The 71901-nt window shown below is 45.4% G+C and overlaps 3 protein-coding genes across 3 annotated transcripts in view; 1 reads left to right on the forward strand and 2 right to left on the reverse strand.

Annotated features, from left to right (window-relative positions):
* Positions 1–5238: 5238 nt before the first annotated feature.
* On the reverse strand, positions 5239–39044 carry tmem102 (transmembrane protein 102). The gene is made up of 6 exons (XM_086165604.1): positions 38721–39044; positions 37264–37475; positions 10902–11240; positions 9550–9743; positions 8221–8433; positions 5239–8118 (listed from the first exon to the last, which is right to left on the reverse strand). The coding sequence occupies exons 2-6, from the start codon at positions 37463–37465 to the stop codon at positions 7519–7521; spliced, it is 1548 nt and encodes a 515-aa protein (XP_086021730.1). The 5' UTR covers positions 37466–37475; positions 38721–39044; the 3' UTR covers positions 5239–7518.
* A 4602-nt stretch (positions 39045–43646) lies between these two features.
* On the reverse strand, positions 43647–47190 carry tmem256 (transmembrane protein 256). The gene is made up of 4 exons (XM_086166337.1): positions 47071–47190; positions 46454–46491; positions 46026–46106; positions 43647–45806 (listed from the first exon to the last, which is right to left on the reverse strand). Exons 1-4 carry the CDS (start codon positions 47150–47152, stop codon positions 45663–45665), a joined length of 345 nt encoding a protein of 114 aa, XP_086022463.1. The 5' UTR covers positions 47153–47190; the 3' UTR covers positions 43647–45662.
* A 22203-nt stretch (positions 47191–69393) lies between these two features.
* Positions 69394–71901, forward strand: part of LOC147223895 (microtubule-associated serine/threonine-protein kinase 3-like) — a 5362-nt gene continuing 2854 nt past the window's right edge. Inside the window, exons 1-3 of the mRNA XM_086166089.1 lie at positions 69394–69622; positions 69705–69875; positions 70183–70268. Of these exons, the coding sequence (XP_086022215.1) occupies positions 69717–69875; positions 70183–70268 (245 nt within the window). The 5' untranslated portion in view covers positions 69394–69622; positions 69705–69716. The remainder of the gene's footprint in view (positions 69623–69704; positions 69876–70182; positions 70269–71901) is intronic.

The raw sequence follows: 71901 nt of genomic DNA on the forward strand, positions 1-71901 counted from the left end.
ACAACATCTTTTAGCTGTAATAGTGCTGGGTGCCATTCACCCATTCACAAACCAGTGTCTCAACGGGTCTTGCTCAAGGGCACTTCGGCAGGCACACAAGAGGAGCCGCGGATCGAATCATGTGATCGGAGACCCGACGGGGTTCCGAGTCGGGGTTCTGTGAGTCGTCGCTTTAATCCGCGTTCTCCGCGCCGTGGATTTATATTCCGGGAGTAAACTTTGCAGAAGTAATTTCACTTCAAAGATACGAGGCCGTGACCAATCTTCCTCTCGCTCGCCTCAGATTCCCTTCTCGACGACAGTAATTACACACGGATTTAATTAATGTGGGAACAGGAAGGGAGGAGCGGAGGGGGGTGTGGAGGGGCAGGGGGGTCTTTGAACTGTGTATTCAGAGAAGACGGAAAAAGAGATGTGGGGAAAAAAAAAAGGAAAAGCGAAAGAATGGAAGATTAGCGAGCGGCGGTGGAATGAGGCGCCCGAGCCGGCGGCGGGAACCTATGCTGGATCCCAAACGTCTCCAGCTGGGTTCTCCTGCCGGGTCTTCTCATCATGCAAGGTGTTTGGTGCCTTGAACATAGATGTCAAACATCTGGCCTGGGCGCCAAAGGCGGCCTGCAGTCAAACGTTACGTGTTTCACATAAAAAGAATCACTTGTGGCCTGCAAGTGTTTGTGAACAGCGTCTGGATACGCAAGTAAAAAAAAAAAACATTTCTATGTTTGACCACTAGGTGGCAGCACTACCATTTCTAACCCTTCAAAATGGCGACTAAAGTTGGCCCCTGCTTCCAGGACAGGTGGAAACTTTTCTTTTCCACTAAAATACAAAGTAACTGTGTTTGCTTGATTTGCCAAGAGACTGTGGCTGTTTTAAGGAAAATCAACGCCGAGCAACACTATCGGTCGAAACATGCTAACGTCCATGACATGCTAACACGAAGCCACCACAGCGAAAAAGACGTTTCTTGCAAAGGCGAGCTAAGAGATGTTGACTTTAATTGCAGAGCTCTGCAAATCTTTATGACCTCTCAGATATTAAAAGTTGAGATTTGCCATACATGTACGAAATGAAAAGTATGTCGTATTTCATTGAAGTTTTAAAATTCATTTCATTTTAATGGTTCAAAGAATGTCAAACAAAATGTTTGGCCCTCATGCCAAAGTTTGGACATCCCTGGTTTGGAAGGGAGATATGCATTTTGGGAAAGGAAACATCTTGCTACCTTCTTGGCTCTGTCATGCTGGGCCGTGGAGGCAGGGTTTTGAGTTGATTTTGGGCGAGGAAGAAGAAAACTTCTTTGGACTATGGAGAAGAACAAAATGCAGGGAGAGTCGAGCTAATGAGGGACGTGGCTCAGGTGGGCTAGCCGAGGCTGAGGTCTTCTCATATTTCAATTGCGTGTTTTAACTTTTCAGAGGTTATTAGTGAGAAGAAAGATCCAGGAAACGCAATACTAGCCGAGCTAGTTTATTTGCTTCCCAGCCCATGGTTGGGCCTCTGCACACCACCACCAATTCAGGAGCTCAGAAGAGCTGATGACAAGATGAGAACACCTGAACCGATCCTCTGTTAGCTTGCTTTCTGTTGGCTTCTCACTTTCTGATGTTTAGATTGCAAGATTTTAGGAACTTTTTTGCAGCTCCTAGAACTGGTCCCTTTCTCAGTGCATCCAGACAGCAGAGGAACCAGAAACTGTGGACCATCAGGTCCGAGGCAGGTTGTTGTACGGTTCCACGGGAACTCATGCTTCCGTTTTAAAAGATAAGGGGGTCACTAGTCAGATGTTTTCTTTGGACAAAATTGACAAAGGCAAGGAGAATTGGAGCAACGTGGAGGTCCAAGCTCTTCTGGCCTGCTACGTCAAAGGGGTTTCCAGGGCTCGCAGAGGAACATCAACATTTTGGATCAAAATAAATGCGGGGTTAGCTAACGGCTTTTTGACCTGCATGAGTGCAGAGTAAGCGAACAGCTAACGCCACCCATGGCTTTGAAAAGATTTGGAAAAAGCTCATGAAAAACTATCACATCAAGACCAGTTTTTCAGGCTTTTAGTCCCAGAAAGAACTTTTACAACTGCTGCAGCTGTACTTTAGAGGGTCACAATTTACAAGAGTACAACTTCTTTCAGCAATTGTTCCCAGCGTGCAATGTTTTCACAGGTTTCTGCTATTTCAGTCCATCCCCTTTCTGTCTCCATTGGGTGGTATTACGTTGGAGAGTTGACATCATCCAAGCCAGGCTGTTCTGCCCACAGCTCCACCATCCACCGCATTAATTGGGACGTCTTTCACCGTTCCTGTTCATCCATACTGCCAACAAATACCGTCTCTGTCGCCAATACCGCTCTGGTGATTGTTTTTCCACCAGATTTCCTGTTTCCGGTTTTGTTGGAGCTCATCTATTGCTTGTTGGTTCTGCTCAGTCGCTGTAAAGATTGAAACATTTGCGATAATACCAAACACGTTTGATATTGGCATTAGCCTGAAGACTGATTCAAGACAGCTCAGACTACCATCATAACTTTCCTCTGAGATGGCGGGGGCGACTCCAGTAAGACTCCTAAGATTTCTTTCCGACCTTCAGGGAAAAATCGATAGATGTGAGCCCAGCATTGGGCTGGAGCGGGGCTCTTCAAGCAGCAAAGCGGCGCAGGCGGAAGATAAAAACACTTCAACCCATCTGATAGTCCATGGTTATTATTGCATGAAGGCTGTGACAGCTCCCAACTCCATGCCTCCCTCACTGCCGGTGGGGATCCAAAATGAAAAGGCTCCTCTGGAAGAGGCTACTTCCTGGAACCACATTGGAGCTGGACACTTCTTAGCACTGTTCTGTCCAAAAGCGGCTAATGTCTTGTTAGCGTCTTTTTAATTGTTATTGCTGCCAATTTTAATTCTGCATCCATAAAGTGAGCATTGTTCTGAGGGCTGTGTCCTCCCCGCTCTCCTGAAAACTCTTAATACATGTGATTCGGTAATGGAGATTAATGCATATGGGTGCTGGGAACAAGTTGCGCGCGCACGCACACACACACAGCAGAGAGAGGGAATGTAAAACAACAGTACATGTTGAGGGATGTCCTAGACTGAAAGAAAAAGAGGGCAGAGATGAAAGATGGACTGGAAGAATGGAGAACGGGGCGCTGATGCAAACAGGATGACTTCACATTCACGCACACATGATCACACGTTGCATATGTGCGTGTGTGTGTGTGTGTGTGAAGTCCGTCGGCGAGCGAGGACGGTGCAACACCAGTTTGTCTGGGTAAATTCTTCTGGGTCAAGGTTGTGGATTTACCAGAGCTCCGGTGAGCTTTGCGGGATTTTCTCCTCCACTTCTGGGATACTTATGAGCATTTACACACACACACACACACACACACACACACACACACACACACACACACACACACACACACACACACACACACACACACACACACACACACACGATAACATCAACCCAAAAGTTGCAGGCAACCCTCTTTATTAAAGCAGTGTATCTAGGGTGACAGGAGTAGTTTACAACAGTCCACTGGCACTCACAATTCTGTGTGTGTGTGTGTGTGTGTGTGTGTGTGTGTGTTTGGGCTGTACATGTACAGCCCAGTTTCCCTCTGACAGACAGCTGAGCGCTCTCGAGTTACAGCCTGGCCTCGTTCGTGCACAGCTTTACGCTGGCAGTTCCCAGCTGGGGGGGGGGGGGGGGGGGCGGAGGTGACTCTGGCCTATTTTGTTCGGATCCAGGGAGCTCGGGCTCCATCCCATCACCTGGTCCGTGACCTCGGTAGAAGGGTTCTATCAAGATGGACATTCAATGCCCCGTGTTGTAACCATTAAATTGGTGACAAACACATGGAGTTAAAACTCGGCGGCAAAGCTTATCCTCGGGCTCATCTCAGTCGGACTTGTCAGTACCCATGATCTCAAATTAGAGGGTTTTCACACTAACCTAAACTTAAACGGTGTTTAAAATAGGAATTTTCGAGATTCTAGAAATGCTGTTTATAGTCCGGGATGAGGCGTACAAGGCGCACCGGATACAAGTAAAGACGGAGTCAGATCGTCATCGCTTTAGCTGTGCTTGAGGGAGCGCCATGGTTCTATTGCACGGCAGTTACCTGGGGATCGGGAACACAAGTGAGTCAAGCGTTGATTTACTCAAATGCTAAAAAAAAAATCCAAAATGGACAGAAGCAACGAGGAATGGAGCGACAAAGAAGTCTGAGCTCTTCGAACTGGCTTCGCCTCAGATGGGCTTCATAAGGAACATCATTTTGGACCACAATACATGCTGTAAGCTAACAGCTAATGGGGGTCTTCAAACAGCAAAGCAGTGCAGGGAGAAGATAAAAACACTTCAACCCATCCATGGTTATTATTCCATGATTCCCTTCCACTTCTGTGGTTTGTTTCAGGTGCACGTCACACCGCTCCCTACCGCTGCCCCTCATTGCCCGCGGGAATGCAAAACTAAAAGGTTCCCCTGGAGGAGGCTGCTTCCTAGAATCGAATTTGTGCTTTGGTCGTCTGCATTAAACATGAAACCCCCTGAAGTGTGTCTGGACCAAAAAAAACATTTGTGCGCTTGTCATGTGGCCGATGATAATCCTCTTCACCTGTTCGCCAGAAAGTGTGTGTGTGAGAGAGAGACACCTTTATGAGTAAACCTCAAAGGGGAAATAAGTAATGATGTGGCGATTAAGAGATATGCAACAAAAACATTCTGACTTTTTCCTTCATTTATCTAAAGAGCACTCAGAAAGCCTATCTCAGCTCTCATTGGACGAGAGCCGGGGTTCATCCTGGACCGTTCAATCACGAGACATACAATTTTTCACCCTTTCATTCACACATCGATTCATTATCTCATTCACACAAAATATGGCGACATTCAGCCATTCACTCCCTCATTCACGTTATGTCATCCAATATCTTCATTTGCTCTGTAAATATTAAAAGTAAAAACTGATCAACTTAAGGGGCAACGTGTCAGTCCAGGGCAGCAGACAATCCTACAGCGCCCTCTGTTGGCAGAAAAGTATATTGCAGGCTGATGTGTGCTGTTGAGAAGTTGACAATATTGAATGTGTGTATACACACACACACACACACACACACACACACACACACACACACACACACACACACACACACACACACACACACACACACACACACACACACACACACACACACACACACGAAAGTGCGATGTCCAAGTTTGCACAATACGTGATTTGAAATGATTTATTTCATGCTAAAGCTCCGAGATCGATCGATCGATAGAAACCCCCCCCCCCCGACAGTGAACGGTAATAAATACAGTTGATCAGTGAAACAGTGAAAATAATCAGCACTCTTTTTTTCTTTTTGTTTAAAGAAAAACAATCAAGAGAAAAATATATGAAATTGTTCAATGATTTCTTTTGCAGTGCCGACGGGAGAGATAGAGCGAATACATTCATTTGTTTCAACTTTTTTTTTTTCCCATTGCGGCTGATTGGAGCTTCAAAAAGGGGAAAATGGCGGCAGGTGATTGTTTCCAAGTGTGTGCGTTCTCACTAACTCAAGGCCTGTAAGGTCACCGATCCAAGGGGCGGGGCTAAAGACAAAAGTACCTTCACATCTACTGCCGTGTCCTGTTAAATAAAAAGCTGTGCTCTTCTTTAAAACGTTCACGCCCGCGTGGGGAGGAGAAAGTGCTGACAAGACAAACAATCCCACTGTGCCCCAACATTCCGTACCGCTGCACGCACACACACACACAAACACACACATGCACACACACTTGCAGATGGACGTCATAAAAAAGCGTGTTCAGTAATAAGTACATTGAGTTTAGTCCGTGTCCAGTGATATGAGCAGTCTCATCCAAAAGCGGCGTCGCAATCAGCTCAAAAAAAAAAAGGAAAAAGGTTCAGGTGGAGCAGGACGGACGGAGTTCGCCGAGGAGAAGCAACTAACCGGAGGTGGGTGAATGAGTGAAAAGCAGAGGGAGGTCCAGGGAGGCCGAGCATCCAGGTGTGTGTCCGCTAAACACACACACACACAAACACACACACACTGTGTTAGAGACGCACTAAAGAATACAAAAAAAAAAAAAAAAGACATTCGTCGGGATCCCTGACGCCGAAGGTTCGGGGACATTAAGGGCTCGATAGTGTCCGGTGGTACCTCCACGTCGCTAGTGTTGCCTTTTCCCTCCAGATTTATGGCGAGTCAGATTGTCTTGCCACTTAAAATGTGAAAATGGTGATGCCAAAGCTCTGACGTCGTAGCTACAACATTGAGTGCTAATGGGGGAGGCTGGAGGTTCTAGGGTAGCAAAGCATTTCATGACGTAGCATAGCGACAGTTAACCCGTGACAATGCTTTGCGCAAAAGCTGTTAATTTTGTCGACCGGGCACTGATTTCATCCCCTTGGATGCTAAAGCTATGATCTTTCCTCCCGATGGTCCCCTTATCTTTCCGAACAGGGGAACCCACTGGTTGCCAGGCGACCGCAGACTTTAAGGCGGCGCCGAAAGAAATCAGCGCAAAAAAGCAAACCTTCCTAGCAGAGTTTAGCTCATAGGACGTCGAACATCAGGCTTCGCCTCTCATTGGTGTCCGGCTGATTGGTCGGCCCTCGCGGCGAGCTTCTCTCCGCCGCCCCTGCAACTCGTGTTCAAATACAAATACCAATCTTGACCGAGAATCAAAGAATTAAGAAGAACAAACATTCAATGGCATCTTCCACTTTGGAGCCGGGGGGAGGGTGGTTGAGGGGGTGGAAACCTCTCTTTGGTAAAATCCACGACCCCCCCGGGTGAAACGTAAGCGGAATTGAAATGACATTTTTAAGACCTTCAAGAGCGGGAGACATTTATATTTTTAAGTATATGTAAAGTAATATGAATACCTGAGAAAGATTGAAAAGAAAAGAAAAAGGAGTTGAAGGAGGCATGGGAGTGGTGGGGAAAAAAAAAGACAAGATGGTTGAAATGAAAGAAAGAAGGAGCGTTCAAAGACTCTCCGTCTCCTCGCGTTACATTCGGTTTCATCAGCCGCACCTTGTCGTTCGTCTGCAGCGAATGTCCACTCGGTCCAGAGCCCCCCCTCTTTAGAGTTCAATGTCGAAAGCCTCAAGCGTGTGAGCACGCACGCACGCACACACACATTCACACACTCACACACACTCACACAAGTGAAAGCTCTTTGAGTTCATGACTTCGCTTTACCCCACTCCCCCCTCTTAACCCCCCCAGCCCCTCCGGCTGTTCCTCGTAGCACCGGCCAATGATACCTGCTATCTCCGTGGCAACAGTGCAATGACATCTCGTCTTTTGTGCAACATCCTTCGCCACGGCGACGGTGCCAATCAGTAGTGGGACACATTTTTTTTTTTTGTTTGCTTTGTTTGGGGTGTCTTTAGGAGTCAACGGAGCAGCGAGGGCCTGGATTAGGGCCAGTCCCAGGCTGCCACGGGTCTTGGTCTATTTGTGCACAAAAACGCGCGCCAGCCCCTGTGCTTCAGTAGAACTTGTCGTCGATGCGGAAGTGCGGCCTGGTGACATCATCGGGGTTCAGGAAGACCGATATGGATTTCCCCGGGTTCTCGGTGACCAGCTGCTGGAGACGTTGGGCCAGCTTGTCCTCCGATGGCGAGATGATGCCGTTGGCCGGGTGGTGCCCGGGAGAGCCGTGGCCGTTGGTGCCGGCGCTGAGCTCCTTCTTCAGCTGCCCCACCTGCTGTGCCTGGTCCAGGGCAGCGCGGAGGTGCTCGCTGGGGTCTGAGCGCACGTGGGCGAGCTTCCTCGCCACGAGCAGCGCCTGGCTGTCGGTCAGGTGCTCCAGCATGTTGCACTGCGGCAGGAAGTAGTTGGGGCAGTTTTTACCCAGGATGCAGTGGGCCAGGTCATCCAAGAGACCCAGGAGTAGGCGGCCGGGGGTGTCGGTGTCCGGGCAGGACAGGTAAGCGGCAGGTAGCCGGTCACAGGCCCAGAAGAGCAGAGTCCGCAGGTGGTACAAGCTGAGGCCCGCTCGGGGACGGGCCAGGATGCGAGTCAGAACGGCTTTGGCTGCTTGGAAGGCCTGAGCCATGGGGAAGGCAATGCACTTCTTTAGCTGAACCTGACAACAGGAGTGCGGGGGGAGAAGATCAGAAAAGAGGGCGCCACCGTGGGAGAAACCAAGGCACTGGGGAGTGAATGGTAGCAAGAAGTCTCTCCTCACCTCACTGCGCGAGAAGGCCAGTCTCCACTCTCGGTCTGGTCGACCACCCAACGGGGAACAGCAGGGCAGCAGGTAGAAGCCAGATATGGCCTCCTCCTCCGTGATCTTACCGTCCCAGAAGTGGTTGGCCGTCAGCCAACCTTGGGCCACGGCGGGCCAGCCCCGAAACGAGACCACCGGCAGTAGGTCGTAAAGCACCCGGCTGGAACCTGCCTACAGGGTGCAGTTGCAGAGGGACAATATAACATCACCCGCTTGTTCTACCAAACCCCGCGGATGTTTCACCTCCTGTTAGCTACCATCACTGAAACATTAAAACAAATAATGTCCCGCTTCATCCAGCGACATGTGCCCGAAGCACGCCTGGGCTCCCGGGACTTTTTCTGCTGCTACAGTGTGACATAGAAGTTACCGCATGATACCTAACCCAACCATGCTTTGCAGATGTGTTCTTTTCTACAGCTATAACTTGCATTTTGTACGTTCCCCTGGGTTTCTTCGATGCCGATTCCTCTGGTGGCAACAGAGGTCAGATTTAGAAGATGTGCAAGTGTACCCAGATATTATTGGTCACTTTGCCTTTGTTCCCATGTACATTTTACTTTACGTCCCATGGTTTGGTTGATGAATCAGCCTCTCAAGCATTAATTGTTAAAAATTTGCAAAATCAGGAAAAGATAGAGGAAATGCCATTCCTCCAAGTCATATCCTATTTATTTATGCTAACATTATCCAGCTGTTTTCATATCAAAGGGTGCTCAACGGCTGCTATTGGTGACAAGAAGCTATCTTGAAACTGCATGAAAAGGCCGTAATCTCTCTAATATAATCTCTACTTCTAAAGACACTGCACACATACCAGATGTGAATGCGACTTAATTCCTGAGAAAGTTCTTATCATTGACTTATTTTCTGTTTCTGTTGTCAGACAGTGAAACCAGTGCTGAAAACTGTCTGAAATATGGCCCAGAGTTAAGAACTACCTGTAAGAACTACCTGTTGTACTAAACTGCTGCTCTGCTGAAATCAGAGAATGTTCCAGCTTGCTGTGTACGACGACATGCAAATTTGATTGGTTGGTAGCCTAACGTGGGCGGCCAACCCACCAGAAGAATAGAATTGTGGTGTCTCAGTGTTGCCCATTGACAGCAGGATAACAGACATGTATGCTCGCAACTTCAAACTTATTCACACGCAGAGGCAGAGAGGAGAAATAATTTTCCAAGACATTTGATTTTTTTTCTAAATTTCTATGTGTTTCCCTTAACTGGAAAAATCAGTCATTTTCCAGGTCTTTCGCAACACGTGAGAACCCTCATTGGTCTTTACCTGAAGGATGATGGTGGTCAGCGGGCCGTTCCTCTCCAGTCGCTCTGGGGTGGGGATGCCTCTCTGGGGACTGCGCCTCAGCTCCTCCACAGCCTCACTCACCACTCCCCAAAACCAGTCAGTCACAAGGGTCGGAGAGAAGTAACATCCATCCAGAGACTGGGGAGACCCCAGGGAGGGGATGGATCCTTTATCTGATGAGGAGAGCAAGAGTGGAATGGAGGTGAGACTCGATTAGTATTGGACACAAAGAACCTTAAGCTATCTGATGGCCACTGAAAACTCGGCGCATGGAGATCTACAACAAAGCTGTAGTTTTTGTCTGAAAGATCCATGGCCAGGACTGCTGGCGGTGGCTTGTACCAAGTGGTAGCCTAAAAATTAGTCGGTCCCAAATGCAGCCCACCTAAATCAAGGACACTTTCAATAACCCTTTATGTCCTGGTCAAAGGCAGTACATAAGGAAAGGGTTGTAGGCCACGTGGAGAAGTATGGGATAAAACATATTTGTTTTTCCATCACAGACTTCTAAGAGTTGTTAGACCCATGTTAGACCCTGACCTCCTGCTGGTGATCGCTTGCGTGTTGCATACTTCCATTTGGGTGGCCTCTGAGACGCAACGAGTTAAGATTTAGACAGTCGTAGGTAAATTGGCCTTTGCAGAGGGAGCTCTGTAGGGTTATGGTTGACCTATCATCATGATCCTTGGCAGCTCGAGACAGTTGAAGCCTTTGTAATCCACATGTATGCTTGGCAGCATTTCCATATAAAAAGCATAAACATACAATTTCAATCCCCTTTTTTGACTGTGTATTTCCAATTTCTTGGAATAAAATGCAGTAACTTAATGCAGGAAATATTATGCTGTCCCCCCCCCAAAAAAGGTCCCAAATGCATTTTCCACATCACAGAAAATTAGAGATTGATATCAGTAGATGTCATTACTTTTCTTATCGGTTTCAAGCTACCAAACCGGTGGCTGATTGATGTTGTGGGGGGCAATTTTGAACTTTTTGATTGTTAACTTACGCTCATAAATGTTTAAACATTTATTTGCGGTGGAGAGATTGCTCAGTCCACCTCCTTGAGGGGTTGTAGAAGCGGGACTCCACTGCAGCCAGCCAGAGGGAAATCGCATCACAACATCACGCATTAAATTATACCGGTGGAACATTGCAAATATAATCAGCCTACTTATCTTCCAGACTGCATTGTCAGCGTACCCTCATTGTCTTTTCAATTCCCCCCTGGTTTCCTTCCCGAACGTTCCTGCATTCCACACCACCACCCTCTCAATGGCACTGTTTCCTTTTCTTCTGTCCATTCTCGTTAGTCATTGTCTCCAGCTTACCTGGATCTGGCTCCTCCTCCTCATCTTCCTCTGGGTGAAGCCCATTCTCCTCCTGGCAGCAGATGCTCCAGCGGGATAGGATGTTGGAGTCGCAGAGGCGAAGGCTGAGCCAAGAGTGGCAGGGTGGGGAGTGCCTCATGTCCAAGGTGACAGGCTGGTTGCGGTCGTGGAGCTTCAGGGCCGGTACAAGCAGGGTGAAGTCCAGGTCGAAGTCGGCCCCTTTGGCGTAGTCGCCCAGGTCTTCGGGATTGAGGTCCAAAACCCCTTCTCTGGCGCCACCTGACAGCAGCAGGTACTCGTTGGCCACCGGGAGGCGCTGGTCTACCTTCTGGACCAAGCCTGTGAGCATCGGGGTGGAAATCATTCACACTCAGCAAACCTCAGAGCCATTTGTACGTGCAGAACAGAACTGATGGGAAGAGCAATGAGCAGAAATGTTCTGACAAGGTTCCTCTCTCCCTTCCCCTCACAGATGCTTTCACACATTAAAATCCACTTCATATTCAGATGCACGTCAACTCCGGCTGACACACCGGGACTGAAAACAGCAGGTCTGTGAAGCGCTGTTAGGTCTTCCTATATATCTTCCAGCCTGAGCTGAAGTCGTACTGACACCAGGACCCATGTAAAATTAACACACCCCTCAGCGGCCACTGGCCAGACAAATAATTCCACCGGCCTGCCAATACGTGCGCTCAGCCAAGCATTCATACACTGCGCTCTCTGCAGTCTCCGGTGCAGCAACGCCGCTGTTGTCAGGAAGAATGCAACATTTATGCATCAACAGGAGCCGAGCAGAATGAAATGACTTTTGGTCCGCCTCAAGTCACAAGTATGTTTTTCTTTTCCCTACTGTGTGGCATGATGTGCGCTCAGGGTTTGGCGTGACAGCGTTGCATCAGAGTAATTTGTTTTTGTTTTCTTTTGGCACATTGAGAATTGATTGCGAAGGGGGCCTACCAGCAGGTCTTAGGACTCATTTTCTAAAGGCGATACTGGTGACACAGAGATTTCAGGTCACAACAGTGAGGTGTTGCTTCAACACCAAAATGAGAAATATCACAGACTCCAGGGAATTTCAATGATTTCACTGTTCTTCATTCTTGGGCTGCTCCCTTCAGGGGTCGCCACAGCCAATCAACTTCTTCCATCTAACCCCATCTAGGCCCTTTTTCACTCCATCCCAAACCTCCTCCAGACCTCCTGCCTCAGCATCCTTCTCCCCAGATCTTTAAGATCCTTCCTCTGTCCATGTCCAAACCATCTCTGCCTGACTTCCTCCTCACTCCCAAAGACATCCTAAAACATCTTCATCTCTTCTGCCTCCACCTCTGCTTCCTTTCTTCATCTTAGGGTCTTCAAGCGTTCAACTCCATTGCTATGACCTCCATCTTTTTTGCCTTTCCTTTCCTACTGGGTGATACTCATCACTTTTCCGCCACCCATTTTGACCTGCCTGAACCCATGTCTTCATCTCTTTTCCACCAATGATTTTACTGCTAAGGGGTACATTTTGGGTATTGAATGGGAATAGAACATTTGTGTTGACTATTACTTGAGTCACAGCTTTGTGGTTGGATCTAAGGCTGAATAATCAATCAAAGGATGTTGAATATTTCCCCACCGAGATATTGTATAAGGGATTTTAATATTGAAAAATAGGGTCCGCCAGACATTGGGTGATAATAGCAAGAAGTCATTCCAAAAATGTAATAGCATTTTGTTTTTATTTTGGACCAGGTCTGATGGATGCAACATCCACCACCTTCCTTGCATACATATGAAAAGATGCAAAAAAAAAAAAAAGCTGAAAGAGGCAAAATACAAGCAGTAAGTCATTTTGCTTATTTGCTTGAGATGGCTATTTGGTTGAGTGGTCACTTCTGACTTCCGACTACTGGTACTTTGGATCTTCGGTGACTGCATTGCAATTTTGTGAGTCACTTTGGATAAAAGCATCTGCCAAATGACCGTAATGTAATGTAACGCTTATGGTGACCAAATTCTTATCAAACATTACACCCCGATACACCATAAATTTTTTAGTCTTAAAATTTGTTTTATGGAGGACACTCAAGAGCCTCCAAATTCCTTTATGGCTACTTAGCCAGCATGTAGGCTGCCTGGGCCCCAGTCTCCCAACGGGATCCACAGATCCAGCATCGAGGAAATTATGGTCTGCCGGCTTGAAAGAACCATGAGGAAATGGTCGATCCCAGGGCCAAACATCGGCTGGTCTTGGGCGAACCGATGGTTTCTACGGGTCGGAGGTGAGGAGCAGATATGGAAACCTTTTGCGTCCCTGCGGGGAGGAGATTGTAGGAGTGTGAGGTTGAGATTTTTGTACCTCAAGGACAGCTAAAGAGCTTGCAGAAAGCTGAAAACAGGTCGCGGAGCAAGCCGGCAGGCCATGGCTGCTGGAACAAAGCTCCCAACATGATGCCTCTCATCCAATTACATGGACACGCCAGGGTAGCAGCAGGATGCCCTGTGATATTTTTCACGGAGAGGCATGTGTGTGTGTACACAAGTGTGTGTTTGGATGTCAACAATTACAAAAGAGGAAAAACAAAGCCAACGAAAGGGAAGGAGTATTGTGTGGCTTTACTTTTTGGATTGATCAAAAGCCCCTTTCTCTTTGTACTTTTTGCAAGTCCTGCAACCAGAAGCTGGGCTGCTTCTTCACGCATTGGAGCAGCAGAGGAATCAGGGTGCATGGACCTGAGATCCAACACACCTTTTAGGTTCTGCTCTGAGGGTCTTGCCTCGGTTCCATCGGAACTCATAGGTTTTTGGTGACTGGTGGAACTCCTAAGCCAAGCCCTATTAGCAGATAGGCATTTTTAAAAATTGCAGTGATCACTGGTCAGCTGCTTTCTTGAGACGAAACGGTGAGAAGCAGTGGGAAATGGAGTGACGAAGAGGTGCAAGCTCTTCTGGCCTGGTATGCCTCAGAGGGGTCCCGCAAAGAGGTACATCAACATTTAGACAAGAGTTAGTGCAGAGTTAGCAAACAGCTAAGAGGGTTGTTCACATGGCGAAGCAGTGTAGGGAGAAGATAAAAAAACACTTCAGCCGATCTGATAGTAATTATGAACATGATTGTTGTGGCAGCGTCCAACTCCATGTTGTCCATGCTGTTTTCTTCTTCTACTTTGGTGGTTTGTTTTTGAACGTGAAGCTTCACGTGCACGTCACTCCGCTCCCTCACTGCCTATGGGAATTGAAAACTAAAAAAGTACCCCTGGGGAGGCTACTTCTTGGAATCAAACTTTTCTCTAAAAGTTTCCACTTTGGATGTGCGAAATAATTCCACAAGTTCATGTGTTACTATGTGAAGGTTTGTCTGTTTGGGAAACCATAGAATTGAGTTGTTAAAGCAGGCAGTCATTCGGTACGGCCGTAGGTTTCTGCTAAAAAAAACAACATCTAGACCCCACTGATGGGCTGTGATTGCTGCATGACTGTGATCAATCACGAATCCAGGATGACAAGCATCAAAAAGGAGGACAGTAAGATCTCTCCTTAGAGCAGCAGAGATATTTTTTTGTTTTGCATCAGAAAGGACTTTGATGGATTTAAAAAGAAATAAAAAAAAAAGAGGTGGAGAGGGGGAAAACATCCTGAGGGCCAAAACGAATGAAGAGAGGGAGTCCCAGTCTAATGTGCTGATGGATTTCTCTCTGGCGCCTCGCTTTGAAGGGGAGCAAATGAAAGTGCCTGGTTTGATGGGACCATGGGGAAGCGGGCGAGAAGAAGAGGAAAACATGGAGGTTTGTATCAGCTACGCCTTGATTATTATTCCTCCGCAGATTCAGCTCAATTCCCCCCGACAAGATCCAGTCAGCCGACGCCGCAGCGCCTGTCTTCGGCTACGAGTTCCTGGTGAACTCTATCTGTGTGTAGCACCAACACTGGTCTGCAAGGGATTTCTCTCTCCTTTCGGAAACTTCCTGCCATATTAAACTTTTTCTGCACGGACGTGTGAGTTCCACTTGGAGTTCTCACCACTGGTACGGCTGACAACAACTGGCCAAGACGGCCTTCGTCTGAAACTTGCAAACAACGCCGTGCGAATGAATCTGTCGCAGCGGGGGGGTTGCGTCAACTTTATGTTTAAAACAAGAAGGTTATTTAAGGGCACATCAGCAGGTAGAACCTGTTCAGAGTTCAGTGTTTAGCATTAGTGGTGGTAAATGCAGAATTAATAATATACAGAAATATTAGGGGGGGCAGAAGCCAGTGTTCTGGAGCCGGTCCTAGACTCAGATAAATGCCAAGGGTTGCATCAGGAACAGCGTGCCGAAGGTGAAACTTCTGCACCTAAATCCACAAGTAGAAGAAAAATAAAAGTGCCAGGTGTGATAAAAGAGTACCTACCGGAATCGGAGGAAAGGCGTAAAACAGGGTTGCCCGCATTTTTTCAGCTGGCAAGCTACCCATAAATGACCGAGTCAAAATGATGTACGTACAGTAAAAATAAGTATCACATATTTCCAGATAAATATATTTGGTATTCTTTGGTGTTTTTTGTTGTTCTTTTTTGTTTCTTTCTCAGCAGCTGGTTCGGAGAAGGAAGAGACTGCAGTATGGCACCACTTGACACTACAAGCCTTCTCTGCAGAGCACTTTCCAACTGCTGAAAAGATCAGACCATGAAATATAACGAAACGTAGACTACTTGTGTTTGATGAAAAAACAAAATAGGAAGCTGTCTCTTCTTGTGTCGTGACAGAGGATGCTGCGCCAGATTTGCATTCTTGGGAATAGCAATGGGCGACAGACAGAGTAGGCAAACTCACCCCGGTAGGTTTTTGGCTCCTTCGGCCCAGCACCCCCATTCCTCTTTCTACCCTTTCTTAAGTTTAATAGTCATAAATTGGAGTTTTCCAGTAGGTGGTGTGAATTAACATGTATGCTCTGCGTGGTGATCTGCAAGTCCAGAGCTGGAGTCGTACTGACTGCCCTCGGTGTTATTCACATGGCAAACGCCATGGGGGCTGATGAGAGGCTATTATCCACTACCTTTGCTATTAACCAGTAGATCACGATCAACAAACTGGATATAGAAGACACATGCGAGGGTAGAGACGTTGTATGGTTTAGATACACTGTGGAGAAGATGGGAAGCAGAGCTGAAGGCAGCAGAAGATAAAGATGCAAGAGGTCTCTGACGACTGAGGAGGATCAGCAAAGAGCCCGCCAAAAGGGGCAGCACTGAGATGGTTTGGACATGGACAGAGGTTTGGGTAGACGGACGCTGAGGTTAGAGCTGCCAGGGCGGAGGTCTAGAGGAAGACCAGAGAGGAGGTTTATGGATAGAGGAAAGGAAGACAGGAAGTTTGTTGGTGTGGGAGAAGGGGATGCGGAGGAGAGGGTTAGACGGAGGGAGATGACTGGCTGTAGAGCTGAGGAGAGCAGCCCAAAGGAAAAGAAGTAGTATTTTGGGGATGGGCATATAAATGATAAATAAAACATTTACCACTTTGATTATTGATGGCATATTTAGCTCTGACTGAGAGAAGGTTTAATCAATAACTTTAAGTGTCACATCGTATTTTTGCTTTGATTAAAAACATGATATTCACGTAATTTACCAGCCATCGGCTCTGCAGCTCTGCGAAACATCAGCGGCAGCTACTAAAAAGCCCATATCTTTCAAGCGTGATGCCACATCAATCATATATATATTTTTTAATAGTCTGATTTACAGCCGATTTAAGTGGTACCGCATTTCGTTCACCCCAATAACTGTAAGTCAGAGATCCTTTTAACAGTTCTCAAACACCAGGATGATGCTGATTGTCCAACAGTTCCACATCCCGGCTGCTCCTATTAAATAAAGCTGAACTTCACAGACCACAATTTCATGCTAACAGTCCCCTCTAATTAAAGCTCCGGCGGACCCTCCGCAGCGGGTCGCCGCAAAATAATTAGGCCACGAAACACGAGGTGAGGGGAGTCAGGATGTATGACAGCATGAATATGGCTAATGGCCTTCTTTTTTTTGGATCAATTTAAATTTACAACCTTCTATATCCCCCGCTTTGACGGCGTGTCAACGAGCGAATGGAAAATTAATCGAGAGGCGTATTCTGGGGATGTAAATTGGAATGGCTACCTTGTGACTTCCTGTCCAACTCAAACTAGTCCACGTGCGGTGTTTCCACCTGAGCAGAACCAGCGGGGGGTTGAAATCATTCCAGTCATACTCATGTTAAACATGATATTTGAATTTTAAAACTTCCCGCGTGGCGTCCAACCTCGGCATGGATGGGAGCATCCACATACAAAATTCAAAAGGTGGATACTTCCATCTTTTGCTGCGAATTCTGCCAAATTAATTAATTTTAGCAGGCTTCTTCCGATCCCTGCTAATGGACATCTGGGTACACTTTATACAGCCAGGATGAAACAAATTAAAGAGATTTGAATGACTACTCTCACGTCTACACGAGCAGTTGGTCCTCAGATGGAGGTCTTTTTTACACAAATCATATGAAGTGATTAAGATGCAAATGACATTTGCAGACATGTTAACCATAGAGGAAGGAAAGTTAAGATGCCCACCAGTTCCATCACTTCTAACCCCCTTCATTCATTTGGTATAGATAATGTCGGGAGCCTATACCAGCTGTCATTGGACAAGAGGCGGGATTCACCCTTAAACCGGACGCCTGTCAAACACAAGGCCACATTTAGACACGAACAACCATGCACTCAGTCACTGGACAGTTCACTGTGTGAAGAACCTGGTGGACCAGGAGGAAAAACACATGGGGAGAACATGGAGACTCCCAGCGGGAATCCAACCAAACACCTTCTCGCTGTGTGGTAGAGGCGTGAACCGCCACACCACCTGAATCGAATGCATTCATCAAACAGTCGAGGCGAAGAGTCGAAGACGAGACTAGTCGAAGACTACCATCATGTGTCTCAGCAGTTTAGTTTTCATTCAGGAAGCTGTGCGGGATCAGACTTCCTTACAGCTGCAGGGCAAATCACAGGGCTTGACAAAGCTTTCTCATATGTATGTGGGCTAAAAGGCCTAGCAGGTGGCCTCTTTAACCATACATATCTAAGGTAGAGCCTGTGAGGCTTTAAGAAAAACATCTCTGATCTCACACTAAATGCGCGTGTAGTGGGAGCAAAAAAAAAAAAAAAAAGTGGTGGGCTCACCCAGTAGCCACCAAGTAGTCGGTGTCTACTCCGAGAATAGTTCACGACGGAAATTTCTCCCTTCTAATGGAAATCTTCATTCAGAGACATTTCTGAAGGGATTAGGTTTAATCCGTGGCTGTGAAACCGGCCCAGACTGTCTCCACTCCAGCGCTGCTCTCACATTCTGCGCTCCTGCAAGCATACGGAATGGAGTGTGTGTTGTCGCGCATGTGTGTGTGTGTGTGTGTGTGTGAAAGGCAGTCAATTTGAGACTTTGAATTAAGAACTACGATTGCGCTCTTGGAACGTTCTCCAACTTGCCGATGCAAAGACCAGAAAAAGCACGGCTAATTGATAGCTTTTTTTTTTCCCCCTTCTTCTTATTTTCCCCTTCTCTCTCTAACCGGAGCTCTCGCTGGAGAGATAAGATGCCCTTTATTCTCTTCTTCTTTTTCTTCCCTTTTTTTGCCTGCCTCCTCGTCTATTTGACCCAATTCATCACTGGCAGATAAAAGTGAAAAAAAATAATAAAACGGGAGATGAAGACCAAGAAGCGGAGAAGTTGCTGCCCCCTCCAACTGGTTTGATCTGCTCGCTTGGTCTCCTGCCCGACCCATCATCTGCTCACCCTAATTTGTTTTCCACGTCACCTCCGAGGAAGTGGCTCTGCCTTGCAGGTGGTCGTCCAGCTCAAGGTCTGTTTGTTTGTTTATTTATGTGTCACTTCCAATCCAAGTCATTAAATTTTGACAACCCGCTGATATGGAATCTGAAACCAATGCACGAGAGAATGAAACATCGGCTGCATCTACGTTGCCTAGAATGTTCTCACCTGGGAGCGTGTAATTCAGGAATAGGCAATTAATTTTTACAAAGGGCCATATGAGTAACATAAACAATATTTGAGGGCCGAACCAATGATGACTTAAACTTAAATCTGCTCGATATTAATTATGTCCCATTGTAAAAGGCAGTAAATTACAATTTGGAATGTCAGAATAATAAGCATATTCTATAAATATTTATACAAACGGGAAATTATAGAGTTAATCAAATGAGAACGTACGCCTTTATAAGTGATGAACAGCGAGAACAAAAATAATCATTAGGACAATGTTTTCAGAAAGTCGAATTTGTTGACATTCACAAACACTAAAAATGTGTTTTGCAGTATGTTACAGAAATGCAATTGGTCAAATTAATACAAAAAGCAAAAAGTGCTTTTGATTTTTTTTCCAGTTCTTTTAGCTGGTTCAGTGAGTGAAATCTAGCTTGACTTGGGCTTGAACAAGTGCACCAAAATCTCGTGGAACACCAAAAGTGCATTTAGGAAGGGGCGGTTCAGAGGCGTTAATAAGTGATAGAGGATTTGGATTTGTTGAAATTCAGCGCTGAGCATGTCTGTTCACATTCATGAACATGATTTTAGTCTGCAGTTATCCTACGTAACAGGATGAGTAGCTGGGCAGAATTGAGAACATCACAGCTCTAATCCAAAGTCAGAGAAAAATATTGATATTGAACTTGACCGCTCTCCTTCGGTTGAAGCTCCCGCGATCCCCTAAACCTTCTATCACAGTGCATTGCAAGAGAGCTGCACTCTCAAATGCATGCTTTTTCTGTGGGCATATTAGTGCTGCAGAATCCAACAACCACTCCTTCATAAACTCTCCTTACGAAAACGGTTTAACTTTTCTGCCGACTTTTGGATACGGTCTAACTTGCCTTGAAAACTGCATTTCTGGGTATGCAAGGCTTTGGAAAATAGAAAGCATCTGACTACTTTGCGCGCTCTTCATCGGACATCCCCCATATTTGGTCACGTGGTGAAGATTCAAATTGTAATCCTTATTCACTGCTTTACCTTACACTTCTGTAAATAAATATTTAGCGGCCCTTGTCTTGTTGAGGACGGACATTTGGTATCAACTTTTTTTGTGGTGTGAGCTGACGTTTCAAGGTTAACTGGCTACGTCACTCATCTCTGTTCACGCACCCACGTCATGGATTTACGTACTTGCGTACTAACATAAAAAAAAAAAAAAAGACAACTGTTTTCAAAATGAAAGCAACACACTCATACATAACATTAACGGAATCAATGTTTTTTTTCCCCCATTCATGTTCTGATTGACCTCACGTGGCCTGGGCAGGGTCGCCCAAAGGGGTGAATGTGGCCCACGGGCCATAAAATGCCCCAGTCTGGTCTAATTGCTTATGTAGCTACAAAACCTCTCCCAGGAAAAAGAACACATCTGCTGAGCCTGGCGCTACATTGCTCATTGAGTCACTCGAACCGGCTCAACCACAGCTAGTGCTCTCGCTGATTGGACATTGCATTACTTCACTCGGTTGGTTGAAGATCCACCGAGCGGTAGGGGTTCCTCCAGGTTCTCCCCAGAATCCAAAAAACACATTCAGGAGGTTCTATGGAGACCCTGAATTGCCCAGATGTATGAATGAGAGCGTGAATAGTTGAATGTCTCTTTTTCATGTGAGATTGATGTGTCAATATATACACACTATATGTATACACATCAAAATGACGAAAATGAGAGGATGAGAGATGAAATGTCTTCAAGTGAAGAAATCAAGTCCAGTTGTCATGACAAAAGTATTTCAACAAGACCTCATCCCTCTCCTTTCTAGGACAATACCTCCACCCCTGTAGCTTCCCCTCCACCTGTTCCCTGCCCTCACCATCACTCACAATGTCATCTACAAACATAGTCCAAATATGCTGATACATTATTATATCATATGTAGACAAAGTGAATCCTCCAAGCCCTGTTGGGAGTTTCCAAATAGAACTGTCAATTACATTCAGAAACTTCCCACAGGTCTTGGACTAGGTACAGAGCCAAAGTCTTACAGTTGAGAGTAAGAACAACTTTATTTATCCCGAAGGAAATTGTTGTGCCAGAGTTTTAAGTAAAACATAACATAGAGTTGGTAGATACTCAGGCAAGCAAGGGACGGAGGCAGTCAGAATCTTCCGGTATCGGAAAGAAGGGGCTGTGGCTTGTTTGGTAGACCACGTGACTCTCCAAATAGACAGTTGTCGGGTCATTCCCCAGCTCCTCCTGTCTTCATGCCCATGTGTCCTTTGGCAAGACATTGAACCCCAAGTTTCCCCTAATGGTCTTGTAAGTTCTGCCTCCATTGGAGCATTCCTTTGGAACTGCAGGATGACAGCACTACACAAGTTGAGGCCATTTGGTTGTCCCCAACGACGACACCCCATTAGCATAACAACCCCCTTCGACCGAGTTTCTGCCAATCAACTCATTTACATAACAAGCCACCATAACCGAGACCTGCCCAAAACCCTTGCAGCCCTATTTGGAAACTCCCCACAGGTCATTAGATCTGAAGACACCTCTTGGATGAAGGGTGAAATGTCTTCAAGTGAAGAAATTCAAGTCCAGTTGCCACAACAAGATTTCAACCATGACCTGGATGACTGAGGACCTCCACAGACAGTGAACAGTTGTATGTCTCTGAGTGAATAAGGGTGAATGGTTGTATGCCTCACTGTGTGGCCCTGTGATCAACTGGTGACTGGTCCAGGGAGAACCCGGCCCTAAAGTGTAGGATAAATGGTATACATTATGAATGAATGAATGGGTATCAAACTTATTTGATGTCGTCAGTTCACCTTCCCATGTATTAAACATGAAGACTCTACAAATAACTAGGATAAATGCTGGGGGCAAAAGGCCAATTGGTTCAGATTCTACTGGTCGGACCCGGATCACGTTGTAAATCATTATTTTTTATGTTCATTAGCCACACATTAGGTGGTGTTGTTTCCACAATAATGCTAAAGAGCAAACAAGAAAACGGCATCTCCGAGCTACAGTTTCCATAAATATTTCTAACTTTTGATCATGTTTAGCATCAATAGAGTGGGCAAATGGCACAACCTTCAAGGAAGCGACATTTAAACTTGGTGAAGCCACTGCTATCAGAATGATTCTGGTCACCGTACATCCCAGAATTTGTAGATTTCATAGCCCTTTCTGTGACTGTCAACAATATGTTCAGTGCACTTCCTTTCCCTGAAAATGAAGCCATTGCAGTGCCAGTCAAACATAGACCTTTGCCAAATGTAGACATACTCCATTCAGACTTGCTCAAATGTAAGGCCACTGAGGCTCCCCTGAGGCAGAGCTGTGGCATCATGGGGGGGAAAAAAAGTCATCCTTTTTCATCGCAGCTGAAGAAAAGTGAAGATATTCCGCCGCACACCTCATTTTTGATAGAGTCCAAGAATAGCTCAGTAAATCCCCCTGGAAAATGGGATTCCTCTAAAGAAGAAGATGACTTGTGTGTGCTGTCGCTGGAAAGGGCCACCGAGAGAGAGAGAGAGAGGCTGGATTCTCAAACCAGGAGTACAGAACACACAAAGACGTCTTGGATGATTTACCAAATCTACATATGATGTCATAATCTCCTGCAGATTCATTTTCCTGAGTCTGGAAATAAAAACCTGTATGCTGGAGAGGAGGTGAAGAAAGGTTTGCGAGCAAGTTGGAGGGAGTCCATCAAGTGGACAACACATATTAGATGTTCTGCGGACAAAGTCACACTAAGAGGGCTTGGGCATGGACAGAGGAGGGATGGTGGAGGTCTGGGTAGAAGGATGATGAAGTTGGAGGAGATCTTGAAGAAAACCACAAAGGAGGTTTATGGATGGCGGAGAAGAGGACAGGAGGAAAGGATGTAGAAGAGAAGGTAAGAAGTAGACAGATGATTGGCTGTGGAGACCCCCTGAAGGGAGCAGCCCAAAAGAAAAGAAGAAATGTAATTTAACAGAGTTTGTCTTCTTGTTTTGACATATTCCTAGGGTTTATTAAGATTTTGGGGATCAGTTAAGTTGAACATCAAGAGAGGAGGGGGAACGAAGGCAGAACAAACCCACACTGTAAAGTTCTACGTTAACCCGAGCAACCCTGGAGGCGTCTCCACATCCACAGGGAGACATCTGCAGAATGCTTTGTTGACATTTCCCAGTTCCCCTGCCTGTGTCAGGCCTCAAACTTTGATATTGCTAAATCAGCACTTTGCCTTTCTCTTGAAGTTATCTGCTGCCATCACTCTGCACGCTGCCCGAACCACCCATCCTCTGCGTGACCTCGGGACGGCATCCGCTGACCCTTTCTGCGACTTGAAGTGTCATTTTTGCAAGTACTGATTGAATTATCATTGTTCTATGTATTTTTATAACTGACAAAATCTGTTTACTTTTGCTAAAAAGAAAAAATGGACAAGAAGTGAGGCACTTGCCACCTAAAGCTGCTTTTAGCTGGATTCGAGCACTAATGAAGTGCAGATATCAGATGTTCAAAATGCTGTACATGAAAGGAGAAGGTGTCTTATAGGTGCCTGGATCAGACGCAGCAGTATTTTTCCCAATTCTTTCACAACATTATTTGTATCTTTCCTCTCACTCGCATGGTTTACAATGACAAAAACAACAACGCCAGGAAAAGACGACACTTTAATCATTTTCAAGATGTGTTGTAAAGAGAATGTCTGTCAACACAGGGAAATTTTTTTGCGATTCACAATTGGATTAGTTTCTTTTGTTTACCTGCCACGTTTTCTTTCTGTTAAACCTCTTTCTCTCATTGTCTCTCATCTATCTATTCTATCCAAGGGAGAGAACCGAGGCAAAACCCACTGCTGACTGAAGAGAACACAAAAGGCCCATCTCGCATTTGTCAATAAACATCTGGATGGTCTCCAGGATTGTGGACGGAGGGGACCAGGGCCGAACAAAACTTCAGACGGCATTTCAGGAAAAAAAAAACAAGTTTGGTGGTTTGCGGCCGCTTTGCTGCTTGTGGACAACTCGCCGTAATTGACGGAGCCACAACTTCTGCCGTCAGTTTGTGACTTTGAGCAAAAGGGCACTCCAGTGGTGCAGCGGGAAAATGATCCCTAAGCACACCGGCAAGTCCATTGAAGACTGTCTCCAACAAAGACTTTGGAGTGGCCTCGTCAAGTGTGGACTTAAAACCGACTGAGAGGCAGTGGCGTGACCTTAAACACACCAGGAGCGGGTCGAAATTCCTCCGGAGACTCATTCATTCATCTTTACTGCTTATCCAGCACTCTTTGTAACAAAGATGCTGGAGTCAATCCAGGCTGTCATTGGGGGACAGATGAGGCTCACCCTGACCTGTTGCCCATTGATCACAGGGCCGCATATAGACATTCACTCGTTCATTCACCAATATATAGACGTCTGAGCATTCACTCTCTTATTCACATGTCATACAGACATACAACCACTTGCTCTTTCACTCAGACATATAACTATTCACCCTCTCATGCACACATCTGAGCAATTTAGGATCTCCAATGAACCTCCTGCACATTCTTAGACTGTGGAGGTACCCAGAGGAGCCCCACGCAGACATAGGGAGAACATGGTAACTGCAAAGAAAAAGGGCCCCCGAAGAAATCCAACCAGGGACCTTCTCCTGTGATGCGGACCAACCACTGCACTGCCCTCCTCCACAGACTCCTTACTGGTAATTGCAAATGCTTGATTGCATTTGTTATTAGGTTTCAGGGGCAATTAGGGCTTGGTTGGTGTAGAAACCAGGCCCCTTTTTCCTTAAATAAATCAAACCATCCTTTGAAATTATTTAACATAAAAGCACATTTTTACAACTAAGGTTATCTTTGTCTAATATTAAAATGTGTTACACAACCTGACCTGGTAACTTTAGAGAAAGATGTTGTCTCTGGTAACTATAGACAGAGATGCTGTTGTCCCTGGAAACTACAGAGAGTGATGTTGTTGTCTCTGGTAGCTATGGTAAGAAATGTGGTTGTCCCTGGTAACTATGGAGACCCATGAACTAACTACAGCGAGAGATGCTCTTGTACATGGTTACTATGGAGAGAGATGCTGTTGTGCCTGGTAACTTTGGAGAGACAGATGTCCATGGTAACTACGGAGATACTGTTGTCTCTGGTAGCTATGTAGATGCAGTTGTCCTCGGTAATTATGGAGACCAATGCGGTGATCCCCCGTAATGACGGAGAGATGCTGTTGTCCCTGGTTACAATAGAGAGTGATGCCGTTGTCCCTGGCAACTATGGAGAGAGAAGCTGATGTCCCTGGAAACGACAGAGAGATGCTGATGTCCCTGGCAACTATTGAGAGAGACGCTGTTGTCCCTGGCAACCGTGGAGAGATATGCTGTTGTCCCTGCTCCATAATTGTTGCTGCAAATCCTGCCCCCGCTTGTGACCTTCCTGTTATCCCGGCGAGATAAATCAGTAGAGCATGTCGCAATCTTCCGAGCAGCCCCATCCCGACAGGAGCGATTCAATCCCGTAAAAATGACTCGCTCAGATCTTCGCAAAGCAGGATGCTATCACCGCTTTGTGCAGCCTCAGCTCGCTATCTTGGCAGGATTAATCCCGGCTGCAGAGAGGCGAGCCATTCTCGTAGCTTATTGTCCATGAATTCACACCGAGACCGGAGATTAACTCTAATGTAGACCTTTTGAGCACGGACACGCGGAGACATGTACCGATGTAGTCTGATGGCCGGCGGGGATCATCTCAGACCACTGTGTGTTTGTGCGGCCGCCAGCGTGGGAATGTATGCTGTGAAGGAGAGCCGTCTCGGCGTGAAGACAAGACAGCATGTGTCCAAATGACCCGGGAGGACAGTCGGCGAGAGCCTTTTGCTGGTCGCTGCTGCAGCCTGACACCGCCACCCGCTAAATGACAGGCAATTATCACCGAGACAGATCAGTGGCAGTTGTGCTTTTTTTTCTTTTTTTTTTTTAACATTCCCAGGCAGCGCAGGCTGTCAACGGTCGCCACGGCCCGGCCGATCATGACCTTTGGACAGTCCAGTAATGGGGAGCGAAGGATGTAAGAACTCAATTATGTGCTACAACAACTAATCATAAAACAATTAACATGTGACACACACACACACACACACACGCGCACACATGTATATATATACCTATATACGTATATATTTATATATATATGTGTGTATATTTCTTCATAAGAAAATGGTACTTATAAATAACAAACTATATGGTGAATATATTGGTAGACTAATGCTGGAATTGGAGCGGCCAGGAAGGAGGTCTAGAGCAGGGATGTCAAAGTCAACACAGAGGGCCAAAAAAAACAAGTTTTCACAAGCCGAGGCCTTTCACTAGTTCAGTGTTGATTAAAACATATTAAACTGACTGAACATAGCCTATTGAACCAAGACGTAAATGCATAAATGAAAATGCATGCATTATAAACTGGAAATGCAATATCGTGCTGCCCTACGATCATATCAATTACTGCTTTTAAATAGCAAAATGAGAAAATAAAAATGAATAAATCAGTTGTATTCTTTCTCATGGCTCCTATCTGCAATTTTCCCTGAGTCCATTAACTGAAAAATAAATACAAATAAATAAAATACTATAAAATAAAAAAACAATGGCACACAGAAAAAAACAATACTTTCTTTAAAGAAAAATCCCATGTCTTGTAGAAACAAATGTAAAAATGTAACCAAATTAAAAACTAAAAATATGTTCATGTTCTGTGATGCTCATTTGTCTGAGGCTGAGCCCGATACTTGGTGGTGTCTCATCTTTTGTACAAGTTCATCAATATTTGAGGTCAGGCTCTAAGCTAAGGAAATCCTCAGGGCTGAGTGAAGGTGCTTATTACTAAGACGGCTCCTGTGTGATGTTTTGTTTAGCTTCATCAAAGAGAACAGTTGTTCACACAGGTATGTGCTGCCAAACATCGAGGGCGTCTGAGCAGCTTGGATGCGCAGCTGGGGCATTGTGTCGGGGATGAAAGGTGCAAACTCAGCAGCACCCACTCGCTCATAATTTTCCTTCAGTGTGTCATTGCGCTGGAGCTCGATCAACTCCATTTGTAGGTTTGGTGGCGCAATTTCCACCTCGACTGCAAAAGGATTGCCGAGCAGTGCAAACCTGCTTTTTTTGGGCTTCAAAGTCAGCAAATCGGCTTCGGAAGTCAGCGGCGAGTATATTGAGTTTATCGGCAAACTGTGCACTTGGGAACACAGCGGTAGAGAGCTTCTCTTTCATGGTCTGGCAGCTGGGAAAGTGGCTCAAGTTTTCTGTCCGCATTTGCATCTCCCACTGACTCGACTTGGTTTTAAACGCCTTCACTGTACTATACATACCAGAAATGACACGCCCCCGTCCCTCCAGCTGCAGGTTCGTCAGATGGCTCGTGATGTCGCACAGAACAGCCATTTCACACAGAAACATTTCATCTCTGAGCTCTGCTGCGTCTTTCCCTTTTCTTTCCATGAACAGAACGCTGCTCGAAACATCTTTGCAGCACCTTTGCCTGGCTTAGCCATCGCACCTCTGTGTGATGGGTCAAGTCACGATACTCTGTGTCTAACTCGCCCAGTGATGCTTTGAACTGGTGGTGATTTAAATCTTTGTCTCTGATTAAGTTAATTGCTCGCATCACGGTGCTCATTACATGTTCCATTTTCAAGGCTTTGCCACAAGACGACTCCTGGTGTATTATGCAGTGATACGCTGTCAGCTCATGTGTGACGTTTTCCTCCCGCATCCTTGCCACCAATCCACCCCTGTGCCCGCACATGGCGGGTGCTCAGTCAGTTGTTGATCCCATGAGTTTTTCCCAAGGCGGCCCCATCTCATTGACACATCTGGATACCTCTTCATTCACCGGGCTTATTTTGCGATCTCTTCTGCCACAATAAAACGAGCCTTGACATCAGCCTCACTTTGTGATTTGGCTTTTGTGAGCAGAGCCTGCCGGGACTTAAGACCTCGTTTAATTCCTCCATCTTCTGTAGCCTTTGTTCTGTGTCCATATTTTTGTCTTTGTGTTTCTTGAGCGTTTCACGGTGCCTTCGTAGATTACATTCTTTCATTACAGCCAAACTTTCTCCACATAAAAAACACACAGGTTTGCCATTTACCTATGTGAACATGTACTCTGCCTCCCACCTAGCTTGAATCCCCCTGTACTCAGCGTCCACCTTTCGTTTAGCCGTTTTTGGGGAGGAGGTAGCTGAAATTTGACGTCTGCTCTGACTGCTGATGAAGAATGAAGCCAAAGCCCGCTTGCTGCGCCGCAGTGAGTTCGCAGCTACCATTGCATTGTGGGGAATGTAGTATTGGGGCGTTCAAAACACCAGCTGGTGGCTGCTGCCTGCGGGCCGGTTCTAATAATAATCAATTTCAAGGGGGCCAGAGATAATTTGTTCACGGGCCGGATCCGTGCCACGGGCCTTGACTTTGACATATGTGGTCTAGAGGAAGACCAAAGAAAAGATTTCTTGACATAAAGAGAGAGGATAAGAAGGTTGTTGGTGTGAGTGAGGAGGATACAGAGAATAGGGTTAGATGGAGAAGGTTGATTGACTATGGCGACCCCTGAAGGGAAAAGCCGAAAGGAGAAGAAGAAGATAAATAAACTACACTGTATCAATAATAATAATACATGATAAAAAAGAACTAAGATTCTTTCAATGGCTTGTCCATTCCTTCTGTCCGCTGCCCCAAATCCCCCAGTAAATGACTCCTGCGTCCTCAAAGACAACGTTCTCGGTCACGGTATCCAGCAACTTCTCCGTCTCTTTACAGACAAATCCACAACAGACACAGGTCGCTCAAGATTTTCACTGGGCTGCCTTGTGGTGGGCGGCATATCCCACTGTCTAAACACCACTTTGCGGACAGTGACAGTCATGTCAGTGAAAAACACTCATCTCACTCCTAACTCAGATTTCGGCTTGGACCACAAAGCTAAAATAAATCCACGGAGCGGCGGCTCGGATCTCAAAAAACTCCTAAGTTTATGCAATCGGAGGTCAAGGTTTCACTGTGTGACCCGACTAGCTGCTGGCTGCACATGGAGTCTTTGGGGCAGGTTTTCTAAAGGGGGGCGTGGGTTCTTCTATGGTGTTGTATTACACTGTCAGTCATTTTCATTGCGCAAAGAATGGGTGTGGAAAAATACGGAGGGAGAGAGAGAGAGAGAGAGAGCCCCCGCTCCCAAAAATAGAAAATCGATTCACAGCAGACACTTTTATTTGTGGCTGGGAATAAATGAATGTGTGAGAAACCCCAGAAAGACAGTTCCTTGATTAAGTTTCATTCGATCTGCGCTCATTGTTGTAAACGCCGCCATGGATGCAACAATACAAAAAAAAAAAAAAAAAAAAAAGGAAGCCAAGCTGCCGTCCGCTTGACGGAATCCGGGAGTGTTTCGAGTGCGGCCGAGAACACAAATTGTGAAATGTGAACCGGGGGAGAAGAATTGCAGCTTCCAGAGAAGCAACTGCTTGTTGCCTATTGCTGGAAAGAAAGGCCTCCACCTCATGATTAAGAGCAAGTCCAAAACAGAAAATTCCAGAGGCATATTTTAAACCGTGACAGAAAGACATCCTGGATTGATCTGATCGTCAAATATACATTTTCCTCCATTCAGGTTTTATGTAGTTGGTCCTAACTTTAACATTTAGCAATGGAATATTCATAAGGAGCCCTCATAGCCAGAGGCTCCCATGTTCTTCTCGTGTCTGGGTCGGGTTCCCCAAGATTCTCCAGGTTCTTCTCACAGTCCAATAACATGCAGTTCAGTGGATATTCTACATTGTCCAGGTAAGTGAATGAGGAGGTGAACAGTTAGGTGTCACCCTGATCCAGGGTGAACCTTGCTTTCGCCGAATGATGTCTGGAATAGTGCCCTCCATGCATGGATGAAGGTCTGTTTTGATGTCCCAAGGCATGTTTAAGCTTCGACCGATCACATCATTCATAAAAGTTTATTTTCCTAGTGATATCTGCCATATTATTTGTGTCTATCACCCTGACTGACAATATATTCTTAGCAGAATTCCAAATATTACAACATGATGATATTTATCGCAGGAGGGCTTCAAGTTGCCGCGGTTACCGAGAAGTAATCAGTGTCAGCCTCTGTGATTAAAAGGAGCAGCGCCATAGATAACATGTCACGCGATTGTCAAAACACATTTACGTGTAAACTGAAGTCATAATAAATTGGACTGTGTATGTGTGTCTGTGTGTCAGAAAACTGCACTACATTGAGATATCATATAACTGCTGCTTAATAACACACAGGGTGTTTTCCGTAAGCTATTGACTCGGCTGTGTTTTGCATTCATCCTGGATGCCCAGATTTAATGCACGTGTAAATAACAAGGCATCAGCGAACATTATCGGTCATCATTTGTGCACAAGCAGCTTGGCGCCGCTGCGTCGGCACTGACGGAAACTGAATGCAAACAAAGCCTAATTATTCCGATACAGATGTTTCACTCGTCTACTGCTGCAGGGCGGCGGCCGCCAAATGAAGGCCGTTTCTCAAAACCCAAAATGGCACGATCGGCGGGCGACTCTGCCAGAGCCACCGTGTGTGGGCCCCGGAGCCGAGCCAGCGCCGGGAACAACTACAATGCAACAGGGCCAAAATGGCCGTCCAGCTGTGAGCTGGCCGCTGAGACCTCCTGCGTTAATGGGCTGGAGAGAGCAAGCAGCCAAACAGCGGATCCTTCAGGAGGGGGTGGGGTTAGCACCTTCTAAGAGCAAGCCCCTTTCCCACAGGAGGATGAAGTTGCAAGTTGATGGTTTAAACTGAATAGAGGATAAAATAAAGTATTCATCCGCTTATCCAGCCTGGAAGTGGTTAGAAGAGAGGTTAGGATAGAGGTTAGTAGATGTTTTTCTGAAGACAAAGGCCTGAAGAATACTGGACAATAAACCGCCATGTATTGTTGGTCACTAGTTGAAAAACTCCTCTAAAGCTGCTCCTTTCAGGGGTCTTAACAGCCAATCATCACCCTCCATCTAATCCGCTCACATCAGCTGTCCTCTTTCCCTCTGCCCATAAACCTCCTCTTTGGTCTTCCTCTAGACCTCCAACCTCAGCATCCCTCTACCCAGATCTTTGCCATCCCTCCTCTATCCGTGTCCAAAAATCTCACTTTATCTCCAGAACACCTAACGTGCAGTCATTCCTGATCCTCTCCGTCCTCCTCACTCCCAGAGAAGCTCCAAATCTTCTCTGCTGCCTCCAGCCCTGACTCCAGATTTCTCCTTGACGATTCCAAACCAGACAACATGGCAGATCTTACCTCTGTCCTCTCCACCTTTCCCTCTCATTCTATTTTCTTCACCCCTGACATGGGGAGTGCTGACCCTGTGCACCCGAATTCCTCCACTTTCTCCAACCCCACCCTTCCACCGGGCTCCTTTTAATATCCAAACCGCAGTAAATTTTACTACTCTGGGATTTTTTATTTTATTTTTTTCTTTGCTCTACATTATTTAAGCAAGAAAGTACAATTTGAATGATATATTAAAGGAATAAATCTAGATAAAGGAACTGTGAGTCGAATGGAAATTCGTATCCCAATAAAGGGCATTAATGGGGATGAGAGGACTGAGAGCGTTGTTAATAATGGAGTGGTGAATATCTATCACCCAAAGGACATCAATCACACCCACAAACCAACCACCTCTGTTGGTTTGGATTTCCATCTCAAACATCTTACCTACGTCACCTCTGCTGTCTGAAGCGCAGACGTTTAATAACTTAAGTAGTTTTTGTTGCGGTAAATACTGCATGCAGTCAACCATTGGTGGGAAGTGCATCCCCAGCGCTTTGTGTGTCAACTGCCCCACGGCGGAGGGCAGGGAGCAGCTCTCCGGGGGGATTCGGACGAGTTCCTGAACATGTCCTTCTGACCTTCTGGGTCCACAGGGAGAAAGGTTTGTAATGATCACCATTTAGCAAGTCTAGACTAGCCTGTGACCTATCTGACTGCAGATTGCTGCAAGTCTATTCAACATGAATCTTTACCGCACAAACTTTCGTCTTTGCTTTGCCGGTGCCAGTTTTTACCTCGCCAGAGCGAATCGGCACCTCGCTGGAGAGTCTTTACCCCATCTGGGACAGTCTTCGTTGATGAAGAATCTCGCCGGAGTGAGTTTATCCTGTGCCGAAGCAAGTCTTAACATCATCCAGAGCAAGTCTTTACCTCACCTGAGCGTGTCTTTACATTGCCGAAGCAAATCTTGACCTCGACCGGAGCGAGTCTTTACCTCAATGCAGTGATTCTTCTGAAAGGCGTGAGTCTCTACTTTAGAAAAGACTCACTCTGTCATTCATACATACAACTATTCACCCTCTCATTCATACATCTGGGCAATTTAGGGGCTCCAATAAGACCTCGTATATGTCACGCCATTTTTTTGCCGGTTACAAGAAAACAGCTGACTAGTGACTACAGCAGTTTTGAAAAATGGTGCCGCAAGAAGTATCTTGGTTTTTCAATTCCACCAAACACCTATGAGTGCAGCTTCTGAGTGGGAGCTAAGATGTGTCTTGGAGCTAAAGGTTCCTTGGTTCCTCTGCTGTCCCAATGCAGCAAGAATAGTCCTAGAAAAGGTTCTTGAAGCTGCAAAAAGTTCCTCCAGTGAGAGAGGGGGAAAAAGGGCCATAGCATATATGGTTGCCTCTTTCACTTTCACTCAGAGGGTAGTGAATAAGTGCCATATGGTTTGCACATTTTCAATCGGTGAAAAATAAAGGAAGAAAAAGCCTCCTGGAAATAGTAATTAAATAAAAGTAGGAACTTTGGCCTTGAGCTTTGAGAAACTGGCGAGTTAACAAAAGGTCACTGGCACCGGAAAAAAGTGAAAAATATTACAAAACAAGGACAAAAATGCAACACAGTAGCTTGTTGAAAAGAACGTAGTGCTGATGGAACGCGGCCTTGAGCTTCCAAGTGAACTCTCCAAAAGCAGACATGGTTTCCCGCCGTTTCTGTCAGAATCAGTGGCTATAGTTGCAATAGATCTGGGCAGAACTGCGAGGTGTTCGCTCCATCAGCTGTGACCTGAAGGTGGTAATAACGAGGAGACCTCTACCAACACGGACGACTCCTGAATGAGGGGTCACAAAACGCTCCATACTTTCGCATTTGTCTTCATTGAATTGTTCTGTAACTTTCGGTGATAGATAAATAAATGGCGCATTTTATTTTTTCCTTATTATTACTGACGAGTAAATGCAATCTCAGCAACAACTCTGAGCTACAATCCCCTTTTTCAGCCTGGTGATTCAGACAAAAATGTTTTTTTCGAATGGCTCAACCAGAAATTATACTTCTTTCTCCTCCCTCATGCTAATGTAATAATCTAACTTTAAATCAAAGCAGGACCTTTCAGAAATCCAAAACACATCGAATATACTAAAATTCTCAGCAATGAAAGCCTCTTTCCCAGCCCTTGGATGGACCTCTTTTTTTATTTTGCTCAGTAGCATTTGATTTGACAAATCTAGAATTATAAATCCTGACAGTACAAGAAACTTCAGTTCAAACTCCAATACAAACTAGCTGCAGGAGGATTTCAACTGAAACTATTTCTCCTGGAATCCACTGCTTTACCAGCTGTTTGTTTCCATCGCTGACTTCATGACAGTTGTGTTTATAAATATAAACAAACACACACACACTCGTCCACATCACTGCGGGAGTTTAGCCAAATGCAGGGTAAATAAGAATCTCTTTGGGGATCCGCCGCGGAGAAAAGTTTAATCTCTTTTCTCTGACGATGTGCAAAGCCCAGCGGCGACTCCACCACAGGAATAAAACTTTAGAAAAGGCAGGAAGGAAATATAAGAAATAATAAAAAAAAAAAAAAAACAACAATTTCGACCCGGCTAGAAGACCGCGCATCATGATGGGCGTCCTCCAGCAGGACCGCCGCATTGAGGACATATTTGTTTTCACAACTTCGTAATCGTAGAACGAACAGTGCTCCTCCTCCACCAAACTTTTATTTATTTTGTTGCTTTTGCACAGCGGCTGCTGTCGCGTCACAGCACGGGATACTGGTGAATTTGCAGAGAAAGGGCCATCAAAACCCTAAACAAACAAAAAAAAGTTACTGGCAGATTCTCAACCCCGGAGAAGAGTGGGAGCAAAGAACAACGGGATCTGGGAAAAACTCAACCTGAACTTGAGAGAAGCCTCCAAAATATATATTTTTTTCAAGTTTATGCATAAGGAGCGCGCACGTGGTAGAACGGGAAGCAAAACTTAACCGGCGATGCGATTCTCGTTCCCGTCTCCCTACTTCCCAGGCGAGGGCGACCTGTTTGATGAAACTATTTCGGGTTTTGGCGAGGAGACCGAGGCAAAGCAGCAGAGGAGCCTTGAAATTTACACGAGCCGTCTGTCAAGTAATCCAATATTACGCTTTTGACAGGAATAGTGAAACAGCACGTCGAGCTATTCCGGGGCGGCACGCAGCCGAGCCTGTGTTTCCTGGTGCCGAGCGTGAATGACAGGCTTGTTTGTTTGTGTGTGTGTGTGTGTGTGAAGAAACAGAGGATATGGACCCATCTTTTTAAACTGGGTCCTAATATGAGCTCAAGGCTGATCAGTATGTGAGGCTGGTATCAGAGGAGGGGGAGGGCGCCCCCTATTGAACAAACAATGAATACGATGAAATACCGAAGGGGTGTGCACCTGATCTGCATTTGAAAAAAAGACCCTGAGTGTACAGGTTTTGACATCTACACACCTGACTCCCCCCAATCTAGGTTCAAAAAGTAGCTAAAAATCTATCAGTATTAAATCAGGGAAAACTTAACCTGAATAAATAAATAAATAAATAAATAAACAAATAAACACACGAGCTATTCACTTCATGTTACTTCTACATTTAAAATGTTGCATGCCCAGGTTCTGCAAAAATGCCACTGGGTGGCTCATCTGCCTCAATCTACGACCGAAAGAGAGAAACACAACCGGCATTGGGGAATCTCCCGTTGGAGCAGGACTCGTCAGCAGTCCGTCCTTCCGCCTCCGGCATCGCTTTAAATAACGCATTTCATTCTTTTCGGTTTCATGAGTTGCAAAAAAAAATCCACAAGCTGACACTTTGTGAAAGGCCCTTGAGCACATCGAGCGTGACCGAACAGAGATCCACCGATTCAGGATGGAATTTAATGGTCACATTAGGTGCAGTACCAGTGTGAGAACAGCTCAGGGCGCGATACAGAAGAGCCAGCCAATCAGACGATGGTTCGACGGGGCTGCGCTGAGACAAAAGGGGGAGTGATGTGAAACCCTGCACCATCAGAATTAAAAATCAGAAAGACTTCGATAGAACATCAGCACAGATTCCACCACACAAATATATATATATATATAATATATATATGTATATATATATGTATATATAAAGGGGCAGCGTGGCACAGGAGGCAGAGCAATCGTCTTTTGAACCGAACATTCTTGGTTCGATTCCCGGCTCCCCCTGGTGTGTCGAAGTGTTGTTGAGAGAGACACTGACACCCCAACTGCTCCCCTGGCAAGCCTACTGCTCATGGTTCATCCATGACAGGCTAACTGCAGAGAAAGAATTACCCCACAAGGGATTGATAGATAAATTATTATTACTGAATAAATAAAGACACACACACGCACACACATTTTTTTCTCCATGACTCATTATCCACACCGCTTATCCTGAACTCAGGTTCATGGCACAGCAGAGGGAGCTTATCCCAGCTGTAACTGGACGGGAGGCGGGGTTCCCCCTGGAGACGTCGACTACAGGGCCACATAGAGACACACAGTCATTCACTCTCTCATTCACACCTTATAGAAATACAACTATTCACTCGGTCATTATATGAAAATATAAATAAATATGATTGTAGATAAAGATATGTGTGTTCAAAAAGAAAAGGCAAGTTTGTGTTGTAAAAAAAAACACGATTTGTTTTGAAAAGAATTTATAGGAAGTAAGAATAGGCAAGATGGAACAAGTCATGACTTCCTCAAGTTCCCAGTATGACATGTCCCCAGATAATTAGCAACAAATACCTTCAGATAAGACACTAACCGTCAGCAAGTCTCTCTCGCTCGCTACCTCGCTCACACACACACGCACGCACACACACACACACGCGCGCGCAAAAAGTTGAAGTGTATTTGTGAGAGCAAGATGGCCGACATCAAAAAGTGACTGCCCTTTGTTTTTCTTCAATTGTGACGCATTCTGTTTCGCAGCAATGCTCCCTTTTTCCGTGACAGGATGACGGCGACGGAGCCCTTGGTCAATAAGGCGATAAAAGCAACTCAGCTGTTTGAAAATACTTCAGTTTCAAGGAGTCCAGACGCGGCACGACAACAAAGTCAATGGGAATTAAATAATCATGATGTCAATACCCGCCAAAATAATCTTTTTCTGCCGAGCTATCCAAGTATTGAGCCCTGCTATGAGACGCCCGACTCCTCGCTGAAATCCCATTTCACTTGAAACACGTTTGAGAATCTTTCTTGCTCATGTCGACTTGAGCGAAAATCCATGATTAATTCCAAAACAGTGTCCATAGAACATCATTCAGCTTCAGACTTCCGAGCACAGTTACAAGCATTAGTTACAAGGATTGTTTTTGCAGGCGCTCCCGCAACCCCTTCACCTGCATGAGTCTGTGCTTAGAGGTAGTTTCACTTTTACACGGTGAAAGTTGTATGCAACCTGAAGTTGTGTGATGGTATGAAATAAATGTCAACATTTATCCTGCAGTTTGCGTCACAGGATAACCCTCCCGCATGTTTAGGGAATTTTTGGAAAGTGGAGAAAAGATGGAAGCGCGACCACTACGCTGCTCTTTTTTTTTTTTTTTTTAATGTGTGAGTAAAGTAAATGATGGGATGCTAATGCTAACAGTGTCACTATTGCTAGATGACCCAAGGCATCTAAACATAGGACCTGGAGGTTTCATGGAGCTGCACATTGGCTCAAATAAATGCCCTATTCAGCCCCCTGTGTTTGCAAAAGGTGATATTCCATTTAAAAATGATCAATCTCCTCACTTCATTCACGGTGACTTTATGGTGATATAAATAAGTGCGTCTTCAGTAGACGCAGTGCATTAGAGTCATGTTTGATTAAAATATTGATGGTTACTGAGCAACAAGCCCAGAGGGGGAATATATTACATCAAAAGAATGCTTTCATCACTTAAGCCTAATCAACAACGCCACATTAAAATAATTCAAAGCTTTAAATAGCAGCCTTCTGGGCTGAGGTTCTGAGACAGAGATCTCTGACTGAAGACAAAATATAAGATGTGGACATACCTAACATGTTGAAGATGAAGTCCTTCGCAGTGTGGACCTCAAGTGCGGTCTGGTCTCCGAACTCGCCCTGCTCAAGGACCACGAGTTCGGAGACTTGGGCTGACAACTGCTCCAGGGTGGCCCCGGAGCGGAAGTCCACCTCGGACAGCTTCTTGGTAGGGGCTGGAGAGCGGGGCGCCACCGCACTCATCAGGGACTCCATCTCGACAACCCTGTGGGAGTGACAAGTAGGACTTAGATATACATAAAGGTTTAAACCAAAGCAACCTTTTGACAGAGCTGGGAATTGTCTCCTGGGGGAGAAACATTTTTGCTCATGGACACCTCTTCAATTCAGAGTTATAATGCTCGCCCTTGTTTTCAAAAGCCTTTTTGCCGATCATGGGACCGTGGCGCGCTGTGAGAACAACATCACAGGCCAAGTGACTTGACGTTCAGGCGTTGATGTTGTAACCTAATTTCTGTGCATATCTCAGGAGGACTATTTCTGGCATGAGAAGTAAACAAAAGCATTTTATCCTCAAAAATATCCACTTGTGAGCGTTTTGAAGCAAAGCCAGCTCAGCTCACTGATCAGAGGAATGCTGATGGGTCTCATTTCATCTTGTAAACACAAGACAAAATGCTGCTGACGTTAATGTGGTTGTAGATAAAAAAGATTTCAGTAAAAAGCAGTGTTAAACGGGGCGTGATTTGAGTTCGACCTTCCCAGGAGCTTCAGAACAGACACCAGACAAGCGTGAGAATAGTTTGCATACCAGCAGGATTATGGCGTCTAAGGAGCATTAAGGTAGTGCCAGGGGGAAAGGGGAGGGGGATTCCTCCCGGTGCAATCTGTTATCTGACCGAATGTTGACACGACAGAGCGGAAACGCAGTGATTTTTAAAGTAGCAAGCCAAAAGTTGCCATGTAAACAAAGGCCGCCGGGTGGGAATCGTCTCCGTGGCTTCTGCCCCTGAGAACTGGGTCATTTAACGTGCCAGCTACCTAATTCTTGCGGGCTAAGCTAATAGCGGGGCAAATTAGCCAATTCGCTGCCTCGCGGCGAAGTTGGCTAACTGTGTGTTTGGCAAAGAGGGGGATAAGGGCGTTTTTTTTCGGGAAGATTCGGACGACGTTAACAGGCGAAGCTGCGGCGTGTTAGTGCCTCGCCCATCGAGCCAAGATCTTTCATTAGCCGCTAACTAGCTAATTAGCGAGCAAGCGGATTTGACAGGAGGGGTAGAGAGGGGAGAGGATGGGAAAGGGGGGAAGGTGACGAGTTCAGTCGAAAGCACACATTCACAGCGAAAAGCAAAAGAAAACACGAGACCCCCCCCCCCTCCACAGACACACACACACACACACACACACACACACTCGCACACACTACCACACACACAGGTTAGCTTGCGAGTAACGGATCAAACCATTAGCTACCAGGCTAAAGCTGTCAAAAAATGCTGCAAACACGCACCCGTTAACGCGGCGATGCGTTCGCGTTTCCTCCGTTATCTCGCAAATTCACTCCTCTCCCTGTTCCTCTTCTCCACCCCGTGCTCCAGGACGCCGTCTTCGGCTGACATCTCCAACAGGTCCCCGTCGGCGCCACCTTCCCCCCGGCGCCGCCGTCCCGGAATTCATGGTCCCGCTCGGATGTGGATACGGGGGATTAGCGGCGCGGAAGTACCGCGGGATTTGGCGAGTCGCGTTCGCGATTCGAGATCCGCGTCCTGGTTTTAAAAAAATAAATACAAGTTTGAAAAAAATAGATGTGGAGACACGCCGGCGTGGGAGGGCGGCTTCATAAGTGCAGGGAGCGTGGAAACGGACCACCCTTTCCCCCCCTCTGGGAGTGGGTGGTCTCTCCCATATAGACTTCCCCATAATAAAACCTGTTGCTGCTGTGATGATGCATTTGCTGCACAAAGTTCTGCAGCTCTGTGTGAAGGCTGCAGAACTTTGAGGTTGAGGAGCATCTAGAGAGGTGGAGTTGTGCACAATACATCTGTGTGAATGAGAGGGACACTGGTGGAGGGGTGGGGCTTCACAGGAGTGGAGATGAAGAAGGTGGAAGAGTTTAAGAGTCAACAGTGCAGAGCAGCAGAGAGAGTGTAGAAATATGTGCAAGCAGGTTGGAAGCGGTGGAGAAAGAGTCTGAAAGGAAAGGTGGCGAAGACGGAGGCGAGAGCAGTCATGTTGTCTCCTTTAGAACCACGGAAGAGAAGACAGAGGGCAAAGCTGGAGGCAGCAGAGATGAAGATGTGGAGGTTCCTCTGGGAGTGAGGAGGATGGAGAGGATCAGGAACGAGTCCATGGGTGGGAAAGCACTTCTGCAGATGAAGTCACACTGAGATGGTTTGCCAGAAATTGTTCAGAAGAACAGCGTGCTTTAATTAAAACGTTGATCGGAGAGGGGAAAAAATATAAAGAAATGCAGAAAATGATAGGCTGCTCAGCTAATCTCCAGCTGTTCTCCAATGCTTTAAAATGGAAGGGCAAACCAGAGAGAGGTGGAAGAAAACAGAAGACTACCATTCAAATGGCTCGAACAATAGCCAGAATGGCAAAGACTCAGCCAATGATCAGCTCCAGGGAGATCAGAGATGGTCTGAAGTTACCTGTGAGTACTGTGATAATTAGAAGAAGCTTGTTCAATGCTAATCTATCGGCAAGAGCCCCCCCTCAAAGTCCCACGGCTAAAAATAAAAGATGTGCCGAAGAAGATACAATTTGCCAAAGAACAAATGAAATGAATTCCTCGAAAGAGAAATGGAGAAACATTTTGTGCATCCTGGAGCTGCAATCAGGCTTTCTTCATTTTGTTCCACTGTCTTGTTCCCGGGGAGCATCTTCGCTCTGGAAGGTTCTTTGCGGTTCCTTCCTCAGCGTAAGGCAGGATATCTGGACAATCTGGGGTTTCCACTGTGGGAGGTCTTTGGGGGGAACCTCAAGGAACCCACTTAGATACAGGGAGAACATGGAGACTCCACACAGAAGCTGTGAGGAGGAAGTACAACTGCTCTGCCACCTTGCTTATTTTTATCATCTAAATCTTTCCTTTCATTCTGACTGATACTCTTTTACCCGCCCTGACACTTTTCTCCACCCATTCCAGCCTGCTTTCACACATCTTCTCCACCTTCTTCGACACTCTGAGCTGTTGAAGTCCTCCCTCTTCTTCATCTCCACTGCATGAATCCTCACCCCTCCACCTGGGCCCCTCTCATTCACTCACATGTATTCTGTCTTGCTAACCCTCACTCTTCTCGCTCCCAGGTCATACCTCCATCTCTCTAGACCTCTCTCTCTACTTGCTCCCTGCTCTCACAACAGATCACAATGTCATCTGCAAACATTTTAAACCAGGGAGATTCCTGTCAAACCTCAGTCGTCACCCTGCCCATCACCAAGAAGGGGCTCATAGCTGCTCCCAAATGTAGTCCTATTGACATCTTCCTCTGTCACCTCCCTCAGATGTCATACATGTCCTGCGCCACTCCAGACCTCCTCATGACATCATACCCTTTCCTCATGCTCCATGGTCACACGGCTGTTCTCCGGCATTGAGGGTAGGAAATATGAAAGCTTACAAAATGTCATTTAGATTGGAGCGGAGAAAAGCCCCGGTTCCCATCAGCCAGCCAGTAACTAAGCCTACAGCCGTTCTGTTAGCTGAGCCGCGAGCAGCTGATGTGGCGATACGGTAACAATGGCGCCTCCCGATGTGCTGAGCCGTGGATCGAGGTGGATAAAGCCGGGAGAAAGCAGCGAGCGAGGGAGTAATCTATCTGAAAGTGGGATAGGGCTGACCATCATTTAAGTGGCTTTGCTGTGGGAACTCTTGGGATGGCCATTCCACTCACTCCTCTTTGGATGGATGCCTCCGAGACAGGATCTGCAGCTGCCACGTTGTGTAATGTGAATCATGCAATGTATTGTATCACCTGTGTGTGTGTGCTGTGGTGTGTGTGCCCCTAGTCTGTGCGAAAATGCAGGTTGTCGTATAAGATGGCGGCAGGGATGGGAGAATTACAGGAAAGCAGCCCATCAGCGCTGATAAGCTCTCCATCACCACGTCGCTTCATGACTGGAGGAGTCCAACGGGCACCGTCTGGGTTTTGGGCCCTGAAATGAATGGATGAAAACAGGAGCTTCTACTCAGGCAGGAGAAGCGTGCGTCATTAAATCTGTCTGCAAGCTAGTCCGACATATTTTCTGGCGAATAATATATTCTCAAGCGTGGAAAAAAATATGCGGGAGGTGTGCAAGCAGGGACTCCCAGGAGGTGCAATTAATAATATCTATTGTTTGGATCAGGCGTGGCGTCACCAAACATCCTGCCTCAAAGTCGGTGCTTTAAATCCAAAAATCTCAATTTGATGTTGTTGTTTTTCGTTTTCAAAAGAACTCCAATCAGTTCATTGCTTTGGAAACATGTTTTCTTTCTGCTCCAGGTTGACTTTGCCAACCCTGTGGTGCCTCAATGAATCCTGAATGGCGACATCCATTGATTGTCTTTTTACTGGTCCTGAGACCCAGACACAACAGTAATATCCATAATAACTAAATAAATAGATATGTACATATATAGACTGGACTTGTCTGTAAGCCGCAGGTGTCCATGTTATAACATGAGATATTTACACAGAAACCTTTTTTAAACTTTTAGTTAAACACATACCAGTAACATCCAAAAATATGCACTCGGAATGCTTTATCCAGAAAGCGCCTGTACCATGGCTGATGAAAAACATTAATAATAAATAACACAAGGAAAAGTCCATCCATCCATTTTCTATCCCTGCTTTGTCCTACTCCAGCTGATCGCTATCTCGGTCTTCCTCCTGCGCAATAAAACCATTAAAGTTGTCTTCTTCAGGGTCGGAATAGCCGCCTCAGAATTTCACGGTACTTTCATCTGTCCGATGTGACGAGGCTAAATGTTTTGAAGGCATGAAGCTCGTTAGCCCACATATAACGTTATTGTTATTTATTTCTTTAAATCTTTACCATTTCATTTTTTTTTATTATTCTTATTTCATATATTTTCCGCTATTCTTTATTTTTATGTATTTTATTTGTGAGCAGGAGCTGCATCAATAATAATGATAATAATAGTAATATCAATTTATCCTTTTTCAATCCCCGTGGGGAAATTCATTCTCTGAAATTAACCCATCATGGATGAACCATAAGCAGTAGGTATGTCAGGGGAGCAGTTAGGGGTTCAGTGTCTGGCTCAGCAACACTTTGACACACTAGGAGGAGCTGGGAATCAAACCAGGAATGTTCAGTTCCAAAGCAATTCAACAAAAAGCAATTTCACCCTTGGAGATCAATATTCTGATTTCTGATTCTAATTCTGCTTCTGATTCACCTTTCAGACAAGAAGAATAGAACTGTGTGTGTGTGTGTGCATGTATTTGTAGGTGGGTGGTGTAAGAAATTCCCGCAGCAACAGAATGTGCTAAAATCCATTAGCAAAGATCAAGATGTTCTGCTTTGGTTAACCACATGATCCAGGTGGAGGTCCTGATCCCCCACTACGATGTTTTAAGTAATTCTGACAAAGCAGAGCTTCCCTTCGGCACCAGTCGCAGTGCAGGGAGGTCCTAATCATCTCCGTCCATCTGGACTTGGCTCTTCTCCCTCCCTGTAAAATGCGCTATTCGAGGTTCGTTCTGGATTCCTGATCGTGAAGCGGTGGCGTTGCCTTCAGGGACACTTCCTTCCCAAGAGGTCAAGAGGGCGGGTTTGGGTGTCGGGCCGTCCCTCTGGGTGTCCCCTGCTTACCCACGCAAAAGTGGACAAACAGGAAACGTTTTAACATAAGCCCCATGAACATTCTTGTATAGCTCATAATATTGTTAGAAGTGTTTAACATGACAAAATGGTCAGAAAACTTCCAGACTGTAAATAATTAAAGTTTAATGTAGATTTAATGTATTAAAAGCTGTTATAAGCTAGAGTTGAAAACTGTGAATTCACATGCTTCATCAGGGTTAAAAAAGAGTGCTCAGGCACTTTGAGAGAGTAAGATAAGTTAAGGACAAAGCTGTTAAGAGCCATCTGTCAAAGAATAGTAGAATCCATGTTTTACTCCAAGCATAGGAAACAATCAGTGTAACAGTGGTTACTTTGTTTTGATTTATTGAATCACCACAAATGATCACTCAGTAAGTAGACTGAATATGGAATTTCATTTTCTGGTTATTGAACCAACTGTTAGTAGAAATGGTAGATTTGCTGATGTTGGAGAGTAGTTTCTGTCGTCCGTAGTATATTGTGGTAATGTACATGTAAATGTATGGTCCATATAAGGATGCATTTGTATTGCTTTTTTTCAATAAATCCGGTCTTTCACTGTAGAGCTGGGATACTGAACAGATGCAAAGTTACCCTGTCTGATTTATTTCTCCTCTTTACAGACAGACATAAGGTGTTCACATGGTGCCATCACTATAAAGACTAAATCAACAATCAAAAGATCATCTCCGACTAAACCGGAAACAGGAAACCTGGTACCATCATGATGGGAAAACACTCAAGTTGTAGTTTTATCCAAATCTTTGCAAAACATTTAGATGTAAGATCCACAGTCTTTCGTCTCGCAGAGACTGAGGCTGAGATGTGAAAGTCGAAAAAGTAGTCTTTAAGACGTGAGATGGTAGTTTTAGTCAAGTCTTTTCTGTCTTAAGATGTGAATGAGATGGTGAAGTTGATGATATGACGCGTGACCCCAGATTTTTGGCGCGATGGGTGATGGAAGCCCCCCCCCATAAGCAAGTTAACACGATGGCGAAACACATTCACACACACAAACGTCCATGTTCCTCTAGTCTTAAACGCAAATCTGTGTTTCAAAGGTTGCCCTCTCAAAGTGAGCGGTTTGTCCGCAGCCTCGGCTAAAGGAGGGCCACGGGTTAGTGGCTCCTTTGTGTTCAGCCACTTAGAGGACGGAGACGCCAGGGGCTGCGGAGACGCTCAGCAAAATGGAACATCACCTTTGGGTGGAACTGCATGGGTTTCACCCCACTGTGTGGAAAATCCCCGCAGATACGGTGGAAATTGGCGTAACACACACACCAACAGCTGGAGATCCACGTGCATGAAGACCGGCTCTGCGGATGAAGTACGCTGTTGTCATGGAGACAAAGTTACACAGGTGTGTGTAAAGAGACATGTGCGATGTTTCACACATTTTGCCTCAGCCCAGACACGGACTTTGTCCCGCGGAAATTATTTACGGGGGAGTCAGACGGGATGGAGATATCTGGGTAGCAAAACGTGGAGAGAGCAAAGAGGTTGTGTGTTTGCTGAGAACACATAAGGTCTGACGGTACACACACACACACACACTCACCAACACTTCCATCTAACCATCTCCTCTCAGACCAGCTAACTTCCTGTCGTTTCCCTCCAACAATAAATCTCCTCTCTGGTCTTCCTCCAGACCTCAGCATCCTTCTACCCAGATCTCCACTATCACTCCTCTGTCCATGACCAAACCATCTCAGTCTGATCGTCGAACATGTTTGAGTGGTTGGACGGGGGGTATAGAGAATGAATGAATGCACGACTGATTTTTAATGTCGAGGGGTTCAAAGCATATCCAATTATAGCACCATCTACAGGACAGCATGAAAAGCCAATACAATTGACTATTGTTACCGCTAAAAAATGATATCTTATCAAAAAGCAGCATTGTGATTTATTGATCTGCTTATCAGCAATTTCCTGGTAACATTATTGGGGCGTTATTTCTTGTTGTGATAAATTGTTGTTCATCGAGACAATAAACCCCTTACTGCTCCCCTGGCGCTGGTGCAAGGCAGCCTACTGCTCATGGTTCATCCACGATGGGTTAATTGCAGAGAACAAATTTCCCCAGAGTGATTAATAAAGGATAAATAATTATTAGTATTATTAATATTCAAAAAATGTGAGCAGGAAAGCGGACGATGAGCAAATGAATAGCAAAGAAAAATCATTTATTTCATCAACTTCCCTTCTTATGTGTGCAGCTTGGGCAGCTGCATCCACGTTGTTGTGCAACACGTGTTTCCACGGCGACGACTCTCTTGACTCAGCATTGTTTGGATTGCAGTCTGCTGCGTCACAGCGAGGCGTGTGATGGGTTAAACAAGAAAAACTGATCGGGAATCTATCGGAAAGACGTCTGAGGGTGAGGCGAAACACAATTATCCAAAGAGCACAAAAGCAGTAAGTGGTTTTACACGTGTCAGTCGGCATGTTTTTAAACACATCATAGTGAGGTTTCTCGCAGCTCTGCGGGGGAACGATAAACCCGCCGTGACCTTATCTCCTGCCGACACCCCCCGAACCCGGACGGGGGAGAGGCATCAGTCCTTGCCGCTTCTAACCCCACAGCCAAGTCGCTGTCAGCGATTGCAGCTTAGAGGATCATGGCCACCCAGCCGGCGATCAGGGCCATGCCTCCAATGGGGGCCATCTTGCGGAGAGCGGGGTCCTTGGTCAGGGCCTGGTGGTAGAGCGACCCGCAGAACATACCCATGCCGGCAATCAGCAGGGTCCCTGCCTGTTTCGAGGGACAAAAAAAAGGTGTATCGGGCTTGTTTTCATCTGTGATGTTGCCGAACAAACACCATTCTGCAGCTATGTCGTCATTTGCGTGATTAGCAACCTCCGGCCCTTCTAATTTCACATAATTTTTTGGTAACACTGACTTTCAGATGGGAGCTACTCTGACTAGTTTGACTCTAAGGTCGACTTAAGTATCTCCGGTCTTGCTGCTTACCACGGCAGGTTTCCTGGACTGGGCGGCGCCCAGCAGGGCCAGGCTGTGGTAGAAGTGGTACTTGTTGGCTGTATCAAAGAGCTGGGAAAAGGGGGACAGAGAGAGAGATCTCAGTAAATTCCGCCCTCATTTCAATTGATCGGAGACTTCCTGGATGAAGTGTGCAGGTGCACGACTCTCAGGGAGCCGCTTTCGATTTGACCTCACAGGCCGGTCGGTGTGCTTGGAAAGGCAGGGGCGACAGTCGCATGTGCGAAAATAACCGCTTTGAATGGAAACACTCGGAAACTAAACATTGATTTAAAACCATTTTTTAAATAACCGTTGCACATATCAGCTGATCTGATTCTGATAAATGTAGAGAACAAATTTCCAAATCAATAAAGTAAAAAATTATCATAAAATTATTCTGGATTCAGACAGCTTACCACGAACTGGTAGTCGTCAGGGTCTTTTTGCTTGAATCCTGATATTGAACAGAAAAGATATTTAAGTATAACATGCTGCAGGATATGTTGTGATGTCACATAAAGGTGTGAACAAAACAAGATCATTATATTATTATAAAATTAATGATATTATTACTGCTTCTGATGTTATTTTTTTCCATTGAAACTATTTTTTTAATTTTTTGTCATTTCTTTTTGACAGTGTGTTGCTTCTGGATTCAAAGATAACTTAAAAATTGTTTTTTACTCGTTTAAGTAACCACTTGGAGGTCACATGTAGTTTTGACCCACTACTCGGGACAGCCTCCACTTGAGCGAGCCCGGCGGGGGGCGCGTCACCTTCGTTATGCACTTGTTTACGCCCAGATAACGTAGTGTTTGTCGATTGTAATCAACGCCGATTGAACCACAAGGCTTTATTCAGGGCGACAAATGACTAATGTTTATCCTAGATTAGACACCTGAATCGACAGACAGGTGCAATTGTACAATTGTTATTTTTTAACATGGGGTCTGGTGCGCTGACGCGCCTTCGTCTGGAAGGAGAAATGCGCCGTGCAAGAAAATGGAAGTGTTGTGAAATGTGAGATGCCTACCGTGTGCGCCGTACGCCCCGGCTGTCACGGCTCCGGCCCCAGACAGAGCTGCCAACCTTCGGACAACAACAGAGGCGGACATGTTGGACGTGAGACCGATGGAGGAGCCGACACACGGAAGCCTCGCAATACTAATGGTGCGTTGAGGTTCACTCGTAAACTCCTCCTCCCTCGAGTTTCACTCGCGCTACCACACGAGTTTCAAACGAAAACAAACACACAATCCCACAGAATTGAACGAAATCTGCGCTTTTACTTTTAAAATTATGTCACAAATTCCTGTGAAAAGCAGACTCAGATAAAATGCCAAAGGCTTTATCTTATCGATGCATGAGGGACCACCACTAAAATCTAAAACAGCATTAAAACAGCAGATATGCATAATTGCACATGTTCTGAAATAATTAAACACAAATATCTCTGTGATCACTTTTTTCGCTATTTGGCGTAAAGAAATCCCGCTTTCTGTTGCTACAGGTTGCTGAGACTCGCATAGTCACTCTAAATTACAACGATCTTGTGAGTCCCTGAAAGCAGCAGCTGCACGACGACATAAACCCGAGTTCACGTCCGCGTTTCCGCGGCATGATCCAAAATGGCGTCCGCAGGGGTGCAGATTCAGCTCCATGGGAAGTGGTACACTTTCCTAAGGGGTCCAAAATGTGTTTTTAAGGAAGCTGATTAATCTGAGTTTAATTAAACACACAGGTATTGAGACGAAGTGACCAAAGTGCATTTAATCATATTTTGACAATTGATTGTGCAATTGTATTGTTTTTCACAACATAATAACCACACAGTTCTGTTTCAGTTGTGTGTTTTTATTTCATTAATTTATTTTTGTGCTTAAATGTTATTTGACCAACATGTAACTTGTATATACTACATGCATCTAAAACGAGCTCAACAGATTACAGATTTAAATCCAAAATCCTGAATTAGCGGGAGTTTCAAACACAAAATATTCAAATCCAGGTTCTGGTCAATTGTTGGCAGATGTTGTAGTGGTGACTGGGTTCAGTTTGTCTTATGATATGATAATACTTGTGTATAAAGGTTGTACTTAAGCAGAATTTCCAATTCACTATTGCCACGCCGGCTTTTGTATTTGTCCTGACGTGGAGGATGTGAGTATTTCACCCCTCACTGGTACTCTGGAGTACTGCTCTGTATCAGTATTTGTATTGAATCTAAATTAGGCTGAAAAAGAAACAAAAATCCCCTTAATTCATCCTGTCATCGTTCAATCGCCACTAAAGTCATCTCGACGGCAATCATCGCTCCGCGAAAAGAGAACAACCCTCATTTGTTCATTAACTCGTCTCGCAAATGAAGAAAATAAAATCAATTATTTCTTCGCCGGCTCTGCGCCGCCACGCTTCAGACCTCGCGTCCCAAAATGTTTTATTCATGGAATGGCTGAATTATACTGTTGTGGTTCCATTGTGTGAATAATTAATCTGTGCCCCCCTCTCCTACTCCCCCCAACCTCCAACCCACCCTCATTTCTTTTTAAGCATCACCCGTCTGCAACAAAGTGAAACAAAACAGAGCCGGTGAATGACGGCCTTGCACACGTGTTAGTGTTAGCAGTAGTGTGTAGCGCTTTTACTGCCGCAGATGAACAGGTGCCGTTTCAGTGAATCAGCCCTAATGTTTAATGTTTCTCCCACCGAGGCGGCGCTGTACTGATTCATCTGCAAAAAATTGTGGAGGAACCTGGCACACTTTGTGTGTGTGTGTGTGTGTGTGTGTGTGTGTGTGTGTGTGAGTGTGTGTGTGTGTGTGTGAGGCAGGGGTCTTCAGTGCTGCAAGAGGTCGGAAGGGAAGGGGTCTGGGAGGGTGGGCGTCGAGGCCGTCCCTGATTATGCCACCATCAATGTATTGCGCTGCCTGAAAAATGGGAACTAATAAAAATAATAGAGACAGGGAGAGACGGCATTTTGTATGTGTGTGTGTGTGGTGTGTGTGTGTGTGTGTGTGCGAGTGTGTGGACCCCATCAAATTATGCCGAGGTCACAGTGGGTCATGCTGCATTACAGTTCTTGGACAAGCCCTGTCCTCCCCGCTGCTGACGTTGACACGGCGCTAACGTCGGGCGCACAATTAACACCTTTTAATGTAACTAATTAAAAATAGGTCCCGCGAGTTGGCCTGGTGCTCATCAGCGGATGAACCTGCAGTGTGCGTACGTGTGTGTTTTTTACCTCCATCAAACTTCTTTGAAACTGCTAACGGGTTTTATCTGGAGTATACAGTACATGCATTAAAAATAAGCATTATACTTATATGAAGGGTATTTTAAACTTGGTCTACTGTGGATTATGCTGATGATAAGTAGTCTGGTCCTCAATATCTGTTTCTCATTGCTATCAAAGAATCTCATATACATGAGGATACATACAGAAAGCAGCTCTGAGCCCATTCTTGGTGATTGTAATGTTTGCAGATGACACTGTGATCTGTGGTGAGAGCATGGAGCAGGTAGAGGAACATCTGCAGACGTGGAGGTATGACCTGAAGGTTAGCTAGACAGACTGCATGTGTGATAATGAGAGGGATCCAAGAGGAACGGTGAGGTTACAGGGAGGAGATGGAGAAGGTGGAGGAGTTTGGGCACCGAGGATCAACAGTCCAGAGCAATGGAGAGGGTTTAGAAGAAGTAAAGGAATGTGTGCAAGCAGGTTGGAACGGGTGGAGAGAATAGAATGAGAGGGAAAGTGGAGAAGATGGAGGAGAGAGCAGCCATGTTGTATGGTTTGGAGAAGCTGAGGAGAAGACAGGAGGCAGAGCTGAAGGCAGCAGAGATGAAGATGTGGAGGCGCTCTTCAGGAATGAGGAGGATGGTGAAGATGAGGGAGGATATTCGATGGTCAGGAGATAAAGTCGCGCTAATATGGTTTGGACAAGGACAGAGGAGGGACAGTGAAGATGGTGAAGGTCTGGACGAAGACCAAAGAGAAGATTTATGAATGGAGGGCAGGACAAGAAATTAGTTGTGTGGCAAGATGTAGGCAAATGATTGGCCAATGCATTCCACATTGCCCTTCCACATTGCACTTAAGTGAACATGAATTTACACTTATACAAATTTTCACTTCCTTGTATATTTCTTACAAGTCTGCTGTCAAAATACGGATAAAACAAGATGGTCTGGAGAGTCAACATTTTTTACTTTTATTTTTCATGCAGCACTACTGACCTGGATTGATTTTAAAAATGGCGGGTCCCCTGTCCTCTGGACACCAGTGTCCCCGTGGCTCTGCAGGGGCTTTTCGGATTCTGTGCTGAATGACGGCTGCTCGCTGCGCTCGGAATCCATTCACACACACACAAACAAGCGGGTCATTTTCATTCTGGCTCGCAGCAGATGGGACGGCAAGGGCACAAGTAACGTATAGATCTATATCCTGCTCTCATTGACAAGCGGCAAATTGTCTCCAAGTCTCAGCAGCTGTGTGTTTTGAGATCCCCCCCCACCTCCACCTCCACCCAACAGCAGCAGCATCCATTTCACTTCAGCCAGCTCACCCGCCGTCGATGCGCTTGTTTAGACGTTTAGATGTGCGGTCGGCGCCCAGAGACCGCTTTGCGCCACGGCCTCCTGGTCACCACCGAGCCTCCGGCCATGGACACATCCGGCTTTTCATAAGAATAAATAGCCGAGCCGAGCTAATGCTGGCTTTAAACCTGAGTGAAAATGTTCTGCAAATTGGAATTGGTCGCCTGTCTCACAACCTGGGTATTTCCACCCCAGCTGCAGTCACCTGAAACCCCCTGCTAGCCATGTGGGACCTTCAGACAGAAACTGCTTTTGGACAGAAAGGTTCAACCAACTGTCCAGCTCCAAGAAGTAGCCTCCGCCACCCCGAACATTTAAGTTTTGCATTCCCAGAGGTAGTCAGAGACCACGGTAGGGAGAGGTGTGACGTGCACCCTAAGCTCCACCCTCCAAAACAAACCACTGAAGAAGAAGAAGAAGAGGAAGATGACACAGACAGCATGGAGGTGGAAGCTACAACAGCGTTCTTGGAATAATAACCATGGATTATCAGATGGTTGAAGTGTTTATATCTTCCCTGTGAAGAACCTCATTAGCCATAAGCTAACGCTGCACTTATTTTGGGACAAAAATGTTGATGTTCTTCTGCAAGCCCTGGAAACCCCTCTGAGGTGTAGCAGGCCAGAAGAGCTTGGACCTCCTCATTGCTCCATTTCCCACTGCTTCGCTCTGTTTGTGTGTTTGTGTGTGTGTGTGTGTGTGTGTGTGTGTGTGTGTGTGTGTGTGTGTGTGTGTGTATGATATATGCAAGCTTTGCTTGTTGTTTACCAATAAACTAGCAGGTGCATGCAGCAGGATACTGACTCTAAAACATCTACAGGATACTGTCCTCCATGCTAGCGTAGGTAAAACGACAAATCCCATCGAGTGTGTTTGTGCACCGGTGTTCCTTTCGGTCCAGTGAATGTGTGTGGGTTTTTGTGACTGGTGTCGTTTCCACAGGAGCATGTTAGCCAGTTGTGAGAAACATCTGACCGATGGCCACCGTGGTTTTTAGAAATGGCGCTCCACAAGAAGTACCTGTCAATAGGAGGAGTTAATGGGTCTGACCAATCAACAAGCACCTATGAATTCCTATGGAAACATAACAAGACCCTGCCTCGGAGTAGGAGCTAAAACAGTTCTAGAAGCTGAGAGTCCATTGTTTCTTGTTCCTTTGCTGTCCGGATGCACCGGAGAATCATCCTTGTTCCCGGGAAGGTCCAGGAGCTGAGGTCCAAGGTTCCTGGTTGCTCTGATGTCTGAATGCAGTAGGGAACAAACTACTTCCTGGAACTGCAAAGAGCTCCTATAAGAGATAAATGGCAGCAAAAAGCCGCTCTTGTCCTGGTTAAAAACCAAACAAAGGCTGCCTTGGAAGCCTTCATCACGTACGAGAACAAACGTATGGCCACTCAGAATACGTCTATTCCTGCAGCCTAATGAACCGCCATGGGTTGTTTTGAAAATCCAATTTCCCAGCCTTGTTAGCGGTATGCTAAGGTATATCTGCTGGCGATGCTTCTGTATTCAGCCTGGAATTTTAATGTAAGGCAAACAAAAGCGGCAGCAGCCTGTGTTGTCAACATCAAAATAAAGATTTTCCTTTGGTAACAAGTCGAAGAAAGCGTTATTTGAAAAAAATAGGCCGCACTCGGTACAGCCTGGAACGTTGCATTGCAGAATGTCAGAAATGTCAAACATGTCCTCAGCTGTCATCCGCCGAGATCCTTCTGATGGAGCGAAAAAACACAGCGGGCCAGCAAATATCGGAATTGGGATGAGCGATGTAAAGTCGTCTGTGCGCCAAAAGCCTCGCTTGCTGGGTGGCGCGCTCCCTCTCCCGATAACAAGGTTTACAGAGAGCCCAACATTTCTGAGATTCTCCGTTAACCTTGATGTGTTTTGACGGTTGGGCGCCCATCCGCCCTCCTCGGCTCACTTTAAGGAGCTGCAACCGCGGCCAATTATCCATCTGTTCGGGCGCTTTTCACATCTCCGAGATGTTTAGTAGCGAATCGCACGTATTTTTGCTCCGGAGTCGGAGCTCGACCGTGTCATCACATCGCTTTGGGCGGGAGGACATGAAGGGATGCTGAGAGAGACAAAAGAGACAAGGCTGTCCAGTGACATTTCGTCTGAGTGGCCAGGCTAACATGCACCCGTGGAGACAACACCAGTCACACACACACACACACACACACACACACACACACACACACACACACACACACACACACACACATTCGCTGGACCGAAAGGGACACCAGTGCACAAACACACGCAATGGGATGTGTCTTTTTACCTACGCTAGCATCGTAGACATTGTCCTGTAGATAGTCGCTCTCCTGCAGCACGTACCTGCCAGGTTATTGGTAAACAACAAGCAAAGCTTGCATATATCACACACACACATACATACACACACGAAACACACATTCGCTGAGCCGAAACAGACACAGGTATTCAAACACACAACAGGATGCGTCTCTGTATCCATCTTAGCATGGAAGCTGTTGTCCTTGTTTTCCGCTCTCTTACCTTTCGTTTGTCTGTAGCATTTAAATGCTAGCTTTTATGTAAACAACAAGCGAAACACCCACCATCCTGCCCATATGCTGACACACACACACACATTCACTGTGCTGCAACGAACACAGGTACACAAACACACAACGGGATGCGTGGAACATGGAAGATAGTGAAGATGTTTAAGAGTTCCTCTCCTGCTAGCATAGATGTAAACAACAAGCGAGGAGCCAGCTTGCACATATGCCATCACACACACAAACACACACACGCGGTCGCTGCCGCAGCAGGCTCCCCACGTTGAACGAGCATAATTAGCGCACTCGTTAAGCTCATCTGCATCTCTCTTCAAAGGAGATCGATGCAAATGGATAGGATTTAGCCACCGGCAGCAATTAGGACCCCCGAAAAATAAAAAAAATATCGTCGCCGGGGAAACTTGGTTACAGCAAAGCAAAGTCAATTTCATCAAGATTTTTTTTTCTTTCACCCCATCGCAGCAAGCGCAACGCCCGTCCTTGTATTCACTCACACGTCAAATCAAGTGATGCATAATCCTTTCTCCTTTTTTCCTCTGCCGGGCCTCCAGGTTACATCCTCATATGAGCTCTAACCATTCATTCATCTTGGATTGAGGAGTAGGCATTTGGTGCTCCACCTTCACGATGTTTTTTTCCCGGAGGTGCGCACATACTCTACTGCGTTGGATTTATCTGAATATGCCGATGAATGAGTCCAGTAAGTTACCAATTTGTGAATTAAGTGTCTTGTTATGAGACCTTGCAAATGGCATGTTGCAACGCAGAAAGGCCTCTCTGTCCGAATGGAAGCGGGGACCTTCTTGTTGTGAGGTGGAAGCGCAAACTATTGCACCAGGGGCTGTGGAAACGCTACAAAAAAACCATCAAAAACATTAAAAAACATTAATTGCTGCAACTGAATTTGTCATGGCCCTCCTCCTATGAGAGAGTGATGAATTCTGATGCCGTGAATATACAGTGTGCAAAAAAATAAAGGTAACATTTAAACAACGCACTGTAAGTCCTTTATTTTTTTGATCAGTATATATATATATATATATATACACATATATGCACACACATACACACACACACACAGACACACACACACACACACACGCATATATATATATATATACAGTGTGCAAAAAATAAAGGTAACATTTAAACAATGCAATGTTAGTCCTTTATTTTTTTGAGTATATTTTGGCCAATTTTCTTCACATGACTTTTGACCTGTTTCTTTTTTGTCAAGTACTTTTGTGATGTTTGCTTCCCTTTGTGGTGAACCGCAAGTCTGTTTGAGCTAAATATATTTACGGCATCTGAGCGGGAAGACGCTCGATTTGCCGTTCTGCACAGCAAAGTCCATGACAGGATTTTGTTTCTATCGCCATGGCGATTGGCCCACTCAGATTAATACACTGCCAGATCCGGTTCAAGCGGAACGGTATCGCCGGCCGCACCGCATCCCACAATCAGAGGTGTGTCATATCTCTCTGTTACTCAGACACCTCTCAGGTCACTGATGACCCCCAAAAATATTCCCAGGTGAAATCTGACATTGCCATGGGAACGATTATCCCTTCGGAGGCGGGTCTTAAACTGTGTTTGAAGTGCAGCCACACACTAAAAGGGATGTGTGGTGTGTGTGTGTGTGTGTGTGTGTGGGTGCATTTCTTCATCCAGGCTGAACCCCTCCTCTCGCCCTATTAAAGCTAGGATTGGCTCCAGACCCCCTGCAACCATGAGTGCATGATCTGTAGGTAATGAGTGAATTGAATAAACAAGATACAGTAGAACCTCGGCTTATGGATTTAATTCATTCTTGATCTCCGGAATGTTCGTGAACAGAATCAGGGTTTCCCATTGAAATCAGTGTAAATCCCATTGATCTGTTCTCCAGCCCCCCAAAACATCCTTCACTCACTGGAAACTTTTTTATGTATTTATTTCTGGCAAAAATACAGAAAGGAGTTAAAGATGACCTTAATTATCGCTGTGTTTCTGGTTTTCTTTCTTTTCTTGCCAGCACTTGTACTTGGTGTTTCCTTCACTAAATCGGAAAAAATAAAGCCTTCTTCCATCTGAGACCTCGCTAATGCTAACACTAACACTATCTTCAGCAAGCTGTCTGTCTTTCATCCAGATTACAATCACTTTTTTCACCTTCGCTTCGTTAACATAGTCGCCCCTTTAGACACATCAGCTGTTTTTAGCGCATCTTTATTCTTCAGGATCGTACTTGATTTGTGTCTGTGTGACCATGTCGTAGTGCTTGGCCAGATCTGTAGCACCAACGCATCATAGGGCGATTTGTTTGCAATTAGGGCTGTTCGGAAGCTGAGGTTCTACTGCATTTGATTCCCTTGTTGACTGTTAGCCACCTCTTTGCATTCATTTCTTCGTGATATTAAATAAGAACGCTTGAACCCCTTGGTAAACCGTCTCCTCTTATATAGCAGTGATGAGGCTGTTGGGAGAAACGGGGGATTCGGGAATTGGTACCATCATCACTTGGGGCATCGGTAGGATGTCAATGTGAGAATAGATGCCATCTTTTCCTTCAAAAAAACCTGTCCCTGAATGTAAATCTGCAAAATAAATAGATAAATAAATCGATAAATAAATAAAGCCTCGCCGTCATCTTCCAGCCCGAGCTTTGCCTCCACAATCAAATAATCTCCATGGTTAAAAATAGCCCTGTGTCGGGCGAGAGCCGAAGCCGCGTTGGTGAAGATAAAGAAGGGGAGACGCTCCTTCGTCACTTCTGGGGTTGTGTTTTTCTGTGTCGCGCATTGTTGCCGTGCTAACACACCGCCGCACGAGCGGAGCTGGAGGGTAAACAGGCTTTGTATGCTAGCGCAGCGACATCCCAGTCATCGCGGAGGTAATCGGCGTCTGTGACAAGGGTTATTTAACAGAGGGTTGGAGGACTTTATTTTATTCATGATATTTTTCTTTTCCCTTTCTATTAGACCCTAATTAAATATGTCATCAACTTTTTATGGACTTGTAAAATCGCACGGTGGTTCCCCCAGTCTGGAGACCGAGGAAAAACTCAAGGTCTGCCGTTTCGGTGTGAGGCCTGGCAGGGTTGGGAACGCCGGCGCCTTCAGGGTCAGGGCTGTAATGATCACACGCGAGACGCAACGTGTATTGTTTGGATCAGACGGCCAATCGAATGCGAGATGTGTGGAAGAGCATATCAGATCGGCCAAAGTCTGCCGTGATTGACGTGGCCCAGATTGCATTATTCATCCAAATCGCTTCGGTCTTCATTCAAGGCTCCAGAAGTGGATGAGTTGTTCGATGCCGAGGGTAAATGTGAAACTCATCGTGTCAATGTTTGACATTCATTATTTTCAAGGATTATTGTCACACACGTTTCCCTGCAAAGTGAAATACTTTGCTCTCAACAGTGTGGACCAGATGGTTTGACAAGGTTTGAGATTATAAAAGGTAGATGGATAAATTAGTATGGACCTAAAACAGGATTCATGCAGGCTGTCCATGGATATCCTTCGGTACCTTATGTTCATTTGACCCATTTCAAATACGTACTGGAGCACAGGGAGTCAAGATCTTCCAGGATCTTCTGGCGTAACCAAGGTTAAGTGCCAGAGGAGTTGCATAGGTAGGCACGTGGAGACTGTCAGGCTGTATTCTTGTACTGGAAGTATGTAGCGCAGGGGGGTTCAGGGCCTGAAATGGCATCAACAATAGCACCAAGAATCAGGATCTTCTTGCATGAACTAGGTGAAGAGGCCAGAGCCTTAGCGTTGGTAGGTAGTCAGGCAAAGAAGGGGTCGAGACAGTCAGGATCTTCCTGTATCGGAAAGAGAGGGCTATGGCTTGGTTTCTAGACTGGGTCTCTCCAAATAGAAGATTGTCAGGTCAATCCACAGGTCCTCCTGTCTTCATGCCCATGTGTCCTTTGGCCAGACACTGAACCTCAGGTTTTCCCTAATGGTCTTGTAAGCTCTGCATCCATTGGAGGCATTCCTTTGGAACTGCAAGGTGACAACGCTATGTAAGTTGAGACCACTTGGTCCTTTGTCTCCAACGAATGACACTCCCATTAGCACAAGAACCCCCTTTGACCTGGTTTTTGCTGATCAACTCTTCCATTTACTAAACATACCACCATAACCTAGACCTGCCCAAAACCCTGGCAGCCCAATTTGGAAACTCCCTACAGGTCATCAGAACTGAAGATCCCTCTCGGATGAGGGCTGAGATGTCTTCAAGTGAAGAAATTCAAGTCCAGTTGCCACAACAAGATTTTGATAAGAATTCACCATGACCTGGATGAAATCCTCCACAGACTTCGGACCATTTACTATAGCTGTGCAAAGATAAATCGGCAATCATTTTAGTGAGTCATTCGTCTTGTGAGGGGGACTGTCTTCTTTCAAGTTGTTCTTTTTTCACAAGTTGTTCTCGTTATGAGTCGATCTTTTTGTGTGTTGGGTTTTTTTATGAATCGTTTTTTTCGGGAGTTCTTTTATCAAGTGGGGAGCGCAACTCATGAGTCAGTGAACGATCAATAAAGAGAGGAGTCATAACTTACGGGTCAGTGATGTGACTCACGAGTTTTGAATGATTTGTTCATGACTCTCACATCACTGGATAATGCTATGAGAAGCATCAAGCAAGGCCAGGTGATGAAAGGCAGGTAAAAAAACGGACACCTCTGGTTGGAGAGAGAAACGGTTCATGTGTTTATCTGAGAGGTTTGTGTTTCCTTCAAACACATTCAGACACTTTTGGAAACTCGTGGCTGCAGAGCGATTCATAACGACCCTTTGACCCGAATCCCCGACCTCTCGTTTGATTCCGAAGAGTTTCCAAAAATTGTGCGGATCCTCTCCAAACAACACGTATGCAGCATAGGATGAGATGAACTTTTGTTATTGACCAAATACTTATTTTCCAACATTATTTGCAAACAAATTCATTAAAAATCAGACTATGTGATTTTCTGGATTTTTTTTTCTCATTCTGTCTGTCATAGTTGAAATGTACTTATGATGAAAACTACAGGGCTCTCTCATCTTTTTAAGTGGGAAAACCCGTACAATTAGTGGCTGACTAAATATTTTATAATTCTTATATTTTTTGCCCGGCTATATGTGCAACCACCATCTGGACCTGAGCACCAGGAAGCAGGGGGTACACCTTTGTGAACTATCCAACATCCAACAAGGGTGCAGCTCGAGCTGTATCACAGCCTGTCATCGCTCAGATTACCTGAACACATTGTAACCTTTGAACCAATTAAAACCTGGCGACGCACCAGGATTCATGTGGATTCCGCTGTGTCGGGTTGTCTCGGTATCAAAGTATCCTTTCTATATCGACGTGATCAGATCCCTGTGGCGGGATGACATTTAAAAACGTTTCGTGGGTCTGTCAATCATTCGCTGGTATCCCGACGCGCTCACGGAGATGAGAATTTTCCTCACATTTTCAAAATTGGCGCCCGTAGGGGATCGGCGGATGAGTTATAACCCTGTTATAAAGCAAGCAAAGTTTCAAGTTCAAGCCTGCATGGAGTTACAGCTCTGGCTATCATGTGGTTCTCGCCGCTGTACAAGTTTGTCCTGCAGGGATTCCTTGTGAGTGAACCCCCTTGTGTGTTTGCCCTCGTTTGCCCCCGGTCTGACCACTGTGTATTGCCGTTCCCAAGGAAACGCCCTCTCTGCAGTTCCTGTCTTGGCGGTTTCATTTGGAACAACGGAATATAAGGATCCACTTATTCGTGAATCCCCACGAGTCACCTCAGTCCTTGTACTCCAATTTTCTTTGGAGTTGTATGCTTCTTCTTACTGCACTTTATTTCCTGTTAGTCCATCAGATCATGTTGGAGAGCAAACTATTCCCACAGACTTGGGGTCTGGGGATCAGATTAAATTGGCATTTTCCTCCAATCCTCACTCAGCGGGTTATGTCAGGGATAAATGTAAACCATTCATGATATCAAAACTTCACACTGATTTCCGATCGGATAAAAGTGAGAACTCTTAACGTCTGGATGCTCAAAGGTCACCAGATTGTTGTTTTTGCAAAAACAGCCAAAACTCAATATAGCCTTAGCTTAAAATGGATTTAAAACCACAATAAAATAATTCCATTTAGCGATTAGCAACATTTATTCATCTATTCCACCATTAGCTGTACTGCTTATCCCTAAGTTAGGCTACTAGGGGGGTGTCTAGCCTAGCTGTTATTGGGCAAGAGTCTGGAAGAGTGTAGGGTCTCTAGTAAACATACATGTTTTTGGACTGTGGGAGGAACCCAGAGAACCCTGCGGAACTCCACGTAGCCACTGGGAGAACATCCAGAGTCCACACAGAGAGGCCTCCTGTGGGAATCCAACAAGGACCTTCTTGCCCTACGTCAGAAACAGTAATCAATGCACCTCCAAACATCTGAGGATCCCTCAACGTAAATAGTCGAATCCATCACAGGTGCTGCGACCTTCCCTATAAGGCTCCATCACATCTGATGAACTTCTTCAAACCTTTTGTCTTAAACCCACCCAGTTGGGGGAGAGTGGTGCTCACGGTAGCTGTTGTCGAATGATGTCACCCCGCTGTTGCTCCGTCCTTCCTTCCACCTCCGCACTTCAGCGCCGGTGCTTCAGGCTGATCTCTTAGCAGAGCATAACGCTCCCTTGTAAAACTCAGCGGTTTGTTTCGGCCGCGGACGAAAAACAATAGAGGATCAAAATGCTCCACACGTCCCAAGTCAACCATTCCTTTAAGGTGGATGCCGTCCATCTGGACCAATAACGGCGGCCATGATGGAGTCGCCGGGGTGTGGGTTGTTTGTGCACGCCGCTCATTACGCTGATTACGCCGCGCTACTCGTGCCGTCTGTCCGCTTCCCGGCGCAAGTGGATGAATGAATGAATACATCAAAAACAATTATGGTCTCGGCGTCGGCCTCGGAGACGGCCTGCTTAACAAACTGTAAAATAATGTAATTAAACACTTGTGTATTATCTGACGACGGCCTTGCTCACACTTGCTCGTGTTTATGCCCGCCGTTTGTGTGTGTGTGTGTGTGTGTGTCTGTGTGTGTGTTTGTTTAGCAAATCTTATTAGTTTACTGTGTCGTACTTTAACGGATTTGTTGCTTGTTCCATCATTTACTTTAATAACAGGACGAATGAGTCCAAATAGCTTCTCGTCGCTTGGCGGTGAAGGGATTAGATCTTAAACTAACACTTTAGCTCCACACGGCTGGGTGTCGAGTAAAACGTCAAAGAAGATCCTGCTCTGCTCTGGGAGAAGGGGTGGGTGAAGTTTGTCATTTGTGAAGGAACGCTCGCTATGAGTTCAACGTACACGTCAAATAACGGACTCCTACACCAAACTCGGACCTGACTTCCATCCATGTGGCTTTTGGCGAGAGACCTTACAGCCCCTTTCTCACCGCACCTTCCTAGGATGCTCATTGGGTACAACCAGGATCCATGGATGTTCAGCTTCTAGAACCGTTTTAGCTCCTACTCCGAGGCAGGCTCTTTTTACGATTCCATTGGAACTCATAGGTACTTGTTGGAACTCCAAAGCCACGCCCATTGTCAGATACTTCTTCCATTATTTTTAAAAACTATGGTGCTCATTGTTCAAATGTTTTCTTGGGATGAAATAGACAGAAGCAGCAAGAGAATTGGAGCAACGAAGTGGCTCCATATTTTGGACCTAAATAAGTTAGCTATCTCTCTGCATGGGTTACCTCCACGTTCTCCCCCACAGTCCGAGAACATGTTCATTGTACACTTGTAGGATTGCAAATTGAATTGATGAATATGTGATTTTTTTTTTATTTTAATTGCTACCGTGGGCGGCCGTCTGCCTTGACCAACTGGGGTAAAAAAAAGGGATACAAGGATTATTAAGGATTGTAATGGTGGACAGCTGCATTAGATCAAGAGGTGCATCATGGGATATCCCTCTGCAGAGCAGCGTAACTAGGGTGCTAGCCCAAGTATAAGCTTTCGCAAAAAGAAAACCTATTCTTAAACAAAAAGAGGGTGTGTCGCCCCCCCCACCCCGAGTGCGTATGTGTGTGTGCGTGTGTGTGTTTTATGGTTGTCTCTTACAAAGCCTGGCGCACCCCATCATCCATCACTGCTTAAAGTGGGGGCAGCTCCTTCAGGCTCGTATCAAATAAGCACATTTTCCCTTTATGTCAGTTTGCTGCCCCCCCCACTGCCGGCGCCATGAATAATACATGGGTGCTGGGCTTCTCTCTCGGTAGGCCACCACACACACGCACACACACACACACACACACACACACAGTTCACGAAGACATACTGGCGCCAGTAAAGATGCAGCATATGAAGCTATAATTTTTAACTATGACTACGATCACACGTCCACGACCCCCCCCCCCCCGCCCAGATCCAGAGGTGGCGGAAGTCATGAAAAATAGAAAAGTCACACAACGCATGTCGCTTCCTGCCGTGTGTGCGGTGCATCTGGTGCCGGACGATTCATGGCCGCCGGTGCAATTAAAAGCAGATGTTTCTCCAGTCGGCGGTCTGTGGACGGGCGATGGCGAGTTCTGGGGGTGGCGTAGGACGCGGGTAAATCCGAGTGGAGCTACTTGGCCGCTAATCTGGCAGGCACCCTGCTGCTGCAGATCAGAGAGGAATATGGTCCCCGACCCCCAGGGGGCTGGGGAGGAGAGATATATGGAAATCGGGGAGAGGAAGAGGGAAACTGGGTTCTTTTTACTGCCTCGAGTAAAATATGAGTCACTCACCAAAGAGAATTTGGTTTTTGAATCATTTGAGTCTCTGTGTCAGTCACAAAAGAATCTGCTTTTGAGTTCTTTGCGTCACAGAGTCAGTCACAGTTATTTTTTTTCCCAAATAAATGTAACTATAAATGCATTTCTGCAACAATACAATAAACTAAGAATTAATTTTGCAGCATTTGAATGAAACAGCAATGTGCAGAGAGTAGCTGTGCAAATATAAATTGGCAATCGTTTTAGTGGGTCTTTCTTTTTGCGAAGGGGAATACCGAATGTCAAGTTTTTCTTTTTTGCGACTTGTTCTTTTCACGAGTTGTTCATTTTCGTTACTCGAGAATCAGCTAACAAGTCAATAAACACAAGGAATCATGACCTACAAGTAAGTAATGTGACTCACGAGTTTTGAACGATTCATTCATGACTCTATACTGCTATGAGAAGCGTCAAGCGAGGCCAGGAAATGGAAAGCAGGTGAAAAAAAGCTCTGGTTGGAGAGGGAGAAGGTTGACCTGTTTATCTGAGAGGTTTATGTTTTGTTCAAACACGTTCAGACATTTGTGGAAACTCACATTTGTGGACGCAGAAAAGACGCACTGGCGGAATCTCCGATTCATGATGATCCCTAAGGATTTTTTTCATCTTAATTTTCACTTCGTAAAAACCTGAATCCCCGACCTCTCGTTTGATTCCCCCGAGTTTATGAACAGTGTGTGATTTCTCGCCGAGCAACTTCAGAAGCAGGACAAAGGCCACCTCATCAGCATAAAGAACGAAAGAATAAGATTTAACCGGGGATTCTTACAGCGCAGACACAGCGGCGCTGTCTCTTTTGATCTTTTTTTAATATAATCTTTGAGTAGATACAATTTGTGAACCGGTTTCAAGAGATTCCCTTGACTTTGTTAATGATGTAATATTAATTAGGTAGAAGCTGCCAAATACCCCCCCCCCCCTAAATTATTAAAAATCGACAGTCCGACCTGTGTTATCACTGTATTATATATGCATACCTGTGAAAAGTTAATATCGTAGCAACATCTCAAAACTGACATCTTCTGCAGAAGAAATGGATCGTGCAAAAGTGCATATTCCGAAGCCCTGGGGTTCAGGGTGCAGGCCGGAGGTTGGATCTTCAAATGTCTTTTTGTAGGCAAAACACTATCACTGAGTTTTGGGAAAGCCTTGGCAATTGTGTCCCACTGCAGGTCAGATCATCGAGACTTTAGAAAGGGCAACATCTGACCAGGAGATGGCAGGATGTGGAGATACAAATGCAAGAACGCGCTTTGAACATGGAGCAGGAAGTGGATGGAGGTCAAGGGATGAGGTTCCTTCCACCCGATGGAAGGAAATCCAGAAATTCGGAGCAACTCAGCGGGCGTTGGGTTCGCTCTATCATTTATACGCCATATAGACAATGAAGTTAGGGTTTTCGGTGAACCTCCTGCTTATTTTTGGGCTTTTGGAGGAACCTGGAGGAACTCCAAGCAGACACGGAGGGACAATAGAGACTCGACACAGAAAGGCCCCTTGTGGAAATCCAACCAGGGACCTCATTGCTGTGAGGTGGAAGCGCTAACCGCTGCTCCTCTGTTCCGCCCGTAGCCAGGATGCAAATCCGAACCCCATCCCATGTGGCCGTAGCCTACGATGATCTTGTTGAAGGTTAGCAATGATTTCCATCTTCTTCTCTCATTAGTGCCTCAGTGGAAATGTGGATGGTTTTAGCTTCGTTCTGTAGCGCCGTCCTCCAGACGGATTGGAAAACGTGGGAAATAAAGATGCATCCCTGGTATTGATTGGAGCGGAGTATGAGGCGGGTCTCTTCAGGGAGGCTTCGCTCAACTACAGGGGGTGGAGGGGTGGGGGCAGTGCGGCTCAGCGAATCAGACTGGAACAGTGTTTCACTATTTATCCAGTGAATCGTTTGATTTGATCAAAATACAATACCAACGCTCTCACTCTGGGGAGTTTAAAGATTTTTTTCTGCAGAGTTTCAAAAAAAAATCCCAGAGCAGAGCTTTGTTAGTTATTTGGTCTCTTCTAAAGTCATAGCAATGATATAAGGCGGCTTTCTGAGTTTATTTGTTGTTCAAACTTCATACCTCAAAGGTATTTTGAGTATTACGCAGTGAAAATACCAATGGGATGAAGTACGGTGTGTTACTCTCTGCAATTCATACAATCTGTATAAATCCATTGAACAGGAGGGGATGCACTAGTACCACAACAGCACTGTAATAGCGCTATAGTAGGCGGTGCATTACTACTTTAGCAGGCACCAAACTTGTACTGTAGCTGGCAAAGCACCAGTACTGTAGCAGATGCTGAACAGGCAGCCACCACATTAGTACTATAAGACTCTAGTACTACAGCAGGCACTGCACAACCACAATAGTATACACCATACTTGTACCATAGCAGGCACCACACATGTACTGCCGACAAGGCATTTGTACTCTAGCAGGCGCTGCAGCTGTACTGTGGTGAACAATGCGCCAGTGCTAGAGTATTCACTGCGCCAGTGCTACGACGGGCAATGCATCAGTGCTATAGAACACACTACATTTGTACTATAGCAAGAGCCGCAGGGGTACCATGGTGGACAATGTACCAGAGTATGCACGGCACTAGAATTATGGCAGACACAGCACCAGTTCAAAAGCATACACTGCTCTAACTTTTTGACAGGTGCTGAATTTGTATAGGCAGTGCAGTGGTACTGTAGCAGGCACTACACTAGTACTTAGTTCTTATACTATAGAATGCAGTGTACTAGTACTACACCAGGCAAAGGACTACAATATAGCACACACTGCATTAGTACCAGGTGCAGCAGTACCATGGTGTGCAATGCACTAGTGCTATAGCAGGCACAACACTTGTACTATATCAGGCACTGCACTACTACTGTAATAGGGATTAGTACAGGCACTGCAGCAGTACTATAGATTTGACCGAACCGACAACACTGACAGCAAACAGAGCTGAAAAGATGATGCTACTTTTCCCAAAATATTAGTTTGTTCAATGACAACCATCCACATTGCAGCAATTGATGGCTACTTTCTGATATCATTTATCATCAAAGCTCCATAAGTAAAAGGCATCCGAGTGTTACACGGGAAATACATTGAAAACCGACGGGATAAAGAACATTGTGTTGCTCCATGTAATCTGAAAGTCTGTCTAGATGTTCTGCACAACAACTAACTGGGGATGTAATAATGGCAAAATATGGTATAGTATGGTATGATGTTTGTATGAAATGTCATAAAAATGATATAATTATGGTGTAATATTGTATAATACGGTACATATTGGTAAAATATGGTATATCATTGTATAATATGGCATTATGTTATAATATTGCTATCTTATAGGTATAATATGACATATTATTTGTATTATATGGTATGATATGGTGCAATATGGTATGATATGGTACATCATTAGTATAATATGGAATTATAACATGGTATAATACAATATAATATTGGAATAATATTTTTAAAAATGCATCCAGTCACTGCGCAGTTGAATTAGAGTATATCAGTGTTTATTTTGCTGTAATACTGAATACATTACTTGTTTTTTGTCTAATTTGAGACAAAGATTGGCCCTTTGATCAAAGTGTCCCAATGGAAGTTGAATGCGATTTATAATTATACCTAATTGGTGTCTAATTAAAATATAACTGTTTTTTTAACTCATGTAAACTTGCTTCATCCTGATTTGAAAGGAGATATTGTTGTATTTCATTTGTGTCTCGTTATCTTGCTTGTGTACCATTTAAAATAGAAACAGTTTGACTCAGGGCGGCTCAGTGGCTAAAGTTTCGGCTTCACAGCACAGAGGTTCCCTGTTCATTTGCAACAGGAGGGCCTTTCTTTGTGGAGTCTTCTGGGTTCTCTGGGTTCCTCCAACAGTCCACACACATGCAAAAGGTTCACCGGAGACACGTGAATGAGAGGGTGAATGATTTGGAAGTGAACCCCACCTCACGCCCAGTGACAGCTGAGATGAGCAAATGGGCGTTCTGGAAGCCATGACTTGTGATGACCTGGCAACGCTCACTCACTATAAATACAACGATAAATAAAAAAAAAGAAAAGAAAAAAAAAAGAAACGTAATCAATAAAAATAAAATAATAAATCATAAAAATAGTCATTATTGAATTGCCAGTTTCAAATTAATAGATAAGTAACGCATAGCTGCTGAGCAACCAAAACACATGATAATGCATTTGGAATCCAACACGCATCCTTTTCTTTTACCGATCACTGTCACAAACCCCGCGCTCAGACAGGACCGCAGCGCCACAAATAATCCCATAACTTGGAACTCTGCAAGAGAAGCTAAATCAATAAGATAAATGGCTTTCGGTCTCAGAGACAGCTGGTGACTCCAAAACCCTTCCATCAGAAAATGGGGGAATAAATTGTAAGTACTTCTCTCCAGCTCACCGGTCGTTTTCTTGGACGGATGTTTATTCTCTCATTAGGCCGGTCATCCATACATGATGCATCAGAGCTTAAAATCCATCCCATTGTGATGAGCGATCGTGCCGGGGTATTGTTCGCACTGCTTGTTAGATTATTCATAAAAGCTGCAGACACACGTTATTTTTATAATACCACGGCTGAGACGCCATGACTTCAACACACACACGTCCTTAGAGAGGGATACAACATGAAGCAGACATTTAAAGAATAGTGGATCCTCCTCGGAGCAAATTAAAACCCAAGCCATGTCCATCGAACCAAACATTTTCAGATACAGCCGTAAATTTAAATAAAACCCGGCAAAGAGACGCAGAATATATAGAGACAATGTTCGTTTATCTGCCATAAGAAATGATGAAAGCACCTACAATAAGGATATAAATAACGCATTTCATCAGTTGCACGGTAATTTACATGCCACAGACCATGACCCAAATCTATCAGATATTCCTCTTCCCTCAACAGTATAAACATTTCCCACCTCTGGAGAGCACCTCTCACATCTCGTCTCACCAATTCCCAGGGTTGAAGCAGCACGGCCCGATCGCTTCACGCATTGGGTTCTCGCAGCACGCCTGGGACGTAATGTAACCAACCCCTCGATGGAGAGAAGTTCACATCAAGAAGACCAAACAAAGATAAGATAAATGGGACATTGGAATGTTTTGTGGCATGACAGGCAATGCACTATTATTGTTGCTGGCACATTACTGGTACTATATCAGGTACTTCACTGGTAATATGTCAGGCACCTCTTCCTCTTCTTTTACCTTCAGGGGTCGCCACAGCAAATCAACCTTCTCCATCTAACCCTATTCTCTGTATTCTCCTCTCTCACACCAACTACCTTCATATCCTCTCTCACTTCTCTCACTTCTCTTAGGTCTTCCTCTAGACCTCCTGCCTGGCAGCTCCAATTCCAACATCCATCTACCAATATATTCACTATACCTCCTCTGTACATGACCCAACCATCTCAGTATGGCTTCTTTAACCTTCTCTCCAAACACCTCACTAGTACAAAATCAGGCATCGCACTATTACGATATCAGGCACCTTACCAGTGAACTGCACAAATACTATAGCAGATATTGCACCTGTACAATAGCAGGCGACACAAGTGCTAAAGCAGCTGCTAAGCTAGTACTAAAGCTGCTTCCGCAATCTCACTACCTTACCTCATTCAATACTTCACCCATTCACATGCCATGCCCTAATTCTGCTGTCTTTCTTATCCTTGTTGGTCCCTGCCCGCACACATCATGTCTTTTTTTGTTTATTTATTTCATTTTTGTTATTGCTATTGTCACCCTATTTATAGTGTCGTTTGGTTCTGGTTGTGTATTTTTCACCCTTACTGTTCCTGTATGTTGTCCATTATTACAACATCCCTGATGTTGCTGCTGTTGTTGTTGTTATTGCTGCTGTCTATTTAGCTGTGGGTGTCTTTCCATCTTCTGTCTCTCTATTTGTATTTATATTCTTTACTTTTTTATTTCTTGACTGACTTTGATTTATAACTGTTATGCTGCTGTGACAAAGGCATTTTCCCTATGGGGATCATTAAAGTGTATCTTATCTTAAGCAGACAGTGCACAAGAACTAAAATAGGTAATCCACCAATACACCAGACACTGCACTAGTTCAATAGCAGGCACTAAACTAGCACTATAACTTGAGGGCACTGATACTTTTGCAATGCAATCATCGCATTACACTGCATCAGTAATCTAGCAGGTGCGGTACAAGTAATATAGCAGCCAATAGACTTGTATGATAGCGAGCACCGCGCTAGTGGTGTGGCAAGAACTGCATTGATACTATCGTGATGCACTGGACTCGTTGCTCTGGAAAGCACCGCAGAAGTAGTCTAGCAGTCACTGTGCTCGTACTAAAGCAGGCATCACACAAGTACTTTCGCAAGCACTTTACTAGTAGCATAGCAAACACTGCACTAGTACTATAGTATATCCTGCACCAGTACTTTAGAAGGTATTGCACTTGTGCCATAGTAAGCAGTGCACTAGTCGCATAGCAAGCATGCACTTGTGTGAGTTGACCAAGTTCTCAACTCACCACGTAATGACCTGAAAAAAACCTGATGAAATCAATTCATTCAACCTCAATTTCAATTTTATAGATTTTATGATTATCATGATGTCAGGTTGCTCAAACACACACATTCATACCTGTTGTGTCCAACTCAACTAAACTTACCCTTAAGGTTTTGAACCCAAACAAACAATCATTTGTTTATCAGTCATGGAATAGATGCCAACGAAAATAAACAGAATCGGTATCTTTGTTCTGATCAGGCTGGGATGATTCTCTACAATCACTGGTCACCAGGCCTTGAAACTGTCACTGACAGAGGCAGAGGCACACAGATTTTGGTGACATATTTCGCATCGTCACAACCATAAGGGCGGAAGGAGAACGGATCTTGAAGGTGGTGACGACAAAATGACGACTTGATTTGAAGGATGATCCTGAGAGCAAGAATGGAGGTGATTGTGCTCCATCTTTAGCCAATCCATGTGTATCTTCTCACCAACGGGAATCTTTAAAACAACCGGGATGATTCATTCTCACATCACAGCGTCCACCTTCACAGTGCAAAGGTGGAATGTGGGGTCACAGAGACTCCTCAGTGGGAGTGGCGGGCGGTGGCTCAGTAGGTGGGGCGGGCGTCCATCCAATCAGAAAGTTGGCTGTTCGATTCTCCGCTGCGTGCCGAAGTGTCACGGGCAAGATTCTGAATCTCCGATCGCTCTAATAATGCCCATTTATGCTGTCCAACAAACAAAATGTTTCACATGGACCAGCGTTCTCCACGAATGACCTTCTGCAACAATCCCCTGGGCAGCAACAACTGACCACAGTAACCATAACATGAGTTAAAAGTGAGGTTGCCATGGCGATACTTAAGTGCTCGGCTTTTACGGAACGAGGCAGACATGCACGTTGATTTTTGGGAGGTCTCCAAGATGAGTGTGGAAAAAAAGAATGAAAAACGAGGACTCGGGGAAAACAGAAGTGGAAGGTGGTCATGCAGCTGAATGGACGCCAGACACTTTAAAACCCTGAAGAAGACGGGACGGAAGAAAAGGAAGAAGAAAAAAAAAAAAAAAGGAGGATTTGATTTATTGTTCCCAACTAAGGTCTCTCTTTTTACAAGGCAAGAGACAGCAGGCTCGTTTCGTTTGTATTTTAGTTCAAAATGACAAAAACAAAAACAAAACGTTGTCTCCCTTCTTCAGAAATGACTCAAGATGACCTTGGAGGTGTTTAGCGCTGTCCGGGCCCTGGGGTTCATCCGGCTGCAGCTGGTGGAGTTGGCCAGGGAGTGCGAACGCATGGCCCGGAACCAGCTGGTCAGCGTGGACTACTTTGAGGAGCTCCAGAACAAGTTGGAGAAGGTTCTCTACGAGGTGGGTGTTCTTTTATCGAGTGAGTTGATGTTCTCCACTGGAAAAGGGGCGAGCCGTGATGTCACAAAGGCGAAGGAAGATGTAACAGCGACGCCCAAAAGGCCTGTTGTGCCCGTGGTTCGCTCTCCATTCAGAACACTCATAAATACAATATAGACCTGATAGACCTACAAAAGGTCCAATTGTAAGCCGAGGAATTTATGTTTACATGAAGGCCTCACTAAGTTCACCATGTTTTCTGTAAACACACACCGAAAGTCATCCTTTCACGTTACATTTACCAGCAACAACTTCACATTTGTTCCAGACCCGATCGGTATGCGGCCGTCCCCCCAGAGAACCGCAGCACGGTGACTTCGAGTTTGTGCGGCAACTCGGCCGCGGCACCTTCGGGTGAGTCCGATGCTCCTTCGATATCCCGGTCGGGGGGGGATTGTGATGAGAACCTGTCTTGGATTTGGACCCCTATGGGTTTTTAAGTGGAGATGAGGTGGAAGGTGGTTGGCAAGGTGGAGGCAAGCTCAAGGAGAAGGGGTAACGGTATGCTTTATGGAGACCTGACACCACAAAAGCAGATGGAATAGGCTTCCCTTAGATGGAACCTGGATCGGATCAGATCAGAGCAAACACCCTGTCATCGGATGATGTACCAGGAGGGGAACCGTCGGCGGTGATCCTTCCCCACTATGAAGACGGATAAATATTTCAGCGTCATTGAGCGAGTGGAGAAATGGGTTTTCGGAGGAGCAAGTCAGGAAAGGCCGGGTGAAGAGTTCAGGAGGACTTCAAAATTGTTGAAGCGCTGATTCGACATCAGCGGGCGGTGCCAAGCGGTGGGGGAGAGCTGCGCTGAAAATACCATGACCCAAATGGAAGTTTCGGGTTCGGGGTGAGAAGGACCAGAACTAATCTGTGTCGTCCCGTGCGGAAGTCAACTCCGCGACAAATCAGAAAATGGAAAAGATGACGTCAAGCACTTTTTGTTAAGGTGTGCGGCTCCAGATGCTTAACCGAGAAAGGAAGCGGATACAGAATCATTAAGAAAGCACGACCGGGAGAGTGAACTCCCCGGGGGAGTTCAGAGACGCCGACTTCATTCTGAACGAAGATAAATTCATAAATATCCCCGCATTATATGGGGGAAGGTCACTGTTTGCGGGCAATTGGGGGCTTTGTGGGGGGAGACGAGGATGGAAATGTTCAATATATGCTTTAAGAAAAAAAAAAAATGCGCCGTGGAATTAATGGAGTTGAAAAGCGGGGGGATGAAATGGGATTTAAGTTTTCAATCAGAAGAAACTTGGGCTGTGACTTTCACCTCAGAGAATGTCAAGGGGGCTGGCGTTTAAAAGCTGTGTGGGAGAAAGTCCAGTCGGAGTCTGATTTCTCAGGAGTTTATTTAGATTCGGAATCAGGATTGCCAGGGCCTGTGGACAATGTGGTTTAAAATAGCAAAGAATTGATAACTATCAATGTTAATTTATGGTTACCCTGATCATGTATTGACTGGAATCCGCTTCGGTCCAAGTAGCCCCCATGTTTGAACCCGGATTTTCTCCGCTCAGTCCCCAAAATATTTAAGAGTTGTTGTTAATTCAAATCCCATTATTATCAAGTGATGTAGGTGAGTTGGTTTACTGATCTGGGTGGAGACGTATGGAACAGCCAGCTTGAGGGTGGGATTTGTTTTGGATACAATCCAGGCTTTGGTAACACGGTGGTTAGCGCTTCCCCCTCACAGCAAGAAGGTCCCTGGTTGGATTCCCATTTCTGTGTGGAGTTTCCATGTCTACTCCACGCATGTGTGGGGTTCCAAAGGGTTCTCCTGGTTCCTCCCAAAAAATTCAAGAGGTTCATCGCAGCCCTACATTTTCCAGATATGCGAATGAGAGGGCGGATTATTGGATGTCTCTATGTGATGTATGAATAGATTTATGTCTCCATGACAATGAATAGTTGTACTTCTCTGACCTGTAAGTTAGAGCAGTGGTCCAAATCTGTTTTGCACCAGGGACCAGTTATATGC

The sequence above is a fragment of the Fistularia commersonii genome, chromosome 19, assembly GCF_037954325.1.
Source record: "Fistularia commersonii isolate RoL2024-O1a breed Wild chromosome 19, RoL_Fcom_v1.0, whole genome shotgun sequence".
Taxonomy (NCBI): Eukaryota; Metazoa; Chordata; class Actinopteri; order Syngnathiformes; family Fistulariidae; genus Fistularia; species Fistularia commersonii.

Excerpts from the sequence above, each read along its gene's own strand:
- tmem102 (XM_086165604.1), bottom strand. The coding sequence starts at position 37,465 with ATGGAGTCCCTGATGAGTGCGGTGGCGCCCCGCTCTCCAGCCCCTACC. Across the intron at positions 11,241-37,263 it reads CTTCATCTTCAACATGTTAG|GCTTGGTCCAGAAGGTAGAC; the intron begins GTATGTCCACAT and ends CGATGCTCACAG. Across the intron at positions 8,119-8,220 it reads TGGCCTTCTCGCGCAGTGAG|GTTCAGCTAAAGAAGTGCAT; the intron begins GTGAGGAGAGAC and ends TCCTGTTGTCAG.
- tmem256 (XM_086166337.1), bottom strand. The coding sequence starts at position 47,152 with ATGTCCGCCTCTGTTGTTGTCCGAAGGTTGGCAGCTCTGTCTGGGGCC. Across the intron at positions 46,107-46,453 it reads CTGACGACTACCAGTTCGTG|CTCTTTGATACAGCCAACAA; the intron begins GTAAGCTGTCTG and ends CCCTTTTCCCAG. Across the intron at positions 45,807-46,025 it reads AGTCCAGGAAACCTGCCGTG|GCAGGGACCCTGCTGATTGC; the intron begins GTAAGCAGCAAG and ends CCCTCGAAACAG.